The sequence below is a fragment of the Brassica napus genome, chromosome C3 (genome assembly GCF_020379485.1).
Source record: "Brassica napus cultivar Da-Ae chromosome C3, Da-Ae, whole genome shotgun sequence".
In the NCBI taxonomy this organism is placed as follows: domain Eukaryota; kingdom Viridiplantae; phylum Streptophyta; class Magnoliopsida; order Brassicales; family Brassicaceae; genus Brassica; species Brassica napus.
The window spans coordinates 44894289-44965639 of record NC_063446.1 but is presented as its reverse complement, the minus strand read 5'-3'; the positions used below and the strand labels follow the sequence as shown (position 1 = coordinate 44965639).

Below are 71351 nucleotides of genomic sequence, written 5' to 3'. Positions count from 1 at the left end.
AACCGTCCATCCCTTAATGAACCGGAGGTCACAAAGGTCTCTTTTGATGTAGCTTCTGGCACTATTTCCCCATCTCGGTTCAAAGTTTTGGAGACTTTAAACGAAGAAGAAGAGGGGTTGGATGTCTTAGAGGAAGGGGAGATGCGTGAGGAGGAAGTAGACCCCAAGGTTTCTGAGAGTAAGTTGGAATTTCATGATGGAGTGCTCTTCACCAAAGGCTCTGTCAAGACAAGTAAAGGAAGTAGTAAATCTTATCGGAAACCAATCCGCACGACACGAGACTTGAAGCTTCAGAATATGCAGGGCCATTCTAAATCTTCTTCCTCACAGAAGATATGACGAGTTTCTTTTCATGGAATATGCGAGGATTTAATCTGCCGCACAAACACAAAGTTCTGCAAGATTGGGTTAGAATTGAGAAAATGTGTTTGGATGTCTAACTGAAACTCGCGTTCAAGAGGGGAAGCATGCTGGCATTATGAATTCTGCGCTCCCGGGATGGAAAGCAATTACTAATTACAAATACAGTCCTTTAGGGAAGATCTGGTTCTGTTGGAATGAAGATGAGGATGTGGTAGTGACCTGATATCACTCAAATTACCCTAAGGAGTGAATTACTCTCTCAAATAAGAGGTTCAGATGTAGTACTTAAGGATCGAATCCACAGAGACTCTAGGATTACACAATAGATTATGGTGTTGAAATAAATCTAGATTGAATGGTTTATGGGTTTTAAAGAAGTAAATTGGTTGGTGAGCAAGTTATTGCTCGATTGATTTGTTTTTAGGTTGTTAACAGTTGGGTGAAGTAGCTAGATTCAGGTATATTCTCATGTATGATAAATAATACTTAATTTGGGAAATTAGGAGTTTATTAATATTAATTGTTCTTGAATTCAAACTAAGGTATAATCTGTTTGATTTATCTAATCTGGATCTCGGACCTCAACTCTCGTTACTTTGGTCGCGAGAAAGTGTCGATCGATAATTCTTTGTGAATATCGATCGATACACCTTTCAAAATATCGATCGACAAAGCTATTGCTGTGTCGATCGATACTTCTTCCAGAAAGCTTTACGGACGGGTTTGATTTGTATTCTCTAACTCACTAGACCAACTCTCGTTTGTATCTAGTCAGTTAGATCATTCTAGTTATTTTCAGGTATTGAGTCAAGCAATGGCTTGATCCCAATTAATCCTAAGATCTAAGTTTAAAGCGTGATCAATCCTAAACTTAGCTTTAAGCATAACTAGATGATTGAACTATATTTCTAAACATCCTAACAATTGTGGTATCAGTATTACATTTATCAACCTATTTGAGAAACCTAAATCTAACAGCAAGGACTACTCAGACATATTCATAAAACTCATAGTTATGATGGTCTGAATAATACGTAGATAAATAATAGTAAAAGTAAACAGAAATATGAAAACAAGGGAATTCAAGATGTTCTCTGTTTTGCAGTAGATGATCTATCTCTCCAACTAAGCTCTCCTCTTTTAATGGTGGCTTCTTGTCTCCTCCAAACTAGGTCTAAAAAGGTCTCTAGGCAAGTATGCCTCTAAAATAATAAAAAACCCTACTAAATAGCCTTACAGGCGGCCAGGGACTAATGATGTAATTATTGAGACTTTTATGAAACTTGAAATCTTCTAATTTGTCATTAATTCTCGGATGGCTTCATAATCAGTCGATACGAGGGACTCGACATCGATCGATATTTGGTGGTGACTATCGGTCGATACTGAGATGCGACCGTCGACCATCTCTTGCTTCCAGCGAAGCTCAAAAGATCTCTAAATAGCTCCAAATACATCATTTCCTTGCAAATAGTACCTGGACTTGTAAATACTCTAAATAGACTCTATATAATAATAAATGTATCTTAAAACACTTATAAACTATGGCCAATAATAGGTAAAAATCATGGTCTATCAACTCCCCCAAACTTAATATTTTGCTTGTCCTCAAGAAAAACACAAGAGAGCAGTTTCTCTGAGAGAGGTTTGAAAACATCAGAAACTCACATGATCTAAAACTCAGAATCATCACCTCTACAATATTGCAATCCATATCTAAAAAGTCCTAATCACAAAAGCACTTTATACCATATCCTAGCTTAGCAACCAAATTCATCTAGCCAGCAACTTAAACAAATCTTGTCTGACATTCCCCTCTACCAACCTCATTTCTTTGCATAAATAAAAGTGTAAGTTTAACCTTGGGAGTATCGATCACAGAATGCAAGGATTCTCAAACAAGTATCTGGATCTGCTGGTAAACATTAGTCATATCCTCTCTCTCTTTTAATTTTCTCTCTTGGTCAAAGCCTGCATATATTAGCAAGATCATTGACCAAGATTGGACAGGCTTCCATGAATCAAGCCTTAACGGTGGTTGCCACTAAGTCATGTTCACATCTTTTTGACCTATATCCTAGGATTATTTGTGAAGCAAGCCTTAATGGTTGTAGCCACCAAGTCTTGTTCTAATCATTTACTTATAGAATTCTTATGAAGCAAGCCTTAATGGTTGTAGCCACCAAGTCCTGTTCGAATTCCTTCCTAATAAATCTCTAATATATAATAATAATTTTTTTTATTTATCTATTATTTCGAAAATAGAGAGAGAAATGGTGAAAAATCTATATATACAAGGGTTTACCTTCCAGACTTGTTTGAAGAATCCGTTTCCATGCATACCAAGCCCCAAGACAAGCAGTTGTATCAAGTTTAGTGTTGGAGGTCAGCTTAGGTTCCTTCAAACAATCTCAGCAAGTGTGGACAATTGACAGGTTGATCCACTTTAGTATCTTTAGTACTATGTACAGTCAGAAAGTTTAAAATGGTGCTAAAAGAGTGGTTAGCTAACAAGCAAAAATCTAATGAGAACATTATTCCCTTCTTGGCTCCATAAATTTTTATTTTTTTTTATTCTTTTGGTTTGAAAATACTTAAAAATTCATGAATAAACTAATATCAGTAAGTACCTCCCCCAGACTTAAACTTCACTGGGGAGACTTAAACTTCACTGTCCCCAGTGATATTCAGTCTAAGGTTGGTTGGTAAGAAAGTTAATAATAAGTACTAAGTTAAAATGTTAGACAATAGAAAATAATGTGTTACCCTCTGTCTCGAGGATCGATCGACATGTACACCGCATAATCGATCGATATCACCGCATCTCTGTCGATCGACGTAACCGTCTCGTTATTGATCGACAGCGCAGAGACAGAAAACGTCTGCGCTAGCTGCAACGTATCCATGTGTCTAACTCATCATAGAATTAACATCAGTCAGCTAGGTTAGCTCTGTTAGATAATCCAAACACATGCAAGATTAGCAAAATAGATAAACTCAAGTCATAACATAGAATAATAAGTTCAAATGTAAATCCTAAGAGTTCGAAAATAAAGGAAAAACATAAGTAGATAGGGATAGAGATATGAGGACTAGTCCTCATCAGTGGTCTCGTTGCTGGAGGTGCCTCTGCGCTGGCGGGACGGTCCTGCTGCTGACGGTGAGCTGGCTCGCACACTCCTCCTGCTCGAACGGCGACATCTCGACACTCTAGCCCAGATGGCAGTGAGAGCATCGACTACGACGCGCTGGAAATCTCCCTCAGGGCGTGTAGACATGTCCGGCATGGGAGGGAAAGGCGGTAGTGCGTCCTCGGGCAGATGCGGCTTGGGTTCTCCAGGGCGTTGGACCGTGTAGCGGCGTGGCTGGGCTGCTGGGGCTCGGACTCAGCGAGGGTCAAGTTGGAACTGAATGCTGCTAAGGCCATGGGAGTAGTCCGTAAGTGACCGAAGTGGGAGTCTCACCTAGTGTACGCCGTCCTCATCCCTGAAACACCAGTCGCGGTCATCCTTGAGCCACTGTGCGCTCGTGAGATGCGCTGCATCCATGTAGACGATCCGGTCATCCATCTCAGCGTCGTCTAAAGGGACTCCGCAATGGACGAAGATCGGAGTAAGTAGGCTCCCAACCGTCTCCCTCTTCCTTCCCTTTGACTGGAAAGGCTTCATCTTGAGCTTGGTCAGATGCTCAGAAAATATGGCTCCAAGGTTGGGCCATGCGTCGTCCGCGGGCTCCTCGATGCCCTCCATCTGAACCAAGCTCATCAACGCGTAGTAAACCAGAGTGAGCTCCTGGACCCGAACCTTACTAGGTTCCATCTTGCACAACAAGGTGTTGGCAAGGGCCATCATGAAGTAACGCAGAGTCGGGTGAGGAATGTCCGTCTGAACGGTCTTGGCGGGGTCGAAGAAGCCGGTAGCAATGTGGCTCCAAAATGTCCCTATCCCTAGGAAGTCGGGTACGGTGGCGTGCTGGTGCTCGGTTTTGAACCCGTAGATAGTGTAGAGAGTCAAGAGAGGGACTCTGTAGCGAATGCCGCGGATGAAGAAGGTCAGGACGCCCTTGCTAGCCTTCTTTGCCCTCTCGCTGGCGTAGTAGACGTTCACGGTGGCCATGAACTGACGGACCAGCTCCGGGTAGAGAACCTGTGGGTGAGTAGCAAAGTTCCCCATACCCAACTCAACGAACAAGTCCTCGAGGTCCGATCGGAAGCCTAACGCTCGGACCACGTCTGGATCGACGAACCGCGTCGGTTCTATGGAAACCTGCAGCCACGCGTTGTAAAATATGTTGTCGTAGTCGTCCCAGGCGTTCTCAATCGCACGGTTGCGGCATTCTAAGCTCTTCGACGCTTTTCGCGTGTCAGGAAAGTGGTCAAAGAGTGGGATAGGTCCATCCTCGGGCTGTCTCGGCCAAGGGTCTCTGTCACGGACAGGAGCTGGGCTGTTGGTGTCGAATCTCCTCTTTGTTCTCCTCTCATCAGCCTGTAAACGAAGTTGACAAACAAGAGTAGATTAGCGAAGTTCGACGGTTAGGTTGTCGTTGTCGATCGACAAAGATGTCTCGATGTCGATCGACGGGCCTTTGAGAAAATCGACCGATAAAACCGATGGTTATCGATCGATATCTCATGCGCAAAAACCTGCAAAAACCCAATTATGCAATTCGACTTGCATGTTACAGAAAATCCGCTAAATTGATCGATTATATTGTTCCTCAAACACGAATCTATCGATACAAGCTCTAAAACCTCAGTTCAAATCCGATTTCTATTTCACTAGGAAGAACGAAAATTTAGAAAATTTCGTGTTCATACCATGATGATGCGTGAGTTAAGTGATCTAAACGGAGAAATGGTTGAAATTCGAGTGGAATGAAGGCAAGAATCGTCGGATTTGGGTGAAAAACTAGAGAGAAAAGAGATGGGAATGTTTTCGTAGGGTTTTTGGGTTTATGCGAATGTCGACATAAGTGTCGACTTAAGTGAGCCTGTGTCTGTCCATTTGATGTCGATCGATGACTCAAATTAAAAATTCTAAAATTAAAAATAATGGGTTGCCTCCCATTCAGCGCTTATTTTAAGTCCTTAGCTTGACTCGATATTCGAATTTTCTAATTATCGGGAAGGGGGCGTAAGTCAATGTGCTTGATATTTGGCGGTTTAGCCCAATAATGCTTTACTCGTTGGCCATTTACCATGAATTCGTCTCCTTTATTATTTGTAAGCATAATGGCTCCATAAGGATTGGCATTCACAACAGTAAAAGGACCAGACCAACGAGATCGGAGTTTGCCGGGAAGCAGCGTGAGCCGAGAGTTATACAATAGTATTTGATCATTTGGTTCGAGGTGTCGGGAAATGATCTTTTTATCATGATATGCTTTTGTTTTCTCTTTGTATATCTTTGAACTCTCATAGGCTAAATGTCTAATCTCGTCCAGTTTGTTAAGCTGTATGAGCCTTCTTTCGGCAGCTGGTTTGATGTTGAAATTTAATAATTTAATGGCCTAGGCTGCTTTGTGTTCCCGCTCAACTGGTAAGTGACATGATTTTCCATATATCAGGTGAAATGGGGTGATTCCTAGAGGGGTTTTGAAGGCAGTCCGGTAGGCCCAGAGTGCATTGTCCAATTTTCTAGACCAATCTTTTTTTCATGTGCCCACGGTCTTTTCTAAGATATCTTTGATCTGTCGATTTGAGACTTCTACCTGCCCACTCGTCTGCGGGTGGTAGGGTGTAGCAACTCTATGGTGTACTCTGTTCTTACGAAGTAGTCCTTCAAAAACTTTGTTGATGAAATGGGAACCACAGTCACTTATGACTATTCGGGGTATTTCGAATCTCGGGAAGATAATGCCTTTTGAAAAGCTTAATAACTACAGATGCGTCGTTCGTTGGGGAAGCTACCGCTTCAACCCACTTTGACACATAGTCAACAGCGACTAGGATGTATTTATTTCCGTACGAAGAAGGGAAAGGTCCCATGAAATATATCCCCCAACAGTCAAAGACTTCTACTTCTTGAATAGATTTCTGTTACATTTCCTATCTTTTACTGATTTCCCCCCTTCGTTGGCATCTGTCACATTGTGCTATGAATGCATGAGCATCGCGAAACATGGTTGGCCACCAGAATCATGCTTGAAGAATTTTTTATACCGTTTTAAAGGTTGCAAAATGCCCAGCATAATCGGATCCATGGCATTGGAATAATATGTCGTGTATTTCAGTATCGGCGACGCAGCGTCTATACATCCCGTCAGAGCAGTGTTTGTAGAGATATGGTTCGTTCCAGTGATATCTCCTAACTTCTCTTAAAAATTTCTTTCACGTGTACCCTCTCTACTCTACGGGTTCTATGTCTGCAGCTAAATAGTTTACTATATCAGCGTACCAAGGTCTGTCCTTTGAACCTTGTCCGACTACATGCACTCCTCGATGCAGACTTTCATCCACGGGGGAATCACGGTCTGGGTACAACTTGTTGTGTGCGACGTGAACTTTTACATCGAAGGTGAGGGTTTTGGGATTAGTATCGTCGCTCATAATATTTGTAGTGTCGATCGACATACAAACGTCGTTGTCGATCGACCTGGTAATGTCCTAATCGATCGACATTGGATCGTTATCGTCGATCAATGGATCCTCCGAAGTGAGACATACATTCCCGATAAATGATTCCGTTTGGTAAACGTTTTCAGTTGGTAAGAAATCATCGATAGGGACATCGTTTTCTATTCTTATCTGGGAAAGATGATATGCAACTCCGTTTTCTATTTCTCTTTTATCTTTTATCTCGATGTCGAATTCTTGAAGTAAAAGGATCCATCGTAGGAGTCGTGGTTTTGCGTCTTTCTTTTGCATTAATATTTAATTGCAGCATATATGGACGATGACTCGCGAACCGACCAGGTATTGATGGAATTTTTCGAACGCATAAACCACGGCTATCATTTCTTTTTCTGTTGTTGCGTAATTTCTTTGTGCTTCGTCGAGAGTTCGACTGGCATAATTAACTGCATGCAGCTTTTTGTCTTTCCTTTGGCCTAGAACTGCTCCTACAGAGAAATCGCTCGCATCGCACATGACTTCGAAAGGAAGATTCCAGTCTGGTGCTTGTACGATGGGGGCAGTTAGAAAGGCTTTCTTTATTTCCTCAAAAGACTTTACGCATTCTGATGAGAAGTAGAATTTAACTTCTTTACAGAGGAGGGAGGTGAAAGGTCTAGCGATTTTGCTAAAATCTTGTATGAATCTCCTATAAAATCCGGCATGTCCGAGAAAACTTCTCACATCTTTGACGTTTGTGGGTGCTGGCAGGCAGGTCATTACTTCAATTTTTGCCCGATTTACTTCTATACCAGCAGTAGAAAATTTAAGTCCTAGGACGATTCCATCGTTAACCATGAAGTGGCATTTTTCCCAATTTAGAACGAGGTTCTTTTCTTCACATCTTTCCAAAACTTTACATAGGTTATCGAGACAGTTTTTGAAACTGGATCCATATACTGAGAAATCGTCCATGAAGTCTTCTATCATATCAGTAAAAAGTGACATCATGCATCGTTGGAAAGTGGCAGGGGCATTACAAAGACAGAATGGAATTATGCGGTATGCGAATGTTCTGTAAGGGGATGTAAAGGTGGTCTTTTCTTGATCGTCAGGATGTATAGGGATTTGGAAGAATCCAGAGTATCCGTCAAGAAAACAGTAGTATTGGTGATTTTCCAATCTTTCCAACATTTGATCAATGAAAGGTAAAGGGAAGTGATCTTTTCTAGTAGCAGCGTTTAGCTTTCTATAATCGATACACATTCGATATCCAGTGACGATTCGCGTGGGAATGAGTTCGTCTTTGTCATTCTTCACCACAGTGATTCCACCCTTTTTTGGTACAACATGCACGGGGCTAACCCAATGGCTATCCGAAATCGGGTAAATAACTCTGGCATCTAGAAGTTTGATTATATCTTTTTTAACAACTTCTTTCAAGTTCGGGTTCTGTCGGCTTTGGTGTTCCACTGACGATTTCAAACCGTCTTCTAGGTGAATCCGGTGCATGCACAGATCTTGAGAAATGCCAGGAATGTCTTCGAGAGAGTACCCGAGGGCCTTCATGTATTTGCGTAGTTTATTTAATAACAGCGAAAGTTCTCCGTTTGTGAGGTTGGCGTTCACGATTACTGGGTATGAATCTTTATAGAGAAAGGCATATTTGAGTCCAGTGGGCAGCTGTTTTAATTCAATCTTTGGTGCCTTTTCGGGATCCCATTCCTTCGAGGAGGATGGTTGTCGATCGACAACTTTTAGTAGAAGTCGATCGACAGCTTTTAGTAGAAATCGATCGACATTGATTTCCGAAGCGTCATCCTCTATGTCATCGATGCTTCCAGTTTCCATACTTGCTTCCATTACTTGTGTGTATTCCTCAGCTCTACTATCGACACTGAAAGTTTCCTCTTCACCAGTTGTGAGTACTTTCTCCAAAGGGTCGTCTGAGCATGAGTTTATGAAAGATTCTTCAGCCAATTCATAGATGTCGTCCACGTAGGAAGTCTGTTTATCGATCAAGGGTCGTTTCATCAGGTTGTCCATGTCGAAAGTCATCGGAATGTTTCCAATGTTAAGACATATCCTACCCTCCTTGACATCGATTATCGCACCTGCAGTGGCTAGGAATGGTCTACCCAAAATAAGGGGATCCTTTGGTTCATTTTGGTATTTCAATACTATGAAATCCGTTGGGACGTGACAGCCATTAATCCTTATTGGCACGTCATCAAGCACTCCCTCAGGTAGTCTAACGGATCTATCGGCCAGAACCAAAGTTATTTTGGTAGGTTTGAACTTGTCATATCCTAGGCGTTCACGCTGGAACCTGATCAGAAAGGGATCAAGGAAAATTTTTGTTCCGTATAATGCAATCTAAAACAAAACTGCCCGGATCGGGTCTCTTGATTGGGATCTCGCCTTGGATTATTGCATTTACTTCCTCTAAAACCATCCTGGCGCTGCGCTCAGTGGCTGGAAAGCTGTTGGATACCATATCGCTTTGTCTAGCTCTCGTTTAGTCTGCGTCTTGTTAGGAGGGAAGGGTGGTAGAGTCCTATACACTCTTTCTACTGCTGGTTCAGCTGGAGTCGGGAGTCGTTCGACATTATTTCCAGAGTGTCGATCGATATTCACCTGGTTTGTCGATCGACGTTTGTTCTTTCTTGTCGATCAATTTGGGCATCCTCTTCCATTTCTCCTTCCTCTTCTTCGAGGTCGATGGCCTCTTCCTCAGTGTTGGGCCGCTCTTTTTCTCGAGGTATTTCTGACTCGGTACTGGGATCATCGAGGATTATAGGGCGCGACCTACTTTCATTGGTTTCCTCAACTATTGCCCTCGGAATGAGGCATTTTCCGCTTCTCAATAATACAACATTAACTTGACGTTTTGGGTTTGCATCAGTCCGCCCAGGGAGACGTCATGTATCTCTTTTGATGGCGGTTGCGTTTTCCGCGACCCGACTGTCCAGTCTCTTAATGTGTTCACTTAAAGCGTCGGACTTCCTCGTCATCTCACTGAAGATTAAGTCTATCTTTCCGTTCAGATCAGTGGCCAACTTGCGATTTCCCGTGAAAGCTTGGTTTAGCCTAGATTTCGCTCTGCCTTGGCGTGATCCAATAGTAGCATCGTAATTTTGGGTAAAGCTATCGGGGTTAGGGTAATTATTTTTCAAGGTTTGGCTATCTACGAAATCTATTTGCTGCTCTTGCTCAGACAGGGTGTCATCATCAATTTGGTAAATCCCAAATTGGTTATGTCCCTCAAGAGCAGGATGGGGCGAGTTTAGATGTTCTTCAATTTCGAGTAAAGGTGACTCATCAACTGGGTCGGCTTTCCTTCCTAACTCTACGTCCATCATTTCGTAGAATCTAGCCATAGCTATATTTTTGATCAAACGCTTCGCTTCTTCATGGTTTCTGGTACTGAAGTTCCCTTCACTTGATGTGTCAAGCGTGATCTGGTAATGAAGGTTAATACCTCCGTAAAAGGTATTAATGAGTTGCGGCTCTGAATAGCCATGGTGGGGGCATTCAAGTTGGCAGCTCTTGAATCTCTCTCATGCATTTCTGAACGATTCCCTTGGACCTTGGAGGAATGTGGAGATTTTCTTCCTTACATCCCAGTTGTGCGCCTCATCGAAGAATTGATTTATAAAAGCACTTCTTATCTCCTTCCAACAGGTCAGAGATCATGTTGGTATTTGGTCTAGCCATTTTCTGGTGTCGCCTTCTAAGGAAAATGGAAAGAGTTTACAACGATTGTACTCATCATTCATCAATTCTTCTAGATACTCGATGTGATCGGGCGGTCGCTCTGAGACGGTCCCACGGAAAGGGTTTTGACGTACCATAATTACGTATTCGGGACTGATCCCGAATTTCTTGGTATCGTCTTTTGGTAGTCTAATTGCGGACCTATTGGAATAGGTCCTTCCAGGGTTTAAGTAGTCTTGCAAAGGCAATTTCCATTCATTATCTCTTTCTGAGATAGATTTAATTTGAACAGGGATTTCAGTCCCCTGTTCATTCATAATTTGGTTATTTGCGTTGCTTAGTTGACCTTTAGGTTTTCTTAGGACTACTCTTCCATTAGCATCATCGGTAAGAGAATACTTACCTGCTTCTGGCGGGGTGCTGTCGATCGATGTTTAATGTGCGTCGTCGATCGATATTTCCGTCGACTTGTCGCTCGATATCACTGTCGATATGTCGACCGATATTGCTGTCATTTCGTCGATCGATGTCCGGCCGAAATCCATGTCTTCCATCTTGAAGCTCCTGTGTCAGCAGGAAAAGAAAGAAAACTTTTAGCAATTTTAGTAACAAAATCTAGATTAAATTCTAAACTTAATCTAATGGTAATAAGAAAGAGTCCCCGGCAACGGCGCCAAATTTGATATCACTCAAATTACCCTAAGGAGTGAATTACTCTCTCAAATAAGAGGTTCAGATGTAGTACTTAGGGATCGAATCCACAGAGACTCTAGGATTACACAATAGATTATGGTCTTGAAATAAATCTAGATTGAATGGTTTATGGGTTTTAAAGCAGTAAATTGGTTGGTGAGCAAGTTATTGCTCGATTGATTTGTTTTGAGGTTGTTAACAGTTGGGTGAAGTAGCTAAATTCAGGTATATTCTCAGGTATGATAAATAATACTTAATTTAGGAAATTAGGAGTTTATTAACATTAATTGTTCTTGAATTCAAACTAAGGTATAATATGTTTGATTTATCTAATCTGGATCTCGGACCTCAACTCTCATTATTTTGGTCGCGAGAAAGTGTCGATCGATAATTCTTTGTGAATATCGATCGATACACCTTTCAAAATATCGATCGACAGGGCTATCGCTGTGTCGATCGATACTTCTTCCAGAAAGCTTTACGGACGGGTTTGATTTGTATCCTCTAACTCACTAGACCAACTCTCGTTTGTATCTAGTCATTTAGATCATTCTAGTTATTTTCAGGTATTGAGTCAAGCAATGGCTTGATCCCAATTAATCCTAAGATCTAAGTTTAGAGGGTGATCAATCCTAAACTTAGCTTTAAGCATTACTAGATGATTGAACTATATTTCTAAACATCCTAACAATTGTTGTATCAGTATTACATTTATCAACCTATTTGAGAAACCTAAATCCAACAGCAAGGACTACTCATACATATTCATAAAACTCATAGTTATGATGGTGTGAATAATACTTAGATAAATAATAGTAAAAGTAAACAGAAATATAAAACAAGGGAATTCAAGATCTTCTCTGTTTTGCAGTAGATGATCTATCTCTCCACTAAGCTCTCCTCTTTCAATGGTGGCTTCTTGCCTCCTACAAACTAGGTCTAAAAAGGTCTCTAGACAAGTCTGCCTCTAAAATAATACAAAACCCTAATAAATAGCCTAACAGGCGGCCAGGGACTAATGATGTAATTATTGAGACTTTTGTGAAACTTGAAATCTTGTAATTTGTCATTATTTCTCGGATGGCTTCATAATACATCAATACGAGGGACTCGACATCGATCGATATTTGGTGGTGACTATCGGTTGATACTGAGCTGCGACCGTCGACCATCTCTTGCTTCCAGCGAAGCTCAAAAGATCTCTAAATAGCTCCAAATACATCATTTCCTTGAAAATAGTACCTAGACCTGTAAATACTCTAAATAGACTCTATATAATAATAAATGTATCTTAAAAAACTTATAAACCATGGCCAATAATAGGTAAAATCCATGGTCTATCATGACCCTGCTTCACAAGATCTCTCAAGTGATCCCCTGCGCAGTGCAAAAACCAGTAACGGGTGAACAATTTATATGTTCAGCTATCTATGCTTCAAACTTCCCCACGAGAGAAGGTTAATGTGGTAGATTCTCAAAGCTACTAGAGCTGCTTACGCGCACCTGTCGCTCCCTTGGATATTGCTAGGTGATTATACTGTCACACTGTCATCTTCTGAGCACTCTCAGTGTAATCCCCCTCCCTTCGGGATAAAATGGTCGAGAGAGTAAAAGTCAGAATCCGGAACCAAGCTTTTGGGAGTTTACGTATTTATAAGAATTTTGTGTTTTGATCACATGAAACTTGACATGATTCGAAGAAACGAGAAGATTGGTCGAGCATCAACTTTGTGGTCGAATTGCAGGCGATAAGGATCGATCGAGAAAGGTTGAAGAACGAGGTGGTCGAAGAAGTCATCGTGAGTAAACCATGACTCGAATAAGCTGCTCGGCGACGGTTAGACAATGTCTTAGATTGTTCAGACGGATGTTTTGGAAGCATCACGTTTTTGGAAGCACGGCGTTTTAGAAGCTCGACGTTTTAGAAGGAAGTTTCTTCAGAACGAATTTTTCTACAAAACTTCGTATCGGTAATATATTATGTTGGAAACATACTATGTCAAAATCAGGACGTGAATTAAACAGGACGGGAAGCAAGCACGACGGGAAAACCTGAAATTTTACGAGAACCCTAATTTCGGTATTATGAAGTTTTCGATGAAGCCGAAGGATAGGGAAATATTTACCGCCAAGGTCAGAATTCAGATTGGAGTTTATTAAAAATATTCAGCTCAGCAGAACGGGAGCGGAAAAAATATTCGGGATTGATCGCCGGTCGAAAATTTCCCGGAAGGACCGAAATCAAACGAATTGACCGAGAAGCTCGGGGTAGCTTTTTGCATGTGATCAGAACGTGGTGTCAACTGTCCAGCAAGCTGTGTGTCTACAGAAGCTCGAGGTGTGGCTGTGCATGAAGCAGGAGCATGCGAGCTGACATGTGGAACACGAGGTGGATTGACCAAGCATGAGGTGTCTCCGCGAATGCAACCGAAGCATGCTGATCGACATGTGTGTGCTGCTGTGGCACCTTGCATGAGTTCCAGTCATGCAGCCTGACATCTAGGAGGAGTGGTGGTGCCCTGCATGAGTCCTGGTCATGCAACCAGACATGTGGAGCACGGGGTGCCATCGCGCAAGCGTCCGGAGCAATGCAGAGCGACACACGGGCTGCCACCATCCTGAAGCTGATTGGTTGCTGTCTTCTATAAATACCCCACGACCCCAGATAATTTCTACACATCCATACCTGTCCAAACCAAGTTAAAACCGCGAGAGAAAAGGAGAAAAAGAAAGCGAGAGTTTCCGAGCTATTTCGAGAGTTTTAGAGAGTTTCGAGGTCAGTTCTCTACGGATTTCGAGTCAGCGCCTAGGGAAGGTTCTGTCCAACTGATGGTCAAACAAGTGAAGATCAGTTCATATGGGAAGCAAGTCAACGTGGCTACAGAGAGAGAGAGAGAGAGAGAGAGAGAGAGAGAAAGGAAGTGGTCGATTTAAGAGTATGGTCGATTCTGAAGACCGATACTCCACCGAGACGACCAGTTCCGTCAAATCGTCGATTTTTTACGATTGTGACACGGAAGCTCTGTCCAAATGAATTCTTCCAGGCTAGTCAGTTCCTTTGATGATCAAGTGGAAGTGCTGTCCAGAGCTAGTTCAGTTCCACGGGTTCAGATTGGTCGTATTTATGAAGCTCGATACTCCAGCGGGAAGTCCAAAGAACTGTCCAGAAGCTAGAGAAGGTTCTACTCGAGTTGAGTTCAGTCCAGACCAGTATCAGGGGAGGTTTTGTCCAAGTGGAGATCAGTCCAGTCCAGTCAAGTCAAGTCGTCCCTAGGGTTTTGGCCAAGTCTTCTCCGATCAACCAGCTGCTTATCGGCAAAGAACACTGTGAGTTTAAGTATTTCTGATATTGCTTATCTATTTAGTTGGATTGATTTATTATTAGGTGAACCTTTCCCTTTAGATTGTTTGGGGTGGGATAGTGAGGGGTTGTATTTGTTAGTTGGTGTTCATAATTCACTGAGTAATACTAGATTACTCATCCAACTCTGTTGTCCTTTTTGTAAGTAGCTTTAGTAAGGATGATCGGATAGCTTGGTGATGGATGTTAGGACCGCCGGTGTAGATTTTCATGCCTTTTGTTAACGGTATTTGTGGATTTGTGTTTAGTTAACTCGATTTGGCATTAGGCCGGGACTGGTCTCGAATTATATCAATGTATGGGTATTTCTTGAATCAATAAAAGTAATTATTTTATATACGCTTCATGAGTACTCTGATATTTGACTAGTCCGGTCTAACACAACGTTAGGCTGTGGTACAGGTTGAAAAACCTTAGGCCTCAATCTAACGGAAAACGCTAACTCTAGGTACGGGTTTCAAAGCCTTGTGCCTTGACGCAGTGGGAAGAGTTAGTGGATGAACTGGTCTAGGTCATAGAGTAAATTTTGTGACTCTGAACTGATCATCCCTAACCCGTCGCATAGCGCTTCCAGACAATGGTGTTGGGTTGGACGGTCAGTCATGTTCTTGTTTGATTGTTGGCTGGCCGGTTGGCTCATTCATCTCTAACCATGGGTCTTGGACGGTCGATCGGTCATGTTCTTGTTTGATTGTTGGCCGGTTGGTCGACCATATGTCTAGGACAGTTTGGGGGTGTTACAGAAGTGGTGTCAGGCATGGTTTCGTCCATGCTTCCGGAACTCATGATTTAATGAGTTTTAAATATTTATCGAGTCAAAATGAGTCACAAAAGGCATTAGGGAAACCGGTAACGTCTGTGGGAACCGAAATTCACACTGTTGATTTTCGTCCGTGTAGGAAGTCTGTTTATCGATCAAGGGTCGTTTCATCAGGTTGTCCATGTCGAAAGTCATCGGAATGTTTCCAATGTTAAGACATATCCTACCCTCCTTGACATCGATTATCGCACCTGCAGTGGCTAGGAATGGTCTACCCAAAATAAGGGGATCCTTTGGTTCATTTTGGTATTTCAATACTATGAAATCCGTTGGGACGTGACAGCCATTAATCCTTATTGGCACGTCATCAAGCACTCCCTCAGGTAGTCTAACGGATCTATCGGCCAGAACCAAAGTTATTTTGGTAGGTTTGAACTTGTCGAATCCTAGGCGTTCACGCTGGAACCTGATCAGAAAGGGATCAAGGAAAATTTTTGTTCCGTATAATGCAATCTAAAACAAAACTGCCCGGATCGGGTCTCTTGATTGGGATCTCGCCTTGGATTATTGCATTTACTTCCTCTAAAACCATCCTGGCGCTGCGCTCAGTGGCTGGAAAGCTGTTGGATACCATATCGCTTTGTCTAGCTCTCGTTTAGTCTGCGTCTTGTTAGGAGGGAAGGGTGGTAGAGTCCTATACACTCTTTCTACTGCTGGTTCAGCTGGAGTCGGGAGTCGATCGACATTATTTCCAGAGTGTCGATCGATATTCACCTGGTTTGTTGATCGACGTTTGTTCTTTCTTGTCGATCAATTTGGGGGTGTTACAGAAGTGGTGTCAGGCATGGTTTCGTCCATGCTTCCGGAACTCATGATTTAATGAGTTTTAAATATTTATCGAGTCAAAATGAGTCACAAAAGGCATTAGGGAAACCGGTAACGTCTGTGGGAACCGAAATTCACACTGTTGATTTCCGTTTAAATACGGAAAGTTAGGAAAACCCTAATTTCCCAGAGCTCCCGGATATCTGCTAAACCACACGCCAAGCAATCAGAACACGAAAGTAAAGACGAAAAGAAATAAGAAATTGTAAAGAAAGCAAAATAGATCTTATTCCGAATTTGCGTATGAACGTTTACAACAAGGTAGGAGCCTTGGCTACAAGAGCTGTCGGCGAGTTTCCTAATTATAATAACCTAAGGCTGCAGAACCTAGTTGAGTCGCAGCTCGAAATAACAAAAACAGAAAGTTGTCTAATTGCTCTAAGTGCTAAGTTTGCTCAGAAGAAGTTCTCCCTTTGTGCCTCTCGCCTAGGACTCCTTATATACTCCCTCCAAGGTCGGTTTGAGCTTTCCTCTTCTACCCTTAACTGTCATAACTCGAAAATGGAGATATTCCATTTTTCTCGATCTTCATGATTATCAGCGGAAACTTAACATTTATCTGTGGAAATTTGACATTTATCTTTTCTTGCGGACTAAGTATAAACCGCCATAGTATCTATGGGCTTTTCCATAAAAAATCGTAAGTGGGTTTCTAATCACGTTTTAGACCTATTTGGGCCGTCTTTCGACTCAAAACGTTTATTACAATTTTTATAAATAAAAATAAACTTTCTGCGATTTTTATCGTAAATTTTAAGTGATAACTCCAACAGATGGGAGTGAGAAATGATATGGTTGCGGTACATGAACAGACGAGTATGCATGGATTTGGGGCGTACCCGTTGATCGATGTCTGAGACAGTTCGGTAGCTACATAGCGACCTGGTTCGCACTGGATCGGTCGCTACGTAACGACCGAACGAAAGGCTTGGTCGGTCGCTACACCTTGGTCAGTCGCTATGTAGCGACCGACTCGTTCGCGGGACGGTCGCTACGTAGCGACCGACCGAGTGGCTAGGTCAGTCGCTACGTAGCAACCGACTCGTTTGTGGGGATAACTTATTCTACAGGATGCTGATTCACATCAGACCGGTGGCATTGGAAAGATAACTCAAAGATCTATCTTGTGTCAAAAGATGGACTCAGTCAAACCATGAAAAGGTCTTCATCCATAGCTAAACATCTGACGCGTCTGTGCAGTTTTGTACCTCAAAAGGTCCGAATGAACGAGTTGGACTGCGTGTTTGGTTCCGTGATCCATTTCTCTCGAGGCTCTTGCTCAGCAGCTTTTGTCGAGAGTGTGTTGAGAAAGCGTTCGTACAGAAACAAAAATTTTGGACGTTTATTTCGAGATAACCGTTTTTGACCCCAACAATGTTTGCGTCTTGTTTTCGATAAAATATATCAATAATTCGTCGTATAACCTTTTCAATAAAAATTATACGAAATTTATATTGTGAAAAATATTTTCCGGGGACTTTTAGGCATTGATTCTGTCGTGACTGATTTTGACCCAAAAACGTCCAGCGATACGATTTGTGGTTTTAGGAATTAGGATTGAGATAGTAGAATCTAGAATTGTTAGGTTGCTGGTTAGAATTGCGATTAGGTTTATGGGTTACTAGATTATTTGGTTGGTTGTTTACTAACTTGTGTGTGAGGTGTTCTTTTGAGTTGCAGCGAGTAAGTGTGTTCGTTGATCGAAGGGATGAAAACCTTAAAGTGGAGGGAGTTCAAGGCCAAACCCAAACCCGAAGTGAAAGAGGAGAGATAGGTTCAGAGGGACTGGACAGTGGTATGGACTGGACATATGGTAAAGAACAAGACGTCATGGGAAAGGTTTTCACCATAGTATTTGGGGAAAGGGAGATCGAGAAGGATTTTAGGAATCTGGACAAGGATGATATCTATCGAAATGACAAGATAGTATCATGGGCAATGAGTGTGTTATGGCAGAATAAGAGAAAGAGGACGACTTAGTCATCATTCAAGTGAAGAGTGATACCACTCAAATTACCCTAAGGAGTGATTGATACTCTCTCAAATAGGAGGTCGAGTTGTAGTACTTAGGGATCGAATTCACATGTAGTTAGGGAACCTAAGAAATATAATATGATTTGTTAAACAAGATGGTTTTAGAGATTTAAATGTAAATTGCAGTTTAATATTGAACAAGTGTTTGTTCAATATGATTAGTTGAGGTTTTGGTGCTTAAAAAGGAAATAGTTAGACTTAGGGTTTTTATTCATGATAACGTAAAGCTCAACTACTTAGTCAACAAGTCCATCAGCGTTCGCACTGTTTGGACTTGTCTATTAACTAGATCTAATGATCTCAATTCTCGTTATTTTGATCAACAGAAAGTGTCGATCGATAATCCTATAGGGATATCGATCGATACACCTTTTGCTCCGTTGATTATTCAAGTATGATATCGATCGACACGCTCTAGTCAAGCTTTATGTGCGGGTTGAATTATAGCTTACTAAGCTCACTAGATCAGCTCTCGCCTTGCTCATAGCAAGAAACATAGTTCAATTAGAATGTTTTCAGGATGAGAATGAAGCTCTCGCTTTTATCAATCAATCCTAGGGCAAGTTCTAGGTAGCTAATCTAGACACAAGCATTAATGAACAATCCTAATGATTATTATCACAACTCAGCAATCTATAGTTGGGGCTAATCTCTCCTAACCTATTTAAACCCTAAAATCTAACAATGGAACTACTCAGACATGGCTAAGCAATTCATAACAGCAATTAAGTATGAAAACTTCATTAGAATAGTAAATAGATATTAATGAAGTTCCAATCACAAATTATAACTTTGGATCTTCTCTCCAATCTATCAAAATCCTAAAAACCTTTGCTGTGAAAATAATAAAACAAGAAAAGCACTCTCTGCCTCTAACATGGCGGCAAAGCTTATATAATTAGGGTAAAACTTGTCAGGGGTAATCTTGTAAAATGGTGAAGACTTGGGCTTCAAGTCGGCTGTGACCAAACGGGCTTTCTGCGCGCTTCGCTGTCGATCGATACACAGATGTGAGTATCGATCGATTATTCATCTCCAATATCAACCGATGGTCGAGCTCGATGGTCATCTCGGGTGCTTGCTCTAAATATCTCCAAAATGCTCCAAAATCATCACTTATTTCCAAAACACTTCTGATCTTATAAATATAATAAATAGACTCTATAATATAATAATGATTAGTAAAAACACCTATAAACTATGGATGAAAATGGGTCAAATCCATAGTCTATCAACTCCCTCAGACTTACCCTTTTGCTTGTCCTCACGCAAAACAAACAAGCAGTCTCTCTGAAAGAGGTTTAAAACAGCAGGGACTCACATGATTTAATACTTAAAATCATCACCTCTACAATATTGCAATCCACATCTAAGAAGTCCTAGTCACAAAAGCACATTATACCATATCCTAGCTTATCAACCAAATTTATCTAGCCAACAACTTAGCAAATCTTGTCTATCATCCCCTCTACCAACCTCATTTCCTAGCATAAATAAAAGTGCAGGCTTTACCTTGGGAGTATCGATCACAGGATGCAAGGATTTTCAAGCAAGTATCTGGACCTGCAGGTAAACATTAGTTCATATCCTCTCTCTCTACTAATTTTCTCTCTTGGTCAAAGTTTGCTTATATGCAAGATCATTGACCAAGATTGGATAGGCTTCCATGAATCAAGCCTTAATGGTGGTTGCCACCAAGTCATGTTCACTTCTTTTTGACCTATATCGTAGGATTATTTGTGAAGCAAGCCTTAATGGTTGTAGCCACCAAGTCCTGTTCTAATCCTTTACCTATGAAATTCTTATGAAGCAAGCCTTAATGGTTGTAGCCACCAAGTCCTGTTCGAATTCCTTCCTAATAAATCTCTATATATATATATATATATTATAATAAATATTATATATATATATATATATTATAATTCGAAAATAGAGAGAGAAATGGTGATAAATCTATATACACAAGGCCTTACCTTCCAGACTTGTTTGAAGAATCCGATCTCATGCATACCAAGCCCGAAGACAAGCAGTTGTGTCAAGTTTAGTGTTGGAGGTCAGCTTTAGTTCCTTCAAAACAATCTCAGCAAGAGTGGATAGTTGACAGGTTGATCCACTTTAGTATCTTTAGTACTATCTGCAATCAGCAAGTCTAGAATGGTGCTAAAGAGTGGTTAAATATCTAGCAAAATCTAAAAGTTCATAATCCCCTTCTTGACTCAATAATAACTTAATTTTGAAAACATTTTAATAAGATTAATAAGTAAATAAATATCAGTAAACCTCTCCCCAGACTTAAACGACACTGTCCCAGTGTAAACTCAGTCGAAGTTATGGTGAGAAATAAATCATAAGGACTCAATGTAACAAGTAAGAACGATATACCAGACCGGAATGAATGTCGACCGATGTAATGATGTTGTTATCGGTCGACGAAGGTAAGGCCATGTCGATTGATGTCGATAGTTTCGCGTCGGTCGATACTGATGGCAATCGTCTACTCGGTTCTTTTTTTTTGTTCTTTTTTTATGACCTGCAATAATTAAAAACCAACATAAATAGTATATTAATAAAAACTTAATGATTTTACCTAATAGTGGGTTGCCTCCCACTTAGCGCTTTGTTATAGTTATTTAGCTTGACTTTGGAGGTGATTTGGCTAGTAATGTTGAGAACTGGGACTTGTTGGAAAACAAGTATCCATCTCTTCTTTGCGCTTGTTGAACCATGTACCAGTGAAGTCTCTCATAGCTTCATCCCCTCTACGCCATTTTTCATTCATTGTTGCAGTTGTGTTTTCCATCCTCTGCAATCTTTCTTCAAGACTCTCCAGGTTGAACTGATGTCTCCTAAGTGTAGCGTAAGTCTCAGCTGAGATCTACTCTCCATGGTAATGTGTGTCGGACATGTCTGATGTCATCTTTGGTACTAGCCGGCCTCGGTTTGTAGCTTCGTCGACCGATGTTCGATTGTGAATGTCGGTCGATATGTTGTTGCCTCTGTCGATCGATAACGATGCTTCTGGTCGACGGGCAATGTAACTATGAATCTCCACCAATTCCCCTTATATAGCTTCAATCTTGGAAGTCAAAGCACTAATACTAAGATCCATTGGGAAATAGATGTCATCACATCTCCCATCGAGCCTCTCTTCTGTAGTTTCCAGAGCTCTATAGATCCCCTCTACCAACTGATCTATCTCTTCCCTAGTGTGAAAATCTTTTTGAGACTTCATCGTATGTGGGCGTGGTGAACTGTCATCGATCGATGCTGGCATGTGGTTGTCGATCGATGCTGGCATGTGGTTGTCGATCGATGGGCGGATTTCCCTGTCGATCGGATGGCTGAAATGAGTTCTTTCTGAAGCAGCTTATGCTCAAATCTGATCTGTTCCATCGCGTCTTTGCATGTTGAGCAGCTCCTCGTCTGTGAAACTGTCTTGTAGTTTATTTTCTCCTGGTGCGTAGGTTGATGTTTCTACTGCAAAGCTTTCGTGGTGGTGTTCATCTGCCCAACTGCCAATCGTGTAGTCTCCTTCTTGTGGACGGTTGACTTCAGTGTCGATCGATTTGTAGTAGGCAGTGTCGGTCGATGCTCGTTTTCGGTATCGTTGATGAGGTTGAGTGTCGATCGATGGCCAGCTTGTCATGTCGATCGATGGTGCATTCCTTTTCCCGGAGGAATGATGTAAGAGTTTATCTTCCTCATCAAGGATGGCTCTGTACTCAGTAGCTTGTTCCTCCTCATAGTCTTCATCATACTCTTCTGTATGCATGTGTTGTCTAGTGTATGCGGCAATAGCAGGATTGTAGTAGTCGTTCTACCAATCATTTGGACGACTATCGACCGATTCGTCATGTGGTATGTCGGTCGATTTCTGATGGCCACTGTCGACCGATGTTGCTGTGTGAGTCTCGATCGACGCTGAGTATTCCGTCTCGTACTCGGCTCCACCGTGGCAAGCTGCAATGATTCCTGGATCATTTATTCTTCTGGAGATCGTCTGTGGCGTCTTGACTGGGATAGGGTCGTAGTGGGCATTAGGATCGATGAGTGTTAGACACAACTGGTTGGTTTGCAAGTTGCACACTGCTCACACTGTTGACAAGAAAGCTCTCCCAAGTAGTAGAGAAGCGTTCCAGTTTAACTTGATGTCCAAGACATGAAAATCAACTGGAACTAGGACATTACCAATCTGCACCTCTAGGTCTCTCACAATTCCTCATGAGTTCCTCTGGAACAATCCACAAAAGTGAACAATTCCTACGAAGGCTCCACCTGAAGATCTAGATGGTCTGCCATAACCCTAGGTAGGATGCTGACTGATTCTCCTGTGTCGCACAAGGCATGTGGGAACTCAATAACCTTCACCGTGCATGGTATTGCAAATTGCCCAGGATCACTCTTCTTCTTCAATGTAATCCTCATCCTCATCTTTTCTCTAGCTTCACAGAACATTCTCCTGATGTCTTCTCCTTTCTCTCTAGTTTCTCTGAAGAACATCCACAATCTGTGGGTATAATAAGCCTCTTCGAATGGCTTACTTAGAGGAATCCTGAAGACTCTCTTTCGGAAATTTTCCTTTTCCTTTTCATTAGCCCCTCTCTTCAGATGTTTCTCCACTTTTTCCTTTCTTCTCCTTAGGGTTATTCCAGTAGGAACCCTATCCTCTTCCATAGGATCTTCTCCATCATCTGAAGGTGTCCTGACGGTCTCTGGTGGGTATTCTGAAGGTTTGGGTTTGGGCCTGAGTGCATTAAGTCGTGCAACATTTATCTTTGGCATCTGCACTTGGTAGGTAATAGGTGCTCGTCAATCGATAGGCGCTGGAGGTTGTCGATCGATGGCGGCCTCTGAGCGTTGATCGATGTTGTTGTTAGCATGTCGATCGATTCGTACGTTTACAAGGCTGGGTGGATGTGGGTGTTTTGCTGCGAACTCCTCGTGAGTTAGAATCTTCACGGCATTGCAAGACGCGGTTGACTCCTTAGGTGTCGTCGATCGATGCTCTGGAGTTCCTGTCGATCGATTTGGACTAGTGTATGTCGATCGATGTTCTAGGTCTGGCGTCGATCAACACCAGTGTGATCCGCCGAAACTCATCAAACTGTCTACCTCGAAATCTCCTTCTTGCAGCTTCTCTTCCTTCACCACTTGCCAAAAATCATCCTCCATGCTGGCATTCACGTGGTGTTTCATCACATCATCCCCTACCCCTCTTGTCGAGGCTTCCTGCCTCTTAACAGCATCTCCTGTCTGCACAACTTGCATCTCCAGCTTCTTCACATGAGTGCTCAAAGTCTCAAACTTTGTGTTCAGATTGGTGTAGACAGAATCTATCTTCCCATTGAAGTCCATTGTCATTCGCTGTTGTGCTTCAAGAACTCTATCAAGCATCTCTTCAATCTTGCTCTCTTGAGTAGGCGGCGGTGGCTTCTGGTAGTAGGAACTTCCATAATTCATGTTGTTGTTGAGGTTGATGTTGTAGGGTTTCTGGTATTGTGAATTTTGGTTGAAATTACTCCTATTATAGGAGTTTTTGTTTCCACCTTGGTTTCCAGAACCTTGGAATCTAGTTCCACCAATGTAGTTCACCTCTTCTTCCTCTGCTCTACCCTCTACAGCTTCTGCATCCTCAACAAAGCTAACTTGCTTCCTGAGAAACTTGTGAACACTATCAAGCTTTGCCTTCACCTCATCCATCTGATCATTCCCAAGGATGGTGGCAAATCTTTTCCTCTCAAAATCAGTTTTCTTGGTGCTATTGCTGGATGCTAGGTTTTCAATAACCTTGATTGCCTCCTCTGGATTCCTGGTGTTGAAGTTTCCATTCCTGGAAGCATCAAGAGCCATCTGGTACTGCACCGCGATGCCTCTGTAGAAAGTATTGAGCAGTTGTACTTCATTGAATCCATGGTGTGGACAGTCTCCCTGATAAGACTTGAATCTGATCCAAGAGCCCCTGAATGATTCTGCAGGCTCCTGAGTGAATGTAGCAATCTTGCTCCTCAAGTCTTCAGTGCGCGCTTCATCAAAGAAATTGCATAAGAATGCATTCTTGATGTCGCTCCAGGATTTAAGAGATCCTGGTTGTAACTGCTTGAGCCAATGCAGAGCTTCTCCACCAAGTGAGTACCTTAAGAGCTTGCATAACATGTAGTCCTCAGAGACTCCCTCGACTCTAATAGCAGAAATCAGATCCTCGAACCTTTCCAGATGATCCATAGGATGCTCATGGGATAATCCATGGTAGGGTAGCTGTCCCACAAGCGTGTAGTACTGCGCTTTCAACTCAAAATCCCTCTTGATAGTGGGAGGACGAATGGCTGATCTGTTGGTGTAGTATCGATCTGGACGGTTGTAGTCAGCCAACGTTTTGGGTTGCGCAGCCTCATCCACAGGTAAAGTAGTACATGTAGCATTAGCATCATGCTCAAGGATTGCAGCCGCCTGAGCATCTGTCCTCTGACCTGCTGCATTACGCAGATGACCCTCCTGGTCATGCAGGTCTTCATTGTTATCTCGTACAAGTATCAAAGGTGCAACCATCTCTCGCAGCTCAGTATCAATCGATATCTGGGATGGAGTATCGATTGATGTCGGATGAAAGATGTTGGTCGTCGGAATGTGAGTGTTGTCGGTCGACAGTGGTGAGCGAGTATCGGTCGACGGAACTAGTGTCTGGGTCAACGGTGGTTGAGCAGAATCGAGCGACACACAAGTGTTGTGGACCGAACGTTCCAAACTTTAAGGATCTGGTGAGAATAGCAGTTGAGTTTCCTTGTTGCTTCTGGTGCTGCTGGGCATGTACCTGAAAATACAAGAAAAAAATTTATGTCAGAAACTTAATTAAATTAGATAAATAGGCGATCAAAGCTCCCCGGCAACGGCGCCAAATTTGATACCTCTCAAATTACCCTAAACAGTGATTTATGCTCTCTCAAATAAGAGGTCGAGTTGTAGTACTTAGGGATCGAATTCACAGGGAGCTAGGGAACCTAAGAAATCTAATATGATTTGTTAAGCAAGATGGTTTGAGAGATTTAAATGTAAATTGCAGTTTAATATTGAACAAGTGTTTGTTCAATATGATTGGTTGAGGTTTTGGTGCTTAAAAAGGAAATAGTTAGACTTAGGGTTTTTATTCAGAAAACTTGGGATTATAATCCTACAGATGCCTAACGAGTTGCATGCATGATAATGTAAAGCTCAAATACTTAGTCAACAAGTCCATCAGCGTTCGCAGTGTTTGGACTTGTCTATAAACTAGATCTAATGATCTCAACTCTCGTTATTTTGACCAATAGTGTCGATTGATAATCCTATAGGGATATCGATCGATACACCTTTTGCTCCGTCGATCAATTATTCAAGTATGACATCGATCGACGCGCTCTAGTCAAGCTTTATGTGCGGGTTGAATTATAGCTTACTAAGCTCACTAGTTCAGCTCTTGCCTTGCTCATAGCAAGAAACATAGTTCGATTAGAATGTTTTCAGGATGAGAATGAAGCTCTCGCTTTTATCAATCAATCTTAGGGCAAGTTCTAGGTAGCTAATCTAGACACAGGCATTAATGAACAATCCCAATGATGATTAACACAACTCAGCAATCTATAGTTGGGGTAATCCCTCCTAACCTATTTAAACCTTAAAATCTAACAATGGAACTACTCAGACATGGCTAAGCAATTCATAACAGCAATTAAGTATGAAAACTTCATTGGAATAGTAAATAGATATTAATGTAGTTCCAATCACAAATTATAACTTTGGATCTTCTCTCCAATCTATCAAAATCCTAAAAACCTTTGCTGTGAAAATAATAAAACAAGAAAAGCACTCTCTGCCTCTAACATGGCGGCAAAGCTTATATAATTAGGGTAAAACTCTTCAGGGTAATCTTGTAAAATGGTGAAGACTTGGGCTTCAAGTCGGCTGTGACCAAACGGGCTTTCTGCACGCTTCGCTGTCGATCGATACACAGATGTGAGTATCGATCGATTATTCATCTCCAATATCGACCGATGGTCGAGCTCGATGGTCATCTCGGATGCTTGCTCAAAATATCTCCAAAATGCTCCAAAATCATCATTTATCCCCAAAACACTCCTGATCTTATAAATATAATAAATAGACTCTATAATATAATAATTATTAGTAAAAACACCTATAAACTATGGATGAAAATGGTTCAAATCCATAGTCTATCAAAGAGATATGAAGACGATTGTGGAGACCTTGAGGAGGACACTCAACGAACAGTTGTGGACAGCGTAAAGATATATGGATATATGTAGACGAGTGGAGAATTTCATGAAGATGAGCAATTGCGCAACTAAGAATTCGAGGATGAATTCTATTAAGGGGGGGGGAGAATGTAATACCCCGCTCTTCGAGATAAAATGGTCGAGAGAGTAAAAGTAAGAATCCGGAACCAAGCTTTTGGGAGTCTACGTATTTGGAAGAATGTTGACTTTTTATCACATGAAACTTGACATGATTCGAAGAAACTAGAATTTCAGTCGAGCATCAACTTTGTGGTCGAATCGCAGGCGATAAGGATCGACCGAGAAAGGTTGAAGAACGAGGTGGTCGAAGAAGTCATCGTGAGTAAACCATGATTCGAATAAGCTGCTCTGCCATGGTTAGACAATGTCTTAGATTGATAAGACAGAATTTTTGGAAGCATCACGTTTTTGGAAGCACGGCGTTTTAGAAGCTCGACGTTTTAGCAGAAGGACGTTTCTTCAGCATGAAGTTTTCTACAAAAATTCGTATCGGTAATATATTATGCTGGAAACATAATATGTCAAAATCAGGATGGGAATTAAGCAGGATGGGAAGCAAGCACGACAGGAATCCCCGAAATTGGACGAGAACCCTAATTTCGGTATTATGAAGTTTTCATTGAAGCCAAAGGATAGGGAAATATTTACCGCCAAGGTGAGAATTCAGATTGGAGTTTATTAAAAATATTCAGCTCATCAGAACGGGAGTGGAAAAAATATTTGGGATTGATCGCCGGTCGAAAATTTCCCGGAAGGACCGAAATCAGACGAATTGACCGAGAAGCTCGAGGTGGCTCGTTGCATGGGATCAGTACGTGGTGTCAACTGTACAGAAAGCTGAGTATCTACAGAAGCTCGAGGTGTGGCCGTGCACGAAGCAGGAGCATGCGAGCTGACATGTGGAACACGAGGTGGATCGACCAAGCACGAGGTGTCTCCGCGCATGCAACCGAAGCATGCTGATCGACATATGTGTGCTGCTGTGGAGCCTTGCATGAGTTACAGTCATGCAGCCTGACATCTGGGAGGAGTGGTGGCGCCCTGCATGAGTCCTGGTCATGCAACCAGACATGTGGAGCACGAGGTGCCGTCGCGCATGCGTCCGGAGCTATGCTGAGCAACACACGGGCTGCCACCAACCTGAAGCTGATTGGTTGCTGTCTTCTATAAATACCCCACGACCCCAGATCATTTCTACACATACATACCTGTTCAAAATAAGTTAAAACCGTGAGAGAAAAGTATAAAAAGAAAGCAAGAGTTTCCGAGCTATTTCGAGAGTTTTAGGGAGTTTTTGAGGTCAGTTCTCTACTGATTTCGAGTCAGCGCCTAGGGAAGGTTCTGTCCAACTGAAGGTCAATCAAGTGAAGATCAGTTCAGATGGAAAGCAAGTCAACGTGACTACAGAGAGAGAGATTGAAAGGAAGTGGTCGATTTAAGAGTATGGTCGATTCTGAAGACCGATACTCCACCGAGACGGCCAGTTCCGTCCAATCGTCGATTCTTTACGATTGTGACGCTGAAGCTCTGTCCAAATGAATTAGTCCAGGCCAGTCAGTTCCTTTGATTATCAAGTGGAGGTGCTGTTCAGTTCCACGGGTTCAGATCTGTCGAAGTTCTGAAGCTCGATACTCCACCCAGAAGTCCGAAGAACTCTCCAGAAGCTAGAGAAGGTTCTACTCGAGTTGAGTTCATTCCAGACCAGTATCAGGGGAGGTTGTTTCCAAGTGGAGATCAGTCCAGTCCAGTCAAGTCAAGTCGTCCCTTGGGTTTTGGCCAAGTCTTCTCCGATCAAGCAGCTGCTTATCAGCATAGAACACTGTGAGTTATGATCAATTGATTGCTGACTTGTTTTCATGCAGATTCCCATTACTTTGAAGTTGGATCATGGCAGGAGGTCGGGTTTAACTGAGTAACGGTTTGATTAGTTGACAGTTGAGGTTTGGTTGATTGATTTAATAGCATGCTTAGTTATTGCTTGAGAATCGTAGTAGCATGCTAATGATTAGGTTGATTGGTTAGCGAATGGTGAATGCTTAGATGATATCGCTAAGTTGTGGATAGTTAGGTATCTGGAATTTAAGTCCTTAGGCTTGGTTCTAGAATATGATTGATTGTGTTAGTTTTACCGGGTTTAGTATTAGCCATATATTGGCCATATAGCATTTGTGTAACCCACAATTCTAGGCATGTTTGAGGTGGATTAGTGTTTTCTCAAACTCGTACGCAGCTGGTTTAAAGAAACCCCTTATTCGCTGGATCGATAACACTCAGAGAGAGGGTCATGGCCCATGGCTGAGTGGTTACACGGACGAGGTAGTGCCCTGCAGTGACCCGACTGTACTGGGGCTGTCTCGTTGTGGCCCTACCGTACTGTGGGCCACGATCATCGTGTAACAACCGGCAGTGGCCCGACTGTACTGGGGCTGTCGCGCGGTGACCCGACTGTACTGTGGGCTGCGTTTGGTTGAAAGTTCCTTCTTCTGGCCTTTGTGGTAGGGAGATAGGATATTGCCGAGGATAAAGGAGGAACACTAAGTCACATAGGGCCCTAGATATAGTGTAGAGGGTTGTTGAACCCTAGATTGAGTTGAGTTAGAGTTTAAGTGGTTAGCAAGTCATTAGCGGTTATGATTTTATATCGTTAATTATCTAGCTATTTTTATCTGCTGCGTATTTCTGATATTGCTTATGTATTGAATTGGATTGATTTATTATTAGGTGAACCTCTTGCTTTAGATTGTTTTGGGTGGGATAGCGAGGGGTTGTATTTGTTAGTTGGGGATCATAATTCACTGAGTAATACTAGATTACTCATCCAACTCTGTTGTCTTTTTTGCAGGTAGCTTTAGTAAAGATGATCGGATAGCTTGGTGTTGGGCGTTAGGACCGCCGGTGTAGATTTTCATGCCTTTTGTTAACGGTATTGTGGATTTGTGTTTAGTTGACTCGATTTGGCATTAGGTTGGGACCGGTCTCGAATTATATCAATGTATAGGTATTTCTTGAATCAATAAAAGTAATTGTTTGGGGTGGGATAGCGAGGGGTTGTATTTGTTAGTTGGGGATAATAATTCACTAAGTAATACTAGATTACTCATCCAACTCTGTTGTTCTTTTTGCAGGTAGCTTTAGTAAGGATGATCGGATAGCTTGGTGTTGGGCGTTAGGACCGCCGGTGTAGATTTTCATGCCTTTTGTTAACGGTATTGTGGATTTGTGTTTAGTTGACTCGATTTGGCATTAGACCGGGACCGGTCTCGAATTATATCAGTGTATGGGTATTTCTTGAATCAATAAAAGTAATTGTTTTATATGCGCTTCATGAGTACTCTGATATTTGACTAGTCCGTTCTAACACAACGTTAGGTTGTGGTATAGGTTGAAAATCCTTAGGCCTCGATCTAACGGAAAACGCTAACTCTAGGAACGGGTTGCAAAGCCTTGTGCCTTGACGCAGCGGGACGAGTTAGTGGATGAACTGGTCTAGGTCGTGGAGTAAATTTTGTGACTGATCGGATCGTTCCTAACCCGTCACGTAGCGCTTCCGGACCATGGTGTTGGGTTGGACCGCCAGTCATGTTCTTGTTTGATTGTTGGCTGGCCGGTTGGCTCATTCATCTCTAACCCTGGGTGTTGGATGGTCGATCGGTCATGTTCTTGTTTGATTGTTGGCCCGTTGGTCGACCATATGTCTAGGACGGTTCGGGGGTGTTACACTCGGTGTCAAGATTACTTGGGCGATCAAGTAGCTATGCGACAATTTCAGGATCTAGTGTCAAATTGTAATCTCGTGTATTTACCATACGTGGGATCCGTGTTCACTTGGTGGAACAAGAGAGTTTTGAACCCTGTGGGAAAGAAGTTGGATCGAGCGCTAATTAATTGAGACTGGCTCAAGGTGTTTCCACAGTCTTATGTCAAGTTTGATGCTGGAGGTGTTTCGGATCATGCTCGCTGTATGGTAACAATAACTGAGTGTCATGTTAGCACCCGGAAACCTTTCAAATTCTTTAATTTCTTGATTGAGAATGAGGAATTGAAGCCCCTATTTGCTCGAAAGTGGGCTAAATCCGAGCCATTACACCATTCTAGAATGGCTTTACACCAGTTCACCAGAAATTAAAGTCCCTCAAGTATGATATCCGGTCTCTCAACAGGAGTCACTACGGGGACCTCCCTCTCCGTAAAAAGAAGGCATTTGAGGATCTTTTCACCTGTCAATCTCAGGTATTAGGAAACCCGTGTGCAACCACCTTCCGGGCAGAGGTTGAGGCAGCAAGTAAATGGCATCGGATTGCACATCTAGACGAGCAGTTATATAGACAGAAATCTCACATTCAGTGGCTCGAGTTAGGAGATCAGAATACTATTTTCTATCATAATGCTTGTCAGGAAAGGAAAGCCAAAAACAACATCAATGTTCTATTTACTGAGACTGGTGAGACTCTCACCAACCCTTCTGCCATTAAGCGTGAAGCAGTTAACTACTTCCAAAGGTTTATGTAGTCACAGCCGGATAATGTAGAAAATGCCACCATGGAAGAGTTGCAGGATCTTTTAAGCTTCAGGTGTCATATGACAGATGCATCGATGTTAGTAGCCCCGTTTACGGCAGAAGAGATCCATGGTATGTTACTAACACTCCCTAATGGAAAGGTGCCAGGACCAGATGGTTTTACTAAGGAGTTTTTTGTGGCAATGTGGCTCATAGTGGGAAGGGACTTCGTTATCGCAATCCAGTCCTTCTTTCAATGTGGCTTCCTCCCAACCGGTGTAAATGCTACCATCCTAGCTTTGATTCCCAAGAAGAATCCAGCTCACACAATGAAGGATATCCGGCCAATTGCTTGTTGCAATCTGATCTACAAGGTCATCTCGAAGCTCCTCTCTAACAGGCTAAAAAATATTCTACAATACGCTATTGAACCTAATCAATGTGCATTCATCAAGGGGAGAATTCTTTTGGAGAATGTCTGTCTAGCAAATGAATTGGTCAAGGGATACCATCTGGACTCTGCTACTGACCGGGCCACTGTCAAATTTGACATCTCCAAAGCTTTCGATACTGTGAAGTAGGGATTCATTGTTTATGTCCTACAAGCCATGGGGTTGCCGGAATTGTTTATCCATTGGATCCAGCTCTGTGTCTCCACCGCTTCCTTCTCAGTGGCTATAAATGGTGAATTAGAAGGGTTTTTTACTAGTGCCAGAGGAATAAGACAAGGTTGTTCTGTATCACCCTATCTTTATGTTATTTTGAAAAGTGTTCTGTCCAAACTCCTAAACAAGTATGTTGCGGAGGGTGTTCTTGGTTATCACCCAAACTGTCGAGCGGTGAGGCTTACCCATTTGAGCTTTGCGGATGATATCTTGGTTTTTACTGATGGGAAGGTCTCTTCATTGAATGGGGTGCTCGGTGTGATGGAAAAATTTGCTAGAATGTCAAGTCTACATGTAAATGTGATGAAGTCATCGCTCTATTCAGCAGGACAAAACAAGCATCTTCTGCAGCAGTTTGAATCAATTCAGCAGGACAAAACAAGCATCTTCTGCAGCAGTTTGCTGATTCAATAGGGCTCTCAGTGAGTGCTTTACCATTTCGATATCTCGGTCTTCCTATAACGCTTAGGGCGTGGACTAAGCTTGACTACGAACCACTCATTGATAGGATTTACAACAGATTCTTGGCCTGGTCCCATCGGTCTCTATCGTTTGCAGGCAGACTACAGTTGATTAAATCGGTTATCTCTAGTATCATTAACTTTTGGTGCACGGTTTTTATTCTACCAATGGCCTATATGGATGAGATCGAAAGTCTTTGCAGTGCGTTTTTGTGGTCTGGCTCACCGAATGTTCATCAGAAAGCGAAGGTTTCTTTGAAGGATTTACGTTTACGCAAGTGTGAAGGGGGTTTGGGGATTCGCAAGCTTCGAGAAACAGCAAAGGTCTTTGCATTGAGGCTTATATAGCGGCTCTTCACTCTATCGGGTTTTCTATGGGTTGCTTGGGTTGGAGCTGAGTTGTTCGGTGGTGGATCTTTTTGGGATGCAAAAGACTCAAATAAGGGTTCATGGCTTTGGCGCAAACTGCTTAAACTTCGCCCAGAGGCTTCAAAGTTTATGAAAATTGATGTCAGAAGTGGTGAATCGACATTCTTCTGGTTTGACGACTGGTTAGGGGCAGGAAGTATTATTGACGACACAGGAGAGTTGGGATTGAGATACTTTGGAATTCCTCGTCAAGCTAAAGTATCTGAAGCTTTCACAAATGGGGTTTGAGCGATGAGAAGTCGAGGGAGAAGAGTGTTTGGTGCTGTCTAAAATGCAATTGAGAATGCTTCGCATCCAGATGAGTCTATGGGCAGAGATGTAATGTTATGGAGACATGACGAGGGGACTTTTAAGGATCACTTTCCTGCAGCACGTACATGGGATCAGATTGGAGTTAGAGGCCATCAGGTCTCTTGGCAACGACTTGTCTGGTTCGCACAAGGCGTACCACGTCATACTTTCATCGTCTTGCTGGCTTTCAAGGATAGCTCTCCACAGGTGTTCTTATCTGGCAGTGGGGGATCCCACAAGGTTGTATGTTCTGTGGAGAGAAGGAAGAAAGTAGAGACCATTTGTTCTTTCCTTGTCCTATCACATTCACCATATGGACTACACTAACAGTAAAGCTTCTTGGCACCTCGGCCTGGCGTACTATTATCACCTCATTACTAAGACGTAATCGACACAAACTGGATGCCATCCTCTTGCGACAGATCTTCCACACAACTATATATCATGTCTGGAGGGAACGAAACTGGCGTCGACACCAAGGTCCATAGCTTACTACAGACACGGTCACCAGACAGATTGATAAAGCAATTCGCAACAGAATCTCTTCTTCGAAGTATACGTGGAGCCATAAGTTGGAAGGTCTATTTCGTCGGTGGCTAGAAGTCTTTTCGAGATGATATGCAAGGTGTTTTGGTTTATAGATTCGGTTGGGGAGGAAAAAAAAAGTCTTTGGTTAGAGATTTAGAGGTTTAGATTTCATACACACTCCTTTGTAAATATTCATTCTTTGATTAATCAATATAAAATTTAATCAAAAAAAATATATATTACCATTTGATATAAAAGCGAAAAATAGAATAAGTAAATATACAATATAAGAAATTAAAAAACTACATTAAATATCTATCTGAAAAATGTATTGTTTAACATTTTTATTATTTACTAATATTTTTATAAGTAAATATATATACAATATAGGAAGAAATAAATAACAAGTAAATAGAAATGTTACATATTATAATAAATAAATATAAAATATAAGAAAAAATAAATAATAAGTAAATATAGTATATAATAGATAAAAAAATATTATATTAAATATATATCGTAATATTATCATTGATATAAAAGCAAGAAATTTAGAATAAGTAAATATACAAAATAAAAAAAGATAAACAATAAGTAAATATACAATATAAAAAATGAAAACACTAAATTAAACATCTATCTGAAAAATGTATAGTTAAATGGAAAAATGTATAGTTAAATAAATAATAAACAATTATAAAATATATATATTACATTAAACATCTATCGTAATATTACCATTTGATATAAAATCAAGAAAATTAGAATAAATACATATACCATATATAGAATTCGAAAATATTGGCAAAGTGGGTCGCAAGGCAGTTTCTATATTGGGCTTTGGGTCCGCTTTAGTTTTATTTGGAGTTTGGGTAGCGTCGCTTTCTGACCCTATACAAGTCATCCAGAAAAGACGTCTCGCACCCTCCTCTCGCTGATAAATTGCGAGTTTGCCACTGCAGCCTTCGGACGTGAGAGGCCTGTCGCGATTCCCAAGACAGACGCGCCAGTAACTTCTCACCCGCAAGCCACCGCAGTAATTAAACAGCATTCTTCTCCTCTCTCTTTCTCTCTCTCCATCAAATTATTCTGCTTAACTTAAAAGTCGAAAAGTCTTGTCTCCTTCAGAGCTCTTGTCACGACTTTACCAGCTTTGAGCTCCGATTCACTGCAGCAGCGAAACATCGACTTTAATTTAGATTGCTATGGTTTCCCAGACGAACGCCGCAGGGACTTCCGCTCGTCCCCGTCGAAGATCCACACCCACACTCCGAAAACAGGCCCGAGCTCGGAAAGCCAACCGATACCCAGGTACTGCAAAAGGTTTTATCTCTTTCTCCTTTTCAGAACTCGACTATGTCCTCTCCTCAAACTCTGCATGTCACCACTGGAATGCAGATGCTTATTCAGGGTCTCATTAGTTTTAGATCCCTGCAAACAAGCTTTCACAATATTTTTATATTTAAATGAGCAATCATCTTCTTTTGTAGTTTCCGACTCTGACGAAGATAAAACGGCCTCCTCCATGGACTCCACGGCACCGACATCTCCACCGGTCGATTCCGTAGATGATGATTCATCTACACAATTGCCTACAAGACTGTTTGCTCCGGGCTTTTTCCCACTTTGCGGCTTAACATATACTCCAAGGCCAATGTCATTGGTGCTGTTGCGTCTGCTCAAGCAGGTTCGGCGGACATGGATGTTTTACTCGGCTCTCAGTTTGGCAGATTGTTTCACCTACCTGCTGCTCGTTGCCTCAACTCAACTAAGCTGATTGGAAGCCTCCTCTGCCGTCAGCTTATTACGACACGAAAATACGAACTTTGGTACACCTTTGCTACTCATCCTCTTTATTTCTCCCTAGATAAATTTCACTCGATAACTGGCTTGAACTGCGGCGCATTCAATGTTGAAGATTCAGACTCTGAGGAGACTGCAGGTAGTATTATGTGGCAAAAACGTTTTGATACAACGGTGGGTGATATAACCGTCGCTAAGGTTCTTGAGATGCTACGCAATCCATTTCTTGAGAGTTGGAAATGACTTCGTTTCGCTTTGATAGCGTTGGTGGACGGGGTTCTTTTTTGTACTAACAAAACCCTGAAGCTCACCCCCAAGTATGTCGAAATGCTAACTGACGTACCATCCTTCTTGAATTATCCATGGGGTCGACTATCGTTTGTATACACCCTATTGTGGGAACCGAAATTCGTACTGTCGATTTCCATTTAAATAAGGAAAGTTAGGAAAACCCTAATTTCTCAGAGGTCCCGGATATCTGCTAAACCACACGCCAAGCAATCAGAACACGAAATAAAGGCGAGAAAAATAAGAAATCGAAAAGAGAGCAAAAAAGATCTTATTCCGAATCCGCGTTTGAGCGTTACAACAAGGTAAGAGCCTGGGCTACGAGAGCTGTCGGCGAGATTCCTATTTCTAAAATCCTAAGACTGCAAGACCTAATTGAGTCGCAGCTCGAATAACAAAAAAGTTTTGTTGCCTAAAATTGCTCTAAGTGCTAAGTTTGCTCTGAAAAAAAAAATCTCCCTTTGTGCCTCTTTGTGCCTCTCGCCTGGGACTCCTTATATACTCCTCCAAGTTCAGTTTTAGCTTTTCCCTTCCTGCCCTTAAGCCGTCTTAAGCGAAAAATGGAGATATTCCATTCTTTCCGATCTTCATGTTTATCCGCGGAAACTTAACATTTTTTCTGCGGAAACTTATCTTTATATTTGTTTTTATAATAAAAACATAAACTGCCATAGTATCTACGAGCTCATTCTTAAAGAATCGTAAGTGGGCTTGTAATCGCGTTTTAGACCTCGTTGGGCCATCTTTTGACATGAAACGTTTGTTACGATTTTCTTTTCGACAAAAACAAGCTCTCGCGGTTTTGATCGTAAAGTTTCAATGGTAAGTTTGATCAGAATGATGTGAGAAATGATATGGCTGCGGTACATAGGAGCTAGCATTGAGGAACAGACGAGAATGCACGGATTTGGGTCGTACCCGTTGATCGATGTCTGAGACAGTTCGGTCGCTACGTAGCGACCTGGTCCGCGCTGGATCGGTCGCTACGTAGCGACCGAACGAAAGGATTGGTCGGTCACTACTTAACAACCGACCGAGTGGCTTGGTCGGTCGCTACATAGCGACCGACTCGTTCGTGGGTCGATTGCTATGTAGCGACCGACCGAGTGGCTTGGTCGGTCGCTACGTAGCGACCGACCGAATGGTTTTGTTGGTTGCTACGTAGCGACCGTCTTGTTCGCGGGTCGGTCACGACGTAGCGACCGACCTAGTGGCTTGGTTGGTCGCTACGTAGCGACCGGGTCGTTCGCGGACCGGTCGCTACGTGGTGACCTTTTTTGGATCCTTTTCTGACGTTTTATGAACGTGATCTTGGACTATGGGTGTTTAGTTTCGATGAATCAACTGAGATCAGTGCAAGATTTCACCGCAAAGTGCTTCGTAAAGATTTTTACGTTTCATAAAAACGATCATGCTGATTTTTACAGATATTTGGACGTTAATTCCGTCGTGACCGTTTTGGACCCCAACAGTAAGCTCCACAGCCCGTTAGAACTGTGGATTGTAGATGTGAGGTTCTAGCGAGCGATAAGACAAGTTAGGCAGGTTAGGCGGAATTAATGGATGAAAATGTCAGTTGAAAGTTGTACGTTCACTCTAAAAAGAGTGCAATTTGGTAAGATTGGGGCTGCGCCCTATGAAAGCTGCCTACGTACCCTTGTCAAAAGGGATCAAGCCATTCGTAGTTCGTCTTGGAGTTAAGATTCTTATGACCTGTTTTCCAGTGAGACCTTTTACGGTCCGGTTATGTTGCCGTTGATGGCATTTTGTAGTGGACCTTTGTCGGCCTCGAGATTAGCCTTGAAGGCTGTTTGCTTTGGCCAAGTGTGGCCGTATTTACGTTTTCAGGACTGAGCCATGTGGCTTCGAATCCCTGCCGCTTGGTGGACTTTAACTGAATTGAAGACTATTTTTTTCGAAGAGCAAGTTTGTATTCGTGCGAATGTAGAGGGAAGAATACTAGTTGTCATCTCGTATCTAACTCTTTGGTTGGATCATCGTATTCGCTGCTCGTTCTACATGGCAGTGTTCGAAGAATTTAATTTTTCAAAAAATTTCGAGAGAGTTAGAATATTGACGAAGGGACATGATTTAAGATCTTGTTATCACTTTTGGATATCATGCCTTGAGATGTTAGAGACCAGTGTGTTGGGTTTAGGGAAAGACATAGGTTTACTCTTGGTTTTAGAGGGTGCGATGACTAATTCGACTTACGTATCCCGTTTCAGTTTCATCCTGATTCCATACTGGTTTAAAGTCCGCGATAGGTTCTTGGCTTATACGACTTGTATGGTTGGAACCGAGCATCTCTCCAAGGACAATTTTAAAGCCTCCTGGAAGTGCTGACCAAAAATTTTGGGTTTCTTTTATAGCGCTATTATCCTTGTGTCGGATGTACGAGAGTCATCTCTACGAGATGGCTAAGTCTGTTTAGGACGTTAAGAGTTTGTTGTGATCAGCAACAAACTTAATGGTAAAAATTACCGTTTTGAGTCTTCGCGAATGATATGTTTTAAGAAGATGTTAGTGCATATGACTGTCTGGTCTTCCAAGAAGGTGTTTTTATCGAGGAAGAAAATTTCGTCAAAGAACGAATCTTCAGGCGTCTGCGACGTCTCGCGATGCTGAAGATTTGTTATTCTTTCGTATGCCGCGTTTCGTGATTAAAATGTTCGCGGGCTTGATAGTGTTCCAGTGTTGCAAGGGTTTAGTCTTAACCCTGCGTTGGAGAAACGTCTTGGTTTATCTGCGGATGTTCGCAGCCAAAATTGTTGTTCCATTTTTGATGTTAAGTAGTTTGATTTATGATTGAGGGATTAGGATCAAGGGGTCGCGTAGATTTTTCCTTGGGAAGACGTTTTTCTTCACTGTGCTTTTGTGAAGAGTCGGCCCTCCGAGATTTTATTTCGTGCATTTTTAAAGATGATTCGTATAGCTGCAGGAGCTTTGTTATGAGTTTTTCCTAATATGCTGCATTTTACAGGTAAAACTTAGCAGGCTTAAAATGAATTGTGAAACTTGGTCGATTATCGACAAGTTTAATTTTGCCGTTAACTGTTTGGTTGTTAGGACTCAACTTTGTTATGGAAAAATTTATCGCATAATTTCCGCTCTGGCTTATACGACAAATAGTCTGTGTAATCGTCACTTGGCTTTTATGACAAATTGTGGATTATTCTTTAGCCGTTTAAGTGATTGGAGCGGTGGTCGCTTAATTATTATGGCTTGGATGAAGACTGTGTTCAGCCGTATGGCCAAGGACGTTGTTGGTAAAGGACCAGACCATGGAACTTTTGTCATACGATTATCCTCAAAGAGGATGCTGAATTCTGGTTCAGGTTTTACGGGGAGGCGTAGTTGGCCGAGGGCCAAATAGCGTTTGTCGAGATTGATAGGCCAAGTATAGCGGAGTTTTTCCGTGTTATGGTTGATGGTTGTTTTAAAACGAGCTTCCACTTTGGGTTTAAGTTATACGATGAATGTTTCGTGTACTGTTGTTTCCTTTATTCGTATAAAATTGTTTCCTTTTTATCCGAGGGTGCCAAATTTTAAGAGGCTCTACGCAAAACCCTTGTGGATTTGGTTGCGAGGCGATTTCCTGCTAAGATGTAACCGAGGGAAGTAAAAAGTAGAAGTCAGAAATCTTCATGGAGCTTTGTTTTTATTATACGAAAAATTATCAATGATAGTTTTTCGGAAGACCCGTAATGTCTATTTCAAAAAATTGCTTCGTATGACCTGATTTGACTATACAGGGAATTTTTCGTGAAAGTATTGTGAGAGGGGCTTCTCATAGGAGTAAATGGAGAGTGTTTTTCACAAATTACTCGTGAAATTTGTGAAGTTATTTTTGAGTGACACTGGTCTTGTTTTCCCGTAGGCTGTTTCGTATAAAGTATTTTCGTTATACGAAAAATAATGGGTGGCCAGTTTTACGAAGATAGGAAATCGAAAACATTTCTGTTTTTATTTTGACCTTCAGTGAAAGTTTCTTGGAATTACTGATGGAGTTTTACAGAAGTCTATTCCATTACGATCTAGTCGCTAACCGTCGTGTTATTAGTCTGATGTTGGTACAAGTTTTCTAATCCCGAGATTGCGACAAGCGATGTTGTAGAGCTCTCAAGACGATGTTCGCGATATTACGACAAGAGATGTTGTAGAGCTCTCCAGACCATGTTCGTTGACGGTTGGGCTATATCGCTAGCGTTTTAGACGAATCTTAGGTTGTCGTTTGGATTTTTTTTGGACAATTTTAATGAGGCATCAGATTGCATATGTGCTTTTCTGCATTTGATGCGGGAGTTTGCTTTGTCAAAAGCGTTTTCGAGATGCCCAGGCAAAAAGTTTTTTTGAAGTGTGGGAGTATACGAGTATAGTATAAGTATTTACTCCATTTTTTTTTTTAAAGATTGTGATGATCGACAATCTGGGTCGGTTTGAAGAAAATGCCAGGGTTGCGACTTGGTGGTTTTCAGGTTGACGACTTGGAATATTTCAGTTTTTAAGAAAATTACTAGGAACGAATAGATTTTAAGACGACGTTCGTATCTCTAGTTCTTTCTTTCTTTAGGAAGCGAGATAAGTGTGCTTGAATGTGTGGTGATTAGATCGGTTTGCGAGTTCTGCTTGGTCAGTTAAGGAACAATAGAACAAGACTGGAAAAATTGCCTAAGACTTAGCTTACTAGACTATCCACCTAGATTCTAAGCTCCTTAAAGTTTACGGCAGTTCCTAAGAAGTTTTCATCCTTTTTCCTACGAAAAATTAAAAATCTGATAAAATTTTATCGATGATTCGGGATTGCCTCTTCTTCATTCTTCTTCTCCCCGTGTCTTCTGATCTGAGTTTCAATTTTCGAAGTGTTAAGTTATTACGAGGACAGGGGTGTGTTTCGTCGAAGGTTATTCCCGAGTATGAGTAAGTAATTTGTCAAAAGTTTGTTATGCGTTTAGGATCGGCTACTTTCGATTCAGTGTTAAAGGACTTCGAAAGGTCTGATACTGATTTTCATATGTATTGGTTTTCGACGAAATTCTGACGAGAATATCGGAGTGAGGAAGGTATTTCAACGTCTAAGTTTCTGTTCTCGTTTCTTCGTAATGCTGGTTTTACTAAATTGACCAAGTGCACTTTGTATATTGTTGAAAAGTCTATGAAACGTTTATGAATAGATGTTTTCAACTCTTCATGGCAGAATTTTGTAAATCGGATAGCATTTTGCGTACCGAAGGAACTTTACGAAATCGTTGAAAGTGAGGAGAAGTAAGTAATGAAGCAAGGGACATGGAGTCATTCGGGTGAGGTTCTCAGTTTGTCAAGTTATGAGTGAACTGGTCCTGTCACAGCCCTTATTGTCTTTATTTTTCCTTTGATTGTTTCACATGAACTTGTTTGACCTAACGAATGATGTTTCGTAAAATATTCCCGAGCTTAATCTTACGATTGCTGTTTTGCAAAATGTTGTCGAGCTTAATTTTGCGAAAGTTATTCCGCAAACTGTTGTCGAGTTAATTTTTCAAAAACTGTTTCGTAAAAGTTGTCGAATTTAATTTTACGAAAATTACTTCGTAAAATGTTCAGTCGAGGCTTAAAAGAGGAGAGTAGGAAATGAGTCGCCAGCTCGACATATGGGCAGCTGGGAAGGGATCGTGCCGGTCATCATACGGCGACCCGTTCGGTTAACAGGCCGGTCGCCATACGGCGACCGGATTGACTGATCGATCGGTCGCCATATGGCGAACGAGTTGCGTACTCGACTGGTCGCCATATGGCAACCGGTTCGTGTGATTGACCGGGTTTCGTGTCGAAAGAAGTGCAGTGGTGAGTTGCGTACCCGATTTGCTGTTCTTTCTTTTTCCGTGTCTTCGAGGAAAACAAGTTTTATTTTTCCGAAAAGTTTTCGAAAAAGTCTTTTGCTCGAACCCTTATGTGCTGAGATTCCTCCAACTTGGTAATGAGACAAATTTTACGGGTTTTGATAGATTTTATCGTTGCCGTCTAGAGAAATCGAAAGTCGCAATTAGGTTTTCATTTTTCTTGAGCATTGCGGCGTTTGCATAAGCATTGGCCATTGGAGCTGTCACTGTTGGAATAACTTTACCAGTGTTTGCGAGCTTTGAAGGTGTTTTTTGAGTTTCCTCAAGCAGTCGATCGATTTCAGTGGTGGTGTGGTGGCATGATGGATCTGGGATCGTACTGCCCTTAATTCCGCGGCAGACTTTATTATGTAATTGCGAAGGTCACGAATGTCGGGATCTCGTCTCATTCGTTGTATTCAATCTTATTCATCAATAAAATCCATATTTGCCTACCAAAATCTGATTATACCGTTATGTTATAAAGATATCGTTGCCTACATCATCTTATCTTCCCTAGATTAAACTCTCGATCAATACATAGTGTAGATTTTAGGTAAACAGCTCTTAGAAGTCAATATACTTAACTAAAGAGCAAAAGAAATATAACTATTCAGTCATCATCGAGAAAATAAGCAACATAAAAAGAAGAATACAAGTTTCGATTAAAACCTTCGTACAAATAGGAAAAGGCATTTTAGAACGAATCAGAAATGTTGGAATAAAACAGGCACGAGCACCAGCAGGGACATATTCGTTTTTTTTTCTCGACTTAAAACTTCGATTTTACAACTTTCTTTAACTTCCACAGCATGCAGACTTCTGTGTGGCCTGCCCGGCTCCATCGGCCTGGTCTGTTTGGCTTATCTTGATCGTCGCAGGCTGCAATTGAACAAGACAAAAACATGAAACAATATGCGTATTCAGACGTTCGTTTAACACAAGGCAGACAGAGATGTAAACAAAACCTCTGCCTTGGAGTCAGTGTCAGAAAGCCTCTGCTTTATGTCCCTCCCTATCGAGAAGAAAACTTCTTCCACGTTTAAGTTTGTCTTAGCACTCTGCAACAAGAGAGCAATACAAATATGAAAGCAACGTGACCCCATCTAGTTTACAGGAGCCGTGCTCTCTTAAAAATTTGAAGATTGTCAGACTTACTGTTTCGAAGAACTTAATTCCGTACTCATCAGCAAGAGCCTGACCCTTTGCTGCAGGTACAGCCTGAAAGAGTTGAGATCGAACCAAGAAACCATTATTGTTATTATTAGGATCAACCACTGAATCCTCATGAACTGGGATAATCGGCATGTGATCATACCCTCTTGCTTTCATCCATGTCAGCCTTGTTGCCAACCAAGATCTTGTTAACATTATCAGAAGCATGTTGTTCGATATTACGAATCCAGTTTCTAATGTCTGCAAACAACGCCAGGAATCTAGTGTATAAAAGAAATGATCATCGCCCAAGTGTAAGACTTGACGGATGGGGGAAGGGGGAACTCACTGTTGAAGGAAGACTCGTCTGTGACATCATACACTAGCAAAATGCCCATTGCCCCACGGTAATAAGCTGTTAGAAAGCAAAAGGAGAAGTAAATGAACAGATCATATATAACAAAAGCCATAATCAATCAAAGTGCCACTTGGAAAAATACATATCCCCTGGAGATTCTATATAACTGCTGGGAAGTTGAAAGCAGGCATTTTAGTAGTGGATTCAGAATAAAATCAATAAGGAAAGAAACTGACCAGTGGTGATAGTGCGGAAGCGTTCTTGACCAGCAGTGTCCCAAATCTGGAGTTTGATACGTTTGCCATCAAGCTCAATGGTTCTGATCTTAAAGTCAATGCTACATCAAAAAGGCAAAAGATGAAGATTAAGGATATATACGTGGAACTAATTTGTCAAAACACAAACCCAATGGTGGTAATGAAGCTAGTGGTGAAGGAGCCATCAGAGAAACGTAGAAGTAGGCAACTTTTACCCACACCTGCATCCAAAACAAAACAAAACAAAACAAAAGAAGCGTGAGATCTCTTAACACTATCTAATCGGAAAACATTTGTAGTCCATCAAGGAACGATCACACCAAATAGATCGATTCAATAGAAAATGAAATTGATTCAGAGATGACATACCACTATCTCCAATCAAAAGAAGCTTAATGAGATAATCATAATCGGCTCTGGTCCTAGCAGGTGGAGCAGCCATCGATTCTAAAGGAGACGAAAAAAAGGAATCAGAGATCAAATCATTTGTATCATTTGTATCATTCTTTCATCCTAAACAAAAACAAAATCGTGCCGAGAAAGAAGAAGAAGAAGAAGAGGATCACGGAAAAACATGTACCCGACGTAACGAAGAGAAGAAACCGATGTAGGAATCAAATGCTGATAGTGCTGGGTTGGCGGGTCAACCCGCCCCGACCCGCCCCGCCCCGCCCCGCCGCGGGTCGAATCATTTTTTCGATTCAAAAACTCGACCCGCATAACCCGCAAACAAAAACTTTTATATCCGCACCCGCCCCGTCAAAACCCGCGGGTAACCCGCCAAACCCGCGGGTAATATTAATTATATTAAAAATAGTTATTTTAATTAAAAATGATTATTTTCTAATTATATAATAATTATTTTATTTAAAAATAATTATTTTTTATTTATATAATAGTTATTTTTAAAAAATACTATTAAAAAAATATATTTATAATTAAAATTATACAAATATTTATTGTTTTTTATATATTTTACGAAAAATGTTTTTTTTTCAAATTTTTTTTTTTTTTTAATTTGCGGGTTGGCGGGTACCCGCGATTCAAATTCGGCTGACCCGCACCCGCCCCGTTCAAAATAATCTCGACCCGCACCCGCATCCGCGATTTAAAAATTTCAAATGGTTCGACCCGCACCCGCTCCGCGGCGGATCAAACGGAGCGGGGCCCGCGGGCAATGATTAAAATTTCCAGCTCTAGACCAGAAGATGGATAACACGAGAAGAAAGAAACCAAACAAATAAAAAGTAAACGTGTGTGAAAGGATTCGTGACGCGTAGGCTGCCATGTGTAATATGCTTAGTGGCAAATCGTATAAATTGCAATGTTATTAATTTCGTTGTTTATGAGCAATTGAAAATGCTTTGAATAGCGTTGGAAAGTTTTTTTTCATGCGAATAAAGTCAAGAATATTAGTTTAGACTTTAGAGACTGGAGAAAATGAAATACTAATCTTTTTTTCAATAATAAGAGAATTACAAGATCTCGATTGATCCGTGCAACCGCGTGAATGTTTAATTTTAATTTTATAAACGTTGAAATCTTGTTTTTACGTTATTAGTAGCAAACATTCTTAACATTATATTCAAAAAAAAATTATATGATTGTTTCAAACATAGTACTGTTATATGTTTAGTGTTGTTATGTTATGGAAAATCTAACTTGATTTCATGTATTAAAAGTCTTTTTAATTAAAAACATGGAAACAAAATGAGGATCTTATAGTTTTTAAAATAGTGATTTTGTTTTTATTCGATAATCAATATTTTAATGGAATATTTTATTGTTTTATGTAATAGGATTAAAAGGTTGAAGTTGTTATGGAAAATCTAAATTGATGTATGTATCTCATTTATTTTTAATTTAAAATATGAGACCAAAATTTTTGAAGTTGTTATTTGGGTATATAATATAAACTATCTTCTGTACAATAAGAATATGTTTAGATATATTTATCTGGAACTAAACTGAATTGAACAAAAAAGAAGTTTGGTTCAGATTTGGATCCTAGCAATTACTTGAATGGATCTTAAATTTTTATAATCAATGAACCGAAACCTAACCAAGAATAAAATAGGTACCTAAATTTCTATAGTGTAATTTATATATTTATAAATACTAACTACATTTAGTTTTAAAATATTTCAAATAATTTAAAAATACTATTTATAAACAGAAAGTACCAAAAGAATAAATTACCAGAACAAAATTTATCTGAAAATTTTAAAATTGTCTAAGCTATCCAAAGTTTATTTTTGAAAACTCAAAAAAAAAATATGATCTTTAATTTAAAAATCTGATTTTCTGACTTTATCACCTGAATTAACAAAAAAAAAAAAACAGAACCAAACCGTAACTAAATGGGATTTGGAATTATTTTTGATATTAGTCGGTTCCTAACTTTATTGCCTAAACTGAATCATATACTAAAAAAATACATTGAACCAAATTTTCTAAATACCTGAACGAAGCACAAATCTTTAGAACTAAAAAAATGAAAAAAAAACGAAGAACTAAACTGGAACCAGAACTGAGAAACCGAATATCCACGACTAGTTAAATTATTCCCAAAGTTACATTGAAACGGTTTGTTCAGATGATGAGCAAAAAAAATAATTACTTGCATGTTTATGCTTGTTTATAAACATATATTATTGTTTACTAGAGATTTTGTCCGGGCTACGCCCGGGTTTATTCAAATAATGTTGTATTTAATATCTATATACAATATATTACTGATATGTTATAAAAATATAAAGAGTAAATTGAATCAGAAATGAGTAAAACTTACAATATTTTTACTATCTAAACCATGTATGAGATGGTGAACAAATGTGAAATGAATAAAGAATTTGTTAACTCGTAGTTATTATCCAAAATATATTTTCTTACATATTTAGGTTAATAAAAAAATATATTATTAATCTCCAAATCACAGGTTTCTTTGTTATGTTTTATTTATATCATATTTATGTTTTTATATGTAAGTTAGTCTTTTATAATACATTTTCATACGATTAGAATTTATTTTTCATAATATAATAAGTAAAGCTAATTTAAATACTCACTGATTTAAATTAAACAACTTTTAAAAATGGTGTATGTGTTAAATAGACTGAAAATTCTATTAAATTATTATTATTACTATATTTTTTGTCAGCATTTATTATTACTATATTATATGTCAGCAATTATTATTACTATATGTTTTTATATGTAATTTAATATTTTTTATTTTTTATTTATATGTAATTTAATTTTTCATAATATATTTTCTTACTATTATAATTTATTTTTTAGAATTATAATAAGTAAAGCTAATTTAAATACTCATTGCTTTAAATTAAACAACTTTTAAACTGGGTATGTATTAAGTACACTGAAAATTATATGAAATATTATTATTATTATATGTTTTTGTCAGAAATTATTATTACTATAAAACATTTTAAAACTTAGTTATTAATGCATAGTTTTTGTAACTTTATATCTCATATATTTCTAAACCAATGAGACTTTAAAAATACAATTAATATTTTTTTTAATTCACTATTTTCATTATTAGTAGACAAAATAGTACATTGGAAGTATAAAAGTATATCTTTTTGAAAGAAAATATTTTTCTAGAACATATATTTTGAAACGGATAGAGTATTAATGATCAGAAGAAGTGGTTACGGATTCTACTTAGTGTAGCATTAAGGAAGAATATTATGGAATCTTGTTGAGCAATAAATAATATCAATACTTGATGTCAAAATAAAAATAAGCCTATAACCTGTTGAAACAAACTATCTGAAGGCATTGGCTTTGTTAAATCAAGCGTGGATTTGTGTTGCTGCAGACTTAAATTGTTGATTAACCGTTGAGTTTGAGTTGACCTGATTGTTATGAGATATTTGTTTTCTGGTTTTATTTGAATGGTTAGCAAAAAAGGAGAACTGGTCGATTTTAATTTGTAAGTTGCTTATTTTAAGATTTAAGATTTAAGTTATTGGCATTTTGATTGTGTTGGGTTTGTGATTTTTCTTTATGCAATAATAAAGTTAGTGTTAAAAAGTTTTATAAAGAAGGGAGATAACGTAGCTGTTATTGGTAGGCCATTGAAGGCTTTTCTATAGGAGAATAGACGATGATTGGTATGGTGCTAGTCCCATCAGTATCTAAGCAAATAATTTGTTACTGCGGGATTTGTTTGTTTTTAATACTCTACTTCTGTGGTCATTCTCAATGTGGTCATTTAGCTATATCATGCACAAAGAAACAAATGTATATACTTTATAAATTTAGTGAAAAACTGTTATTTAAATGTCTGACTGAGCTACTTAAATGACTTCCTGAAATAAGGAGAAACAGAATTTTCCAAATGCCAGAAAAAATGAAAACATATTGGAGTTGTAGTCACCTACACAAAGGAACTGCAATTTCATAAAAGTTGAAATCTTGTTTCTGGGCATATGTTGTTATTCGGCCTTGCTTCATTTTTGGAGCTGTGGTTAAATTACCCGCTCCAACTTTAATAATTTAGATGACCAGATTTTTGTGTGCCCATTTGGTCCATCATAGAGTTGAACTAACAAATAAAAGAATGAAACTAGTTCAACTGGTAATAATATGTTGTAAAACATATTCACTGGAATTTATAACTGGTACAACTATGAAAATGATAACTAGTTTAATTTATACAACTGAGTATCGTATAATTAGTATAACTAAAAGAGTGAAAAATGAGGAACTGGTAAGTGATACAACTATTAACAATATAACTAGGTTAACTAATTAAACTGAGTATTGTTTAAGTATATGGTTTTATTGATGTATAACTGGTTTAACAAATGTCGTATAACTAGGTTTACTAGTACAACTAGTAATATTATTTTTAGTACAACTAATTTAACTGGTACAACTAAGTGATTTTGTGTTGTGTAACTCGGATATTTATTCAGTGTATTTAGTGTTCTTATTTGTGTCTTCAGGCTGGGGAGGAGAATATGGCCGTAGAACCAATGAGACCTGTTGGTTTTTTCTTCAAGCCGAGTGATTATTGGACAGCTTGCAAGCTCTCCTCAAGGTGCCACCAACACGATTTTCTAGAGACGATAAAAGACTTTAAGGAGTCAGAGAAGAGTTGGTTTGAGAATCACCCTTAGTTCAAGCATTTATTCCACATGGATTGTTGCGAGAAAAGAAAGGTTCAGGGATTGTGGATGTTGCTACTTCGTTGTATGCATACAGGAAAGGAGCGACAAGCTTGGTTTGGGGTAAAAGGTGTTCCAATTAGATACTCTAGCAGGGAACATGCCCTCCTCTCTGGTTTATACTGCGGATCATACCCTGAAAACTATCCGAGAAAAGGGAAGATGAAGTTTGCAACAAAGCAATTTAAGCACTTGTATAAGAAGACTAAGGAGAAGAATAGGAAGAAACAGGGTCTGAGAGTGACAGAAGCGGATGTCTTAGAGAAGCTTGAGAAGATGGAAGCTGGTGATGGTAGTGATGAGCGTCTGAAGATGGCGGTTCTTTATTTTTTGACCAGAGTAATAAGAGGAAGGACAAGAAATGCATACTTCATTGAGCCTTTCATTCTCCAGGCAGTAGATGATCTGGATTTTTGCAACAAGTTTCCATGGGGCCGTTACACATTTGATGATTGCATGAAGGAGATTTTCCACTTGAGGGATCATTTCGCTAAAGGGCTCCCAGAGAATAATATGCAGTGGACATTTCCTGGGTTTGTCATCCCTTTGGAGGTATATGAATTATGTTTTCCATAAGCATATTAGTTATTATATAAGTAATTAATTATTATATAACTAATATGATTGTGTGAAATGATGTGCAGATATTGGCTTTTGAATGTATCCATGTCCTTAGGGAAAGTTTCAGAGATCCTGATCCAAACTGTCTCCCAGATTGCCCAAGAATGTGCAAATGGAAGTACAAGAGGACTGGGACAACAGGATTTGCATTAGAAGAGATTTATAAGGCGCTTGGAAACACAAAGGTAAAAGATTTTAATTTTTAAGTATTGTTCTATCTTTATCTTCAAGTTCATAGTTAATTTTAAGTGTGATATGTTGTTGGTCATATTTCAGGTGATTTCAAGTACGCTGAAACCACAGGGAGATGAACTAGACCTCTTGTATGAAATCATGGATGAAGGGAGTGTGGAAGACGTGGAGCTGCAAGATGATTCAGATAAGGCAGACATAGCCGTTGACGGTTGGAACCGGATCCTTATAGAACCGGAAAGAAAAATATTTTGGGAGGATCTATTCGAGATGGATGTGAGAACCCGGCCTACCACACAGCAACAATCTGAGCCTCATGGTATATTCGAAGGACAGGAGGAAGAAAGGGTATGTGAGGAACCCGAGGCAGGGGGCGAGGCAGGCCGTGAGAGTGTAAAAGAGTTGGAATTGAGATTGAACAAGAGAATGGATGACGGATTTGCATTGAGGGACGAAACAATTCGTCTCTTGGCAGCACGAGTAAAGGAGTTGGAACAAGACAAGATTCAAAGAGAAAATTGGTCATTCCAATTTGGTGAATATGAAACATGTGAGGCTTCAGGAGGCAAAGGAAGAGGTAATTGATTTTAAAATTAGTTTTGTTTTGATGTCAAATTTGCATTGGAATTGTTTTGATGGGGTATTCATTTTTATTATGTTGTAGATAATATGGGCAATGGCAATGAGGATGGTGAGGCAGTGGCTGAGAAGGATGGTGAGAAACAGGTCGAAGAAGAGGCTGAGAAGGATGGCGCGAAAGAGGCTGAGACAACACCTGAAGGTATTTGTTTTTGGCTTTTTTTTCATGTGCTATCGGTTTAGATTTGCTTCAGTGATATAAATTTTGCTGTGTGGTGGTTTTGTTGTAATTTGTTTTGTTGTAGATGCTGAGGGTGAGGAAGAGGCTGCGAAAGAGGCTTATGAGGTCGCCGGCAATGAGGATGAAGTAGGTCAGAAGGAGGGCGAGACAGAGGCTGACAAGGAGGGTGAAACTGAGGAAGGCAAGACAGATGTGGAGGACTCGCCATCTACTCTTCAAGTGATGGCAGAAGCTGCGGAGAAACTCGAGAAAGAGGTTGATGATAAGGCTGCTGCAGAGAAGGCTGGTGATGAGTTAGCTGCTGCTGAAAAGGCAGCTAGTGATAAGGAAAAAGTTGGTGATGAGGAGGAGACCAGGCCAAAGAGGACCCATAAACCTTCTCGTCCGCTCAGGTCTCCGTATCAGAAAAACTAATAGCTATTTGGAATAGCTTTTAAGAACTAAAACTTATGTTCCAACTAAAACTTATGACTTATGTTTCTTTTGATGCTAAAACTTATGACTTATGTTTCTTTTGTGTTAAAACTTATGACTTATGTGGATGTTGTGTTAAAACTTATGATATATGTTTCTGTTCCTGTTTCTGTTGTATTAGGACCGTTGTATTATGCTAAAACAGGTATTATGGAATCACTAATACAAGTATGACAATCCAATAACATTTAAGAATGGTACAACTAGTACAACTACGTAATAACATTAGTTTTACATAGTTCAAAATAACGTGTTGCAAATTTAAAATGTGTTGAACATTTAAAACGTGATACACATTTAAAATTTTGTAGTTTCACATAGTTGTACTAGTTTATTAGTTGTACCAGTTTGTACATAGTTATACTTTGGCAGTGAAATCGGAAAATATTAGTTGTACCATATAAAAAATACAATTACCTTAGTTGTACCACTGTTGTATGTTTACATATGCTTGCTCGGATACAATGAAATCATCACTATTGTGAAAATACTTGTCATGTATGTTTTGAAAAAAATAAGTGGACAAACAAGTTAACAAACCTTAAAAGTATAAGGTAGATCAAACAAACTTTTGTGATGGAGTTAGAAATCTAAAAAAAAAAAAAGAACACAATACAAAACACAAAGAAACCTTTCCAAACACTTAAAAATTAGACTATTTGATTGGTTTTTTAATAGGGAACACCCAAAAGAATATTTAAATTTTACAACCTGCACAGTTGTACTAGTTATACTAGTAGATCCTATTTTAGTAAATTAGACATAGTTGTACTAGATTTACCAGTCGAACATATTTGAGTTTTACGAGTTGTACCAGTAAGACAACACAAACATAATGCATAAATAAAGTTCCACAACACATAAATAATTCTACAACACAAATAAGTTCCACAACACACAAATAAATTCTACAAACAAATGAGACTCATTCATCATTTTTTTCGTTACCACTTCCTTCGTTGTCACCTTCTTCGTTCCCATTTCCATTGCTGTCACTGCTGTCACTACCACTGCTATCACTGTCACTGCCATCACTGCCACTTTCTTCGTTTTCACCAATCAATGGTGGAAACTTCTTCTTTCTCTTCCTCCGATATTCTCCGGCAGAGGGGAATCTAGTAACTTGTAGTCTTCCTTTTTTTTTTCTCCACATACGGAGGGAGGACAACCTGATATCGGATTTCCTCAGGAATTTCAGAACTTTCCCATGTTGAATGATGAGGCACTGGATATATTGTCCTGTAATATGCCAAAGTCCACTGCTCCATCCAGTAATACCTAGAACAATAATGTTCAGCCATTTCTCCACGCGCCATGATGGCAGCAAGTGCATGCACACAAGGATACCGATCAATATCAAAACACCTACAATAGCATGTTTTGTTGCTCAGATCAACCAAATAACCATGACCATCATCGCCAAGCACATTGTAGTGACCTTCAAATGTATTTAGCTCGGTCACCTTCAGCTTTTTAGCCGAAGGATATATGTGATGCAATATCCCATGCACATGTAGGATTAGTATCTGCCTCTCTGGTACGCGTAGAGATAATAGACGGTATTTGTTGAACCATTCTGTTATCTTTTCCACGATCACATCAAGCATTGGCAACAACGCATATTTCCTTGGTTCCTTCAAAACACCATTGATAGATTCAACAGTGTTGGTTGTGTCTATGTTGTACCTTTCTCCCGGAAATTTACATCTTGCCCATTTTGTCTCATGAACACTGTCATCTAGATACTCGGCCGCTTGAGGATACATTTTCCTGAAATCGTTGTAGCATTTGATGAACTCCACCTCACTGTAAATACCAGCAATACTTCTAAATTTTTTGGCAACCCCTTTCTTGTTAACATTGCTGCAAGCTCCGCTGACATTATTAGACAAGTGATAATTGCAATATCCATGGATCGCCAATGGGTATACCTCGTGTACTTTCTTGATGATGCTTTGGTTTCTATCAGTACAAAATACAAGCTGAGGATCATCTGGTATCAAAGTTTTTAATATAGTTAAAAACCACTCCCAACTTGCATTTTTCTCACCATCTACTACTGCAAAAGCAAGGGGATAATGATGATGATCTGGATCTTGAGCAGTGGCAATGAGAAGCACTCCTTTGTACACACCCTTCAGGTGAGTTCCATCCATTATTATCACTTGCCTCATCGCCTTGAACCCTTCGATGCAAGCTCCGAGCGCAAAGAACATATACTTAAACTGGTTCTTCTCATCCACTTCTAATCGTGTAATGGTATCAGGATTCATCCTTTGTAACATGTACAAGTAAGATGGCAGCCTAGCAAAACTCTCCTCCGGGTTACCACGTAAATCACTCAAAGCTTTATTTTTCCCTCTCAAAGCCGTAGAATATGAAACCTTAACACCCAGCTTGTTCTGCACCAAATCTATGAGAGTCTTTGGATCCGGAGTCTTGTATTTGCCGGGATAATCAGAGTGCACCACTGATGCGACCAAGCTTGGCGTGCCTCTTTTCTTCTTCTTCATGACACTTGCATCTCCACGAGAGCACGTATGAATCTTTCTATACGTTCTGATAGAGAAAAAATCAGAGTTTTTCAGCTTTGCAGCTCGTAAATACCATCTGCATCCAGCCCCACGACATTTCAGTATGTAAACCCGAGGATTCGACTTCTGTATATCAACCTCAAAACAATTGGAATGCACACCTTTGTCCACTAAATCCCTCACTTCTTCTCTAGTCGCTAATTCTTGATGAAGACTAATATCAATGCCATCATCCCATTCTGAATTGACAACAGGAGGTTCAACTGCTGTAACAGCCGGCAACTCCTCCCTATCATCCATTTCATCACCCTCTTCACTGATTTTCTCATGCTCAAACTCATCCTCTTGAATATGAGGAACAATTTCCAACTCTCCAACTCCAACCATGCCATCATTAGCTCTGGCATCACTCAGATTTTCCTCATTCATAGAAAACATCTCGTTGCTCTGATTTTCTGAGACGATTTTGGCAAGTTCCACATGCAAGACACAACGTCGGTTCTTCTTATCTACCATCATCAAATATCCTAAAACATCTTCATCATCCAAGATATAACAAGAATTTTTATTATTCAAGACCAGCGGAAAGTAACTCAGTTGAAGCTTGGTGGCATCTACATCAATCTTCAGTTTTTTGCCTATTCTATCAACCAAGTGGGAATAAGTAATCTCCTCATATCTTCCTTTCATCACCAAAGTAGAAATATGTCGGTCTACACCATGTTCAAAGTGTATCACCACAGATCCATTGCTATCCATACTTCCTGAAATGAGTAAAAAACAACACTATTATTGAGTAGTTGTACAAGTTATATGAGTTTTACGGTTGTAAAAAATATCTGTTATATTATCACTTTGACGGGTTTACATATCAAACTAGTTATAAGTTATACAAGTAATACCAGTTATCCGACGTTCATTTTGCACATGACTATTACAAGTTATATTAGGTGTATCAATACCACCTATTCAATGTGTTACACTTAGTTGTACCAGATTTACTAATGATACATTTTCTATAAAAATGTTAGTAATACTACATCAGTTGTACCAGTGAAACTAGTTGTTAAAAAATTTTGAGTTACAAGTTGTACCGGTTGTACCATACACAAAAACGATTTCTTTTACAATTTTATGTTTCATACTCTAACAAAATTCTATCAACCAACATTATAATCTGACTAACAGGTAACATGTATTTTATATGACTTAACCGAAACAAATAACAATAAAAATATAAGAGAGAAAGACAAAAAAGAGAGAGGAAGAGAGTTTACACTTACCAATAGATTTCAGAACCAAGGACGACGCAAATGGGATGTTTCACGGTGTCATAACCTGTAAAACTACCCTAAGAAACAGAGGTAAAGGTTTGTGGGTGAAGAGTTGAAGAATAGAGGTTTGGTTGGTGAAGGAAATGAATTTTCGTGGTTGGGTATGGTTGAAGAAGAAATGTAGAAGAAGAAGAGTGATTAAATTTTCAGTGGGACCCAGATAAAATCTGATGGCTAAGATTAAAACAGACTCATAAGATCCAGCGGCTGAGAGACAAGTTTCATTAATGGCATTATTGTAAATATTTCATCTTTAAAGATCGGACGGCTCAGATTATAACGTGAAGAATCAGATCCAATGGTTGATGTTGAGCTTTCATTAAGGGTATAATCATAACTTACACTCATTTGTCCCATAAGAGATTAGTTTTGGTGGTTATAGATTTTTTTTTTTGTCCTTTGTCCCTTTGTAGATTAAAATCCCCGATGTTGTCGAAGAGGAGAGACAGCGACGGTTATGCGGACGGCTAAAATGCGCCACTCCCGATTTAGCTTCCTCTTCCTTCTGCTTCTTCTTCGTCTATTTCGCGTGCACAGGAGACGAGGATTCTTCTTCTTGTTGGAGAGGGCCTCGAAGCCTCATGGGCCTTCTATTTGTCTACTTAAATTAAATCCAACTTTTCTTTATCATAACTGCATTTACGTGATGCCACGTGTCGTTTGTGCTATGGCTAGCTACTCAAAATCGATGAACTAGCATTCCAATATGGCAATATCAACTGTGACAAACAGGACTTGAAAATTCTTCTGGTGTCAAATACAACCTCCACTAATTTTAATTTTAATTTTAATTTTAATTTTATTACCTAGACTAATTTCTGTATTCCCGAATGAGGTCTTGTTCGTTTCGTAAACTGGACGCAGACGCGGACCGATGTTTGTTTGGCGCGAAACAGGAGGTTAAGTTGGACGCGGCATCCAGATTAATTTTGAAAACTCATCCGGATTTTTCGGGATTTCTTGATGAGATGTTTGAACGCTTCCAACTACAGCAAGCTCATCCAAAAGTGCTAAAAATCGGTAATACCCTTATTTTATTTTAAAAATTACAAAGTCTTGCCATTAATTTTTCTAACCTAGATCTGTCGCCGACTTCAATCCAAAGCAAATCTGATCTCTTCAACCTCTGATCTCTGCAACCATGAACCTCTGATCTCTCTTAGCCATCTCTCTCGCAGTCTCTCTCTTTCGCAGTCTCTCTCTCTCTCTCACGCAGTCTCTCTCTCTCGAAGCCATCTCTCTCTCTCACGCAGTCTCTATCTCGAACCCATATCTCTCTCTCTCGAACCCATCTCTCTCTCTCACGCAGTCTCTCTCTCGAACCCATCTCTCTCTCTCTCTCTCGAACCCATCTCTCTCTCTCACGCAGTCTCTCTCTCGAACCCATCTCTCTCTCTCACGCAGTCTCTCTCTCGAACCCATCTCTCTCTCACACAGTCTCTCCCTCTCTCATGCTCTATTGGTAAGTCTCTCTCGAACCCATCTCTCTCTCTCTCGAACCCATCTTATCTCTCTCATGCAGTCTCTCCCTCTCTCTCTCTCGAACCCATCTCTCTCACGCAGTCTCTGTTCTAAAGCAATTGACATTTAGTTTATCTGATCAAAGGATAAACATTTTGTTTTGTTTTTCTTAGCAGAAAAAATGGAGCTTTGATGGTCTCTCTCACGCAGTCTCTGTTCTAAAGCATCTCGGCTCCCTTCTCGTAAGCTTCATCTTCTTTGATGTTTGTAGGATACTAGAGAGTCTGTTCTAAAACTTGAAATGTTATGTGAGATTTTTAATGTTTAGATCTCTAATGTCTCTTGTGTGTTGGTTTGTTGAGAAATGTATTCATTTCTAATGGCGAAATTATTTCTAATGAATTCTCACTGCTCTGTTCTCTTTTATGTTGCAGTCTTGTGCCGGTGAGTTCTCGGATACAACAAGTCTCGGAAACCCATCTCTTCCTTTGAGGTTTCGGCTCCCTTTGCTTTGAGGTCTCGGCTCCCTTTGCTTTGAGGTTCTCATTGCTTTGTTCTCTTTGTTTATAACGGCCTCTATTTAACCAACAAGTTTTATTGTGTTGAGCTTTGTGAAATTTGTTTTAGCTTGAAATTTGTTGCTGTGTCTTTGTGTTGTTTACTGTTTGAAAGGTACTTACTTTCTTTTGTTCTGTAGTATTGTTGTTTGAAAGGCCCTTACTTTCTTTTGTTCTGAGGTATTGCTGCCTCTTGTCTTGTTGAATTCGTTGCATGTTAGTAGATACATTGAAGATTTTAGTAGCTTATAGTTGTGTATTCCCATAGACACATACAAAAAAAAATTAAGCATGGTGTTTGTTTTGTTCTGCTTCATGCTTTTGTTTTTATTTTTGTTTCAGTGACTATTTGTTTAAGCTTCAATGGCATATGTCCCTGGAAGTGATGTAAGTCATTCTCAACACTCTATTTTGGTGTTTCTGTGTTGAATTTAGTCTTGACTTAGATGGTCTTTGCGCACTGAATTTAGTTTAGTCTTGACTTAGATATGGTCTTAATGCATTGAATTTAGTTTAGTCTTGACTTAGCACTACAAGAAAACAGCAAGGATACTGAGGGAAAAAATCGTCGGAATTTCGTCGGAATAATGTTATTCCGACGACATACCGACGAAACAAGTCCTCGGAAATAATTCCTCGGAATTTCTTCTTTCCTCGGAAATCCCTCGGAATTTTCCGACGGAATTCCGAGGAAACAAATTTCCGAGGAAATTCCGAGGATCACTAGTTTGTCGGAAATCTCCTCGGAATATACCGAGGTAGAACTTCGTCGGGATATTTCCTCGGAACTTCATCGATCGATGCGTTTTTGGACATATATACATCGATCGATCCGTTTATAAAAAAACGTTTGGAATATACCGAGGGACACCTTTCCTCGGAATATTCCGAGGAACATGTCCCTCGGTATATTCCGAGGAACATGTCCCTCGGTATATTCCGAGGAAAGGTGTCCCTCGGTATATTCCGAGGAAGATGTCCCTCGGTATATTCCAAACGTTTTTTTATAAACAGATCGATCGATGGATATATGTTCAAAAACGCATCGATCGATCGAGTAAAAAATATAATTAATTTCCTCGGAATGTAAAAAATATTTATTTTTAAAAAAAATAAAATTTTTGTAATTTAAATTCGAAAATATAAAATTAAAATTAAAATTGAAATCATATTAATTAATATTCAAAGTTTCACAAATAAAAATAAAACATTCCGAGTTTTTGGAAAAAAAAAAAACTACGGGTCTGGCATGTCCGGGAACACCTCGTTCGGGTACATCCTCTGCATCATCTCCATCATTTGCTGGTTCAGCCTCCTCTGCGCCTCATAGCCCGCCTGTTGAGCCGCCATCTGGGTCTCCAACAAAGATATGCGATCATCCTTGTCCTTCAACTGAGCCGTAAGTACTTCTGGATCAACAAAGGGCGGTGGTGCAGAAGAAGGAGGAACCGACCGGGTGCGACGACCCAAACCGACCAAACGTCCCTTCTTCTTTGGAACCGACTGGAAAATCACTTATTGTCCACATTAGTACTGCCCGCATTTGAAAGTTTTCTGTACACGAAACATCGTATGTTTCAACACCTTGAGCCCATAGTTGTTGCAACTCATATATTAGTGGCTGAAGAAACACATCAAGTGATCTCTTAGGATGCTCTGGTCCGGGAACGAGAATCGAGAGAAACAAAAACTCTCGTCGCAAGCACAAGTTTGAGGGTAGGTTGTATGGTGTAAAAATGACGGGCCATAGAGAATACTGTCTTCCACTCTTGCCAAACGGACTGAAACCATCAGTACATAATCCAAGGTAGACATTTCTTCTCTCATACGCAAAGTCGGGATACTTTGATTGGAAATGCTTCCACGCTTTTGCATCTGAAGGATGTCTGATCTCACCATCTGTTGAGTGCTCCGCATGCCATCTCATTGGTTTCACTGTGCGTTCAGACAGATACAACCTCTGCAACCTTTCCGTCAAAGGTAAATACCACATCCTTTTATATGGCACTGGAACTCTTCCACTCGTATCTTTATAACGAGGCTTTCCACAAAATTTGCATGTAACACGCTGTTCATCCGCCCTCCAATAAATCATGCAGTTCTCGCTGCATACATCTATTACCTGATACGATAAACCAAGACCAGCTACGAGTTTCTGAACCTCGTAGTATGAACCAGGAGCTACATTATCCTCGGGTAGAATACCTTTTACAAAATCAGCAATCGCATCCACACAGTCTTCAGCCAAATTATAATCTGTTTTAATGCCCATCAATCTTGTAGCAGATGATAAAGCTGAATGACCATCTCTGCAACCTTCGTACAATGGTTGCTTTCCAGTATCCAACATATCATAAAATCTCCTAGCTTGTGCATTGGGTAAATCTTCCCCTCTAAAATGATCATTTACCATCTGCTCAGTACCTACACCATAATCTACATCCGTTCTAATTGGTTCTTCTAATCTAACCGCTGGCTGAGGTTCGCTAGTACTACCATGTTCATAATCAGTTTCCCCATGATGATACCAAATTTTGTAACTTCGTGTAAACCCACTCAAATATAGATGAGTCCAAACATCTCACTCTTTAATAACCTTTCTATTTTTACAATTAGAGCAAGGACATTTTAACATACCTGTTTTTGCTTCCGGTTGTCGGTGAACTAACCCCATGAATTCGGTTATACCTCGTTGGTATTCTTCCGTAAGCAATCTCGTGTTCGGATACAAATGAGGTCGATCGATCCAAGAACGAAAATAATTTGAAGAAGACATATTTTTTATGAATCAAATTCGTGTGTAAATAGAGTAAGAGGGAGGATGAAGATATGGAGTGAATGAAGAGGAAGAGAAGTGCTTGTATTTATAGTTTAAATCCTGCCGACAGACCGAGGAAATTCCGACGGAATTTTGTAAAATCCCCCAACGGCTATTTCGTCGGAATTTCCTCGGAATTTTGTAAAATCCCCCAACGGCTATAATATTTCCTCGGAATTCATCGGTTTTTTCCGAGGAACACATATTTCCTTGGAATATTCCGACGGATTGATATTTCCTCGGAATTCCGTCGGTATATTCCGAGGAAATTCCGAGGAAACCAAATTTTGTGTTTCCTCGGAATTTCCTCAGAAATTCCTCGAGATATTCCGAGGATTTCATTTTCCGTCGGAATGTCCGTCAGAATATCGTTGTTTTCTTGTAGTGTAGATGGTCCTCTTGTGTTGTTCATAGACTGTATTGTGGAGTGATGAACAAACACGGTTTGTGCTTCAACTAAGAATTGAAGAAGAACTGAAAGGCAATGTGAAAAATAAGGTTCTCCATGAAACTGCGAGAAAGACAATTGCAGATAAGTTTTATGATACATATGGGGTGAGGCATCCATGAATAAAGTTTAGGAACAAGTTCAACTCTTGCAAGAAGCAATATGGAGCTATGAAGCGGTTGACGCACAATAGAACTAGACTGGGATATCATCCAGATGGCTCAATAGACATGAGTGATGATTGGTGGGAGCAGCGTACCAAACCTTTTAGAATCTGTTAGATTTTTTTTTTTTATCGAAGAATCATGAGTGATGGTTGTTATTTGATTATAGGAATGGCCTGGAGCTAGGAAATACAAAGATAAACCAGTGGCAAACGCAGATCTAATGGAACAGATTTTCAGTGGGGTTCATGTAAGTGGAGCAGAAGGGTGGAGTGCTCAGCAAGGTGAAAATGAGTTAGACAATATGGAGGTAGAGAATGATGATGCCGCATCTGAAGCAAGGCAAACCAATCCTCCAGCAAGGCAAACCAATCCTGAAGCAGATGCTCCCTCATCCTCTAATGGTCCACGAGTCTCCAATGCTCCACGAGCCTCTACTGTCCCAAAGCCTTCTCGGAAAAGGCGTGCAGAACAAGCAGCATATGTTATGAGAAGTAGTCTTCAATCACGTGATGATATACTCTCTCACAAAAACCACCTAATAGAAAGCCATCCAGATTTGAGTTGCAGTCAGCTTAAGGCTATGAGTGTCTTGCATTCACTGTCTAGTATCAGAATGTGGTCTCCATTGTACAAAGCTGCTTATAAACATCTCAGGGAAGCTGCTACAAATCGACAGACGTTCCTAAGTTATGAAGATGACGAGAACAAGATTATCTATTTGGAGGAAGAGACCGGTGAAAGCAGATATGCATGAGTTTTATGTTCTCCTATCTAGTATCTAAGTATTGTGTTTCTCTCTATCTGTTTGAGTATTGTGTTTCTATCTACCTGTTTGAGTATTGTGTTTCTCTCTATATGTTTGAATCTTGTGTTTCTCTTTATCTTTATGCATGACAATGTGAAGTTTTCTTGTTTATTCATGACATTTTCCTTCTATGAAAAAGTATTAGTATTTGTTAACTCTTTTTACCTTCATGCTTGTGGTAGAATTTCAGTATTTGAATATGACATTGTTTAACAGGTTTACTTGTTATTTAGCAGATATACGACGAGACAACAGCATTAGATACATTCGCATTGCTAACTGAGGATGATGATATGGATTTGTTAGAAGAGGAAGAGCTCATGTATCATATGCCAGAAGATGTTTATGGAGTTACAAATCTTCCTCCTCTTCCTCGACAAATGCTCAGAACAAACAAAGGTGGAGGTTGGCGCCGTGTTCAGCGCCTCATGTTTGAGAGTGACAAGCAATGTTTTGACATCTTAAGGATGAATCAAGGTACTTTTAAGAATTTGTGCTTTATGCTTCGACAATACTACAAACTTGAAGAATCACAAAACGTCTATCATGAAGAGAGTGTGGCAATGTTTGTTGAAATGGTTGCACAAGATTTAACAGTTCGAGCTTTAGCTGAGAGATATCAACGTTCAGTAGATACGGTGGATAGAAAACTAGATCAAGTTCTCTCTGCTCTATTAAAGCTTGTTGCAGACATCATTAAGCCATCAATAGGAGAGTTTACTACTCCAAGTCCTGTTCTAGTAAACAATGATAGGTAGGTTCTTGATATGATCTCTCCACATTGTTTCATTAAGTTCTCTCTCTGATCTCTCTTTTGTTTACAGGTACATGCCGTTTTTTGAAGACTGCATTGGTGCTTTGGACGGAACTCACTTACCTGTTCGTCCTCCGTCTGATAATCCGGAACCGTACAGAGGCAGGAAAGGAGAACTGACAATCAATGTTCTCGCAATATGCAATCTGAAAATGCAATTCATCTACGCATACGTGGGAGTTCCTGGTAGAGCTCATGACACGAAAGTTCTTACACATTGTGCGACACATGAACCCTTCTTCCCTCATCCACCAGATGGTAAGTACTATCTAGTTGATTCCGGTTATCCAACTAGAACCAGTTATCTAGGTCCGCATTGTAGAACTAGGTATCATCTTGACCAGTTTGCTAGGGGAGGACCACCAACAAACTCTAGAGAACTGTTTAACCGGAGGCATGCTAGTTTACGTTCTGTGATTGAAAGAACATTTGGTGTTTGGAAAGCGAAGTGGAGGATTTTAGATAGAAAACATCCGAAGTATGATGTTATAAAGTGGGTGAAGATTGTGACAGCAACTATGGCACTTCACAATTTTATTCGAGATTCATCTGATGAAGACTGTGATTTCACTTATTGGGAAACAATAAATGAGTATGAACATCATGGTGACCAAGCAGTAGAAGAGCTTGAGCATACTCCATACCTTCCATCTGGTGATAGAGCAATGGATATTCGACGTGATGCAATCACTGAAAGGATAGCAAGAGGAAGCCGACTTCCATATTAGCTTCACATATGATCATCAAGCAGTCACTTCCTCCAGGTTCTTATTCTCATTTCTCACTCTCTCTCTCTCTCTCTTTCTCTCTCTCGCATCTCACGTTTGTATATGTGTGAAGAAAGCATGTGTGAAGAGTTTATATATATAGCTCTAGTATGTGAAATGTTTTGAAATTGAATGGGAGTATTTACGTATCTTAAAAGTCTAAACATCTGTGTCTTTCAGTTGTTTATTTGCTTGTAGGAAGCATGTGTGATGTATTGTTTATATGTTTCAGGTTTGAGTGTTCAAGACATTTGAAGATCTTCTTGAAGTCAAGGGATTATGTTTACTATTGTTGAGACTTGAGTTTTTATGTCAAGAGTTTATGTGTCAGGTTTGAGTGTTTCAGTCTTTGAATGTTTTGAGTCAAAACTTTGAGTTTTTATTTTGTTATTTTAAGACTTTGAATTTTGAGTTTAATGTTTATTATTGTTACTTTATAATGTTATAAACCATGAAAAATTGAATTTGATATTTATTTTTATGTATGTCTATTTTATTTGCAGTTAAACATAATTTTTTACAAGTTAAAACATGAAAATTGAATTTTAGATATACTTTTATACATGTTTAGACCAAAAGAGAAGACAAGGAGTTTTTGGTCATTTGACACAAAACTCATTCAGATACAAAATACAGAAATGTAAAACGAACATAACTACAGCCAGATACAATTTCCAGACGCATGATTCAAAATTTCCAGAATCGCGAACGAACAACATCTGATTGCTGCATCCAATTACTGCGCGCGAATGCCGCGTCTAGAATTCTCATCCAGTTTACGAAACGAACAGGGCCTGACTAACATCATCGTCTTAATCAACCATCATGTTACACAAAACGATGTCTTTTAGTAATAAAGGAATTTTTGTAAAAAATGTACATTTGTTAGGAATCAAACTTTGGTCCAACGGATATAATATAATCTAAAACGCATGCGAGTGGGCTAGAAAGCGGCCGCCTTTACTCACACTGGAGACCCACCGTGGAGAATTAAGGCTGATCGGAGGTGTGATATGGACAAGATATTTTGGTCCGAGATGGCAGCGGAATAATGCAAAAGCGGCGATTTTTTTTTTTTTTTTTTTTGAAACTGGCTTTCGTATTTAAATGCAGGAGAATAAAACGTTTACGGCCTAAGCTTAGTGGAGAGCAAGTGCCCAATAGAAAAACTGAAAGAACCCAATTAAACCCAAGTGCCCAAGATGGTAAGACCCATTAAATAAAAACCCAGAAGCAGTTAGTGAAAGGAGAGAGTAATGGAAACGTCATGAATAATCAAGACCGCCGAAACCAAGCCTGCATCATTTCAGAAGCGACGATCGCGTTTGATTGCCGGAGAGATTCAATCTTGTTACGTATCTGGCGGTCAATTGTTGTGTAGATCGTATTAACAGATCGGAAGGTATCCGCATGCAGTCTGGTATTTCGCTCGTTCCAAATCCAGTATTGTGTTGATTGCCAAGCAAGCAGAGCAAGGGACTTCAAGGCTCGAGGTAGAGATAGAGCGATCATTTGGTTTAGGGAGGCATTCCAGTCACGACAAGGAGATATGCCACATCTCGACGCGACTCGGTTCCAGAGATAAAAGGAGAAGATACAGTTCCAATAAAGGTGGTTGCGTGATTCAGCACTAGAGTTACATAAGAGGCAGAGAGGGCTTACTTGTAGTCCCCATCCAAGCAAACGATCACGAGTTGGCAATCGATCTAGTGTCGTTAACCAGCAATGGAAGTTTTGTCGAGGAATGCTTCTAGAGGGCCAAACAGCTTTTGTCCAAGGGACAGTTGGGAATTCACCTCTCAGGTAGTGATAAACCTATCCTGTTTTGAAAATTTCACTGACTTTCCCTTCAATTACCCACTCGTAGTAGTCTGGTTGAGAGTTAAGTTGGACAGTTGTGATGAATGCCAGGAGGTTCAGTTGCTCCTCAGTTCTTGCATTTGGAAGGAGCAAGGATCCGTTTCTGTTCAGAGAAGCAACAGTGGCGTTACGGGAGATGCCCAGTCTTGAAGCTGAAGCACCTAGATAAGTGTCAAGAGAGCCAAAAGGAGTCCAGTTATCAAACCAAAACCGCCCCGATCGCCCATTCTGGATCTGAAGTCGGATGAGCGGAAACACCACACTCTTGAGCTTAAGAAGTTTGTTTGAAAGCCAGGAGAAGGAAGTCTTTGGGTTTGTGGTCCAGTAGTTATGTATAGAGCCTTGGAGCACAACCTCTTTGAACCACGATACCCAGACAGAGTCTGGTCTGAAGAACAGAAGCCATATCAGCCGTAAACAGCAAGCTAGGTTCCAGGTCTGTAAGTCCTTTATCCCAAGTCCTCCCTGCTCTTTACTCAATACGGCAGTACTCCAAGCAACTCTTGCTGAGTTATCGCTCTCAACATCACCCTTCCACAAAAAGGTACTGCACTTTGAGTTAATTTTTACAATACACGCTTTTGGCAGGATAAAAGCCGAACACCAGAAAGTATTAATTCATGCTATTACAGTTTTGATCAGTAGGTGACGCCCCGAGAAGGATAGAGACTTGACAGACCAGGAAGAGAACTTTGCTTTTATTTGTTGGAGTAGTGGCTCACAATTGGCAAGTTATGTCTGAAATGGCGACAAAATAATGATAGAGCAATCATTGACTAAGTGAAGGAAACAAAAGTATACCTATCTTTTGCCAACAATCTTTAAAAAAATGATAAAAGAGAAAAAATAACAGCACAGGGAAGACTTAAATCTAGGTTTACAGAAATATGAAACCATCCTTTAACTAGTGGACTATAAGAAACCATTGGTAATCTTAACCAAAAATAATAAGTATTAGTAAAAGTATATAAAAACTAATTTCCGAGTTTTCACTGTTTAATCTCTCTAAGTCGCTAGGCCCATGCTCACCACCACCTGACTTGCGCCTAGCGCATTTTCGAATATGGGCTACAACACTTCGATTGTTTGCTTAATAGATTTAATTATAAGTAGATTTTTATCCATATATTCTAAGTGAAGAATTATTTTTGTTTACAAATTTTATTTAATACAAATTAAAGTTGCATCAATAAGTTCTGTATTTTAAATTGATACTCCATCTATTTCAAAATACATGAAGTTTTAGGATGGGTATTCCCTTTATTTAATACAAATTAAAGTTACATCAATAAGTTATGTATTTTGAAATTATTTAACCAATCACAAAATAGACTATAAAATATGATTGATTACACATTTTTTGATAAAGTTAAAAGGTACATTGAAATATGAAAACACCATCATTTTGAAACATCAAAACTCACTAAAACATCTTCTATTTTGAAACGGATGGAGTATTAATTTTTTTTTTCATGATTAGTATTATATATTTTATATGTGTCATAATATAATTAATTGTATAAGTATTGAATAATTTTATATTTCTATACATTATACTCGAATCCGAATCAAATAGGGTAATATGGTTACTTTTGGTTACGTGGTTATTTTTAGGTTAAGTTTATTTTGAATTCAAAATACCCAAACTGAATCGGTTAATACTGTAACTTTTGGTACAAATATCCAAACTGGCCTCAAAACTGATTTCATCTTGACTTGTGAAGACCTGATTCGAAACCCATATGAAAATTTATAATACCTGAGTGAAGCCTAGTTTCAAAACTCAAAAAATCTGATACCTAAAAGAAATAACTCGTACCTGAACATGTACCTGAATGTCTATGTCTAACTGATTAAGTAAACAAATAAAAAAAATTGTTAACCATTTTGAATTCTTGTCACAAATAGAGTAATTTCATTTAAATATGTCAAATTATTATAGTTAATATGTAAATAAATGCTGTCAAAATATTTTAGTAAATATAATTAATGAAATAGATAAAAATGTGAGAAAATGATTGTAAAAGATAAAATAAAAAATTGAAAACAAATAAGTTTTTTTGTACTTCTGTAATAAATGATGTCAATTTCTTTAATAAAAATACTAAATTAAGTGGTTAAAATTGATTAAAAATAGAATGAAAATTTGTAAGAAAATCATTTAAAATAGGCAAATATTATTTTGTACTGCTATCCATGTTTCCAAATAATTCTCATTTATACTGCTATACATGTTTCAAAACAATTTACATTTTTACTTCAGTTTTAATAATATATATAAATATATACGTACGAATATATTGATTGGGGTACAAAAATAACTTGTTGTGGTTTATATTAAAAGAAAGTTGTCTGTTACATTTAGGGCTGGGCAAAAAAAACCAAATCCGAAGAACCGAACCGAACCCGGTCCGAAAAAGTAGTAGCGAACCAGAACCGAAATTGATTAAATATCCAAACAAGTTCAAAAATTTTGTATCTAGAGGACCGAAACCGAACCCGATCCGAACCGAAGTATTTCAGATATCCGAATTTATCTGAAATAGATTTATATTCCTAAATATATTAATTATTTTTAGTTTTAATGTATATTAAAAAAAATCATATAAAATATATAAGATATTTTTAAGTTGTCTAAAATACTTGAAATATATACAAATAGTCGAAAGTAAATGTCTAAAATAGCTAAAATATACTCAAAACACCAAAAATACTTGAAATATCTATTGATTCTCTATCAAAATATTCAAACCAAACCAATTTATATGTTAAATTTAGGTATTTTGACATATGTTATTCAAATTTATATGCAATATATTATTTTATTTATAGATTTCGAGAAATTTAAAGTATATAATGAATTTTAAAATTTTAAAAATCATTTAAATGGGTTATCCGAACCCGAACTGAACCCGCAAATATTCGAACTGAACCCGAACAAAAATTTAGAAATACCCGAATGGGGCTGAAATCTTTGACCCCGAAAATCCGAAACCCGAATAGACCCAAATCTAACCCGAATACCCAACCCTAATTACATTTGTGTATATCAATGAGAGCATAAAGTTATTTATATCCATGAGATTAATAATTTATGTAAATCAATGAGTATACTGAACATTTGACAGTGACGAACATTTATGTATATCATTGAGACCGACTGTATGAGAGTAATGTCACGTTGATTTTCTGAAGTAATTATTGCCGATTTCTTAGTTCAAAATCAAATTAGGAAAATTCATTAATTAAACAGGAAAAGACAAAAAAATATTTAAATGTAGTTTTATTAATAACTTTAGTGGCATTTCATTGTAAATAAGTTGAAAGTTTAAGAGGTGTCTTTTATTTGTACTTCTACTTTAGTAGTTTAGACTGGATTTTGATCTGCGATTTTTTTTTTTTTAATAATTAATGACTATTCTATTACTCAAACTTGAGATGGTCTGGGTAACCAAACCGGAATAAAACAATTAATAAAATAAAGTTCCCTATGAAAAGACCTAGCAGTCCTAGCTAGAAAGTCTGAAATCTGATTTTGCGTTCGTGGAACATAGGTGATTTTGAAGTCTGGAAAGCATATAATTTTGATCTGCGATTTAAAAGAGGGAAATTAAATTTTTACAAATTTTATGTAAGAAAAATTATAATTACTTTTATAATCTATGTATTTTAAATTTTATATAATTTTATTAGATCTGTGTACATATTTTATTTTAAAAGTTAAGTATTCATTTTTAAAAAATATATACAATTACTATTATATATATATTTTAAAAATTAAATATTTAACAAACAATTATAATCACTTTCATTATACTTGTTTAGGTGTTAAGAAATTTTTGTTTAACATCTCCATTGCATATGGTCCTTGTTTGGGTAAATTAGTGCATGTACTTTATGAGTAATACAGAAACGTAAAGTAAGTGAATAACAAGTAGAAAAAGAGACAAAAGTAATGTTTTGTTGATCTTTAGAGCTAGAACTACAAATTTAATGTACAAACTCTAGTTCTAGTCGATTAGCTATGAAATAGTCGAATCCTTGTTCTAGGGTTTGGTTCCCCTTATGTATGAAAATATTTTAAGAACAATATAGATTTTTGTATTTAGACTTTACTGAAACACAAATGAGATAGTTCAAATGAGCTTTAATATTATGCAAAATAGAAATAAAGGAAGAAGCTTTAGATTGCCTTCAAGATCGAAATGATTCTAAATTGATATTTATAAAAGGAAAGGGAAGCTGCTCTTTACGGCAGCAAAGTTAACTCATTACAAAACATAACACAACCTTTATATATCAAAACTATCTTTCTGAGAACTCTAGTATATATGAGTTTTGGGTCTGACTTCATAGACTTGAGATTGTGCTTTAAAACTCTCAAGCAAATTTGGCGTCGGTAAATGCAAGATGCCAAGTTTGCACCTCAAATGCAGATGGTTTGGGGGAATAAGTAGTGGAAGCATGATCACACGGAGGTATAGACGTAATCTTCAGTTAACCATATATAAGTAGGGATGTTAAATCATGGGCTACCTAACCCTCTCTAGTGTAATATAAGTCTAACTCTATTTTAACCCAGCCATATTTAAACCCTTTTTTAATTACAGGGTTAGGGCTGGTACTAGGGTTAGCCCAATTGATTTTTATGCAATGCAATAATGTTTTGTATATCAAATTTAATCAAAGTTTACATTTTTTAAAACTCAAGATATGTTTATATAAATGAAAAAGTTTATTTTATTCATTTTTGTCCTCAAATTCAAAGTATGAAATTAGAAAAACCAAAGTTTACATGTTTTTATTCATGAAGTGTAAAAATCAAAGTTCCAACTTAACTTTATAAAGTGTAAAACTCAAAAATAAGAGAGATGGCAGTCAATAAGTCATGTAAAGCAAAGCTCCACTCTCCAAATCTCAAACACTCGTTTCAACTTCCACTCCACTGACTCAACTCAACTCTACAAAAACAAGAGAGATGGCAGTCACTAGAAGTTCTAGTCAACAACAAACATGAGACAACTCCACTGAGTCCACTCCACGCATAGATACAGGACGACACAACAACACCAAAAACATATACTTAAACAAGACAGCAAGCTACAGTCTTAGAAACAAGGCACGCAGAACAAGAGAGATGGCAATCACTAGAAGTTCTAGACTAGAACAAACATGAGACAACTTCACTGAGTCCATTCCACGCATAGATACAGAACGACACAACAACACCAAAAACATATACTTAAACCAGACATCAAGCTACAGTCTTAGAAACAAGGCACACAGAACAAGAGAGATGACAATCACTAGAAGTTCTAGTCTAGAACAAACATGAGACAACTCCACTGAGTCCATTCCACGCATAGATACAGAACGACACAACAACACCAAAAACATATACTTAAACCAGACAGAAAGCTACAGTCTTATACAGCAAGATACAGCCTGTACAGTCTACCAACTCTTAGACTCAACACACAACTACTCAGTTCCACTGGTAATATGTTCAAAATCATAAAACTCACAGCTGTGAACTGACCAAATACAAATCAAGTCCAAAGTTCATTGATAACACCATTACATTGTCAAAACTCAAAAGGGAACATCTAAGCAAGGACTCATCTACAAATACAACTAGAAGTCTACAAGTCTACAACATCTAAGAGAAGATAACCCAGAAGATCGAGAGATAACCTTTGATTTCGTTTTCGTTTTCGTTTTCAGAAGATCCATGTGAGATGGCCTTCGATTTCGATTCAGAACAAACCCCTAGCCTACGATTTCATTTTTGTCTTCATGAGAACATTTGGCCTTCGATTTCGATTCAGGACAAACCCCTTGCCTTTGATTTCGATTAGAACAAACCCAGAAAAAACGCGACGGTTTTGCGTGAGTTTGCGGAAAAGTCTCGCAAATTGGTTGCAATTTTGCGAGGAAAATATTTTGACGCAAATTTACGAGCGTTTTGCGAGGAAAATTGTTTTCATCGCAATGCGCTTGCAGATTCGTTGCAAATTTGCGAGGAATTTTTTTCCACCGCAAATTTCCCTTGCAACAGGCGTGTTTTCTTGTAGTGAGAGAATGTTTGGTCTATACTTGGAGAATATTGCATAGCTTCAGTTAGAAGTTTCTCTTGAACTTGGAGAGCTTAGTCGATCTCACTCAGAGGTACATTGTGACATTTCTTTCTCACAAAGAGTCTGGATTCTTTTGTGGTCCGTGTAACTCATAAAATTTGTTTGATAACAAAAGGGACCTTCCCACAACAACTTGGATTCTACCCACTATCTATCTTTCATCCAATAACCAATTAGAATATGCACTTCTTTTTGGCATTCTCTCAAACTGTTGGTGTGCACTCATCATGTTCTTTGAACCCAACAGAAACTTGCATCTAGAATGACCGTAAGCTAACCCAAACTAGAATAACTCACCACATCTTTTTATTTCCATACTAATGAACCAGACCATCACTGTTCTTAATAAACTATGGCAACAAGCTTTAGTCCACGGTCTAACTAAAAGAAAGATACCTTGGATAAGAGATAAAAAAGCTTGATTTTCTGTTCACAATCCAAATTTCATAACTTTCTTCTAGCTTTGTTCTCGTGAGTCCTTCTTCAGTCTACTGTCTCAGTCTGAATCAAAGTCTTCTCTTCTCTGCCCAGGAGATAAAAATGATGAATCCTCAAGAACAAGATAACAAAGCTTTAGGCTTTACTGCAACCTTGTTGACGTGACCAAGCTTTTCATGTTCTTCTTCAGATGGGCAACTCAGCTCTTGTGCTTTTCACAGATCCAAACTCTTATGTCTAGTAGAAGCTTAGAAAACATAGCTTTCCTTCTTGTCTGTGTCTATTTGAAGAGAGCGTGAAGCTGGTGAGTTTAATGGAGTATAGTCTTTTGTTTGTTTGTAAGAACGTGAAGCTGATTAGAAAAACCCATGAATCGACTGCATCTCTGATACCATGAAGATATTTTAAGAATAAGATAGATTTGTGTATTTAGATTTTATTGAAACACAAAACCATAATTCAAATGAGCTTTATTATGATGCAAAATAGAAATAAAGGAAGAATTGAAGCTTGAGATTGCATTTAAGATCAAAATGATTCTAAATTGATATTCATAAAAGGAAAGGAAGCTTCTCTTTACGGTAGCAAAGTTAACTTTTCACAAAACATAACACAGCCGTTATATATCAGAACTTTCTCATAAGCTCAAATTTATCTTCAAATT

At 39.3% G+C, this 71351-nt stretch overlaps 4 protein-coding genes across 8 annotated transcripts; 2 read left to right on the top strand and 2 right to left on the bottom strand.

The window, feature by feature from the left end:
• Positions 1 to 42039: 42039 nt before the first annotated feature.
• Positions 42040 to 43882, bottom strand: LOC106377201 (ras-related protein RABE1c). Of its 2 annotated transcripts, none has more exons than XM_048751575.1 (9): positions 43823 to 43882; positions 43612 to 43689; positions 43391 to 43463; positions 43222 to 43322; positions 42977 to 43042; positions 42791 to 42888; positions 42631 to 42693; positions 42441 to 42533; positions 42040 to 42354 (listed from the first exon to the last, which is right to left on the bottom strand). In XM_048751575.1, the coding sequence occupies exons 2-9, from the start codon at positions 43682 to 43684 to the stop codon at positions 42271 to 42273; spliced, it is 651 nt and encodes a 216-aa protein (XP_048607532.1). In that variant the 5' UTR covers positions 43685 to 43689; positions 43823 to 43882; the 3' UTR covers positions 42040 to 42270. The 2 variants fall into 2 exon arrangements, with proteins under 2 accessions (XP_048607532.1, XP_013672837.1); XM_013817383.3 differs by having other exon boundaries at positions 43809 to 43823.
• A 3298-nt stretch (positions 43883 to 47180) lies between these two features.
• Positions 47181 to 50649, top strand: LOC106377200 (uncharacterized protein At3g43530-like). The gene is made up of 4 exons (XM_048751574.1): positions 47181 to 48992; positions 49085 to 49246; positions 49338 to 49830; positions 49918 to 50649. The coding sequence occupies exons 1-4, from the start codon at positions 48411 to 48413 to the stop codon at positions 50073 to 50075; spliced, it is 1395 nt and encodes a 464-aa protein (XP_048607531.1). The 5' UTR covers positions 47181 to 48410; the 3' UTR covers positions 50076 to 50649.
• A 226-nt stretch (positions 50650 to 50875) lies between these two features.
• Positions 50876 to 55196, bottom strand: LOC106377198. Its single transcript, XM_013817380.3, has 2 exons — positions 54365 to 55196; positions 50876 to 53845 (listed from the first exon to the last, which is right to left on the bottom strand). The coding sequence occupies exon 2, from the start codon at positions 53838 to 53840 to the stop codon at positions 51663 to 51665; it is 2178 nt and encodes a 725-aa protein (XP_013672834.2). The 5' UTR covers positions 53841 to 53845; positions 54365 to 55196; the 3' UTR covers positions 50876 to 51662.
• Positions 55197 to 55950: 754 nt separating this feature from the next.
• Positions 55951 to 62727, top strand: LOC106373987. 4 transcript variants are annotated; one of them, XM_048751569.1, is made up of 6 exons: positions 55951 to 56184; positions 56311 to 56415; positions 56776 to 56820; positions 60908 to 61425; positions 61496 to 62249; positions 62485 to 62727. In XM_048751569.1, the coding sequence occupies exons 3-5, from the start codon at positions 56797 to 56799 to the stop codon at positions 62211 to 62213; spliced, it is 1260 nt and encodes a 419-aa protein (XP_048607526.1). In that variant the 5' UTR covers positions 55951 to 56184; positions 56311 to 56415; positions 56776 to 56796; the 3' UTR covers positions 62214 to 62249; positions 62485 to 62727. The 4 variants fall into 4 exon arrangements, with proteins under 4 accessions (XP_048607526.1, XP_048607530.1, XP_048607529.1 ...); XM_048751573.1 differs by lacking the exon at positions 56776 to 56820 and having other exon boundaries at positions 55952 to 56184; positions 56311 to 56392; XM_048751572.1 differs by lacking the exon at positions 56776 to 56820 and having other exon boundaries at positions 55953 to 56184.
• The last annotated feature ends 8624 nt before the right edge of the window (positions 62728 to 71351 follow it).

Excerpts from the sequence above, each read along its gene's own strand:
- LOC106373987 (XM_048751569.1), top strand. The coding sequence starts at position 56,797 with ATGGCATATGTCCCTGGAAGTGAT. Across the intron at positions 56,821-60,907 it reads CATATGTCCCTGGAAGTGAT|ATATACGACGAGACAACAGC; the intron begins GTAAGTCATTCT and ends GTTATTTAGCAG. Across the intron at positions 61,426-61,495 it reads GTTCTAGTAAACAATGATAG|GTACATGCCGTTTTTTGAAG; the intron begins GTAGGTTCTTGA and ends TTTTGTTTACAG.
- LOC106377198 (XM_013817380.3), bottom strand. The coding sequence starts at position 53,840 with ATGGATAGCAATGGATCTGTGGTGATACACTTTGAACATGGTGTAGAC.
- LOC106377200 (XM_048751574.1), top strand. The coding sequence starts at position 48,411 with ATGGATTGTTGCGAGAAAAGAAAGGTTCAGGGATTGTGGATGTTGCTA. Across the intron at positions 48,993-49,084 it reads GGTTTGTCATCCCTTTGGAG|ATATTGGCTTTTGAATGTAT; the intron begins GTATATGAATTA and ends AATGATGTGCAG. Across the intron at positions 49,831-49,917 it reads TTCAGGAGGCAAAGGAAGAG|ATAATATGGGCAATGGCAAT; the intron begins GTAATTGATTTT and ends ATTATGTTGTAG.
- LOC106377201 (XM_013817383.3), bottom strand. Across the intron at positions 43,323-43,390 it reads AGCTTCATTACCACCATTGG|CATTGACTTTAAGATCAGAA; the intron begins GTTTGTGTTTTG and ends TTTTTGATGTAG. Across the intron at positions 43,043-43,221 it reads CTTCCGCACTATCACCACTG|CTTATTACCGTGGGGCAATG; the intron begins GTCAGTTTCTTT and ends GCTTTCTAACAG.